This window comes from Bombyx mori, chromosome 1, assembly GCF_030269925.1.
Source record: "Bombyx mori chromosome 1, ASM3026992v2".
Lineage (NCBI taxonomy): Eukaryota > Metazoa > Arthropoda > Insecta > Lepidoptera > Bombycidae > Bombyx > Bombyx mori.
Window position 1 is genome coordinate 12,507,344 of NC_085107.1, and position 60,948 is coordinate 12,568,291.

The 60,948-nt window shown below is 37.0% G+C and overlaps 1 protein-coding gene across 9 annotated transcripts; it reads right to left on the reverse strand.

Annotated features, from left to right (window-relative positions):
* Positions 1–1,676: 1,676 nt before the first annotated feature.
* Per (period) lies at positions 1,677–60,727 on the reverse strand. 9 transcript variants are annotated; one of them, XM_012693441.4, is made up of 27 exons: positions 60,538–60,715; positions 54,822–55,661; positions 51,561–51,672; positions 50,151–50,234; positions 49,833–49,987; positions 43,317–43,411; positions 42,262–42,339; positions 41,102–41,233; positions 40,881–40,956; positions 39,028–39,231; positions 37,461–37,689; positions 36,732–36,843; positions 35,102–35,221; positions 34,704–34,853; positions 32,776–32,894; positions 32,380–32,469; positions 31,137–31,289; positions 30,291–30,480; positions 27,322–27,469; positions 26,384–26,497; positions 25,474–25,590; positions 23,047–23,231; positions 19,747–19,875; positions 11,944–12,144; positions 11,122–11,256; positions 10,532–10,633; positions 1,677–7,453 (listed from the first exon to the last, which is right to left on the reverse strand). In XM_012693441.4, the coding sequence occupies exons 3-27, from the start codon at positions 51,647–51,649 to the stop codon at positions 7,205–7,207; spliced, it is 3,456 nt and encodes a 1,151-aa protein (XP_012548895.2). In that variant the 5' UTR covers positions 51,650–51,672; positions 54,822–55,661; positions 60,538–60,715; the 3' UTR covers positions 1,677–7,204.
* Positions 60,728–60,948: the final 221 nt, after the last annotated feature.

The window sequence follows — 60,948 nt, forward strand, 5'->3', positions numbered from 1 at the left end:
TTCCTGACGAACCACGGGGTTCCGACGGCTATCCTGCAAAAACGGGATTGAATAATTTGGAAGGATTTTAAGTGAGTGCGGGCCGCGTGAGCGAACACTACACTTGCATAGATCATGACGGGGCGTATGCAAGTTTTGTACAGTGTCACCTTATTTCTAAGGGACATTTTACTTCGCCTACATATCATCGGGTAGAGACGTCCTAGAATGAAGGCGGCACGGTCGCGTACCGTCTTGATGTGAGGGCGGAATGTCATCCTACTGTCGAGGGTGACGCCTAAATATTTGACCTTCGGGGCCCACGGTATGGGCTGGTCGAACATCTTAGTATTGTACTTAGACAAAAATGTAAATAGCTAGTTTTCAACAAGAAAATATCGAAAACATTTAGGTACAGCAATGCAGCAACAGCAGATGTTTCATTAGAAAGTACCATAAATTCTAAACGAAACAAAACACTTTCTGGTCTAATATGTCAGAATTTTCCAACCTCTTTCCGAAGATGGATTTCTAGCGTAGCCTAAATAATTTTATTTAGGACCATTATTCTCACATTGTTGTAGCTTTATTATTGACTAAAACCTCTAAAGATTATTGAACTCACCTTCTTGAAACCAAAGTAACGGCCGTCTGGTGTAGTGGTAAGTGACATGGTCACTACACAAGGGGGTCGCGGGTTCGAATCCCGCCAACGGAAGATATTTGTATGATAAATATAAATGTCTTTCCAGGGTTATGGGTGTATATTAAATATATGTATAAATATATGTATGTGTATAATAAAAATATTATATTTATTTCCGTTATCTGGTACTTGTAACACAAGTTCTTTACGAACTTAGCACGGGACCAGTTAACGTGGCGTGATTGTTAAAAAAAAAAAAAAGGTCTTCGATTAATGTTCCTTCCTTAATTGGATCTTCAAATCAGTCTCTACTAGTAGTGTATTTCTTATTGAAAAAGATCCGGCGAGAAACTCAGCGCGCTGATGTATGGGTTATCTCTTTGCAGTTCGACGAGTTCGGTTACCTGGGTCCCTAAGCCTTCTCCTAGTACTAGAGGGGAAGGCGTCTAATGCTAGAGTCAGTGAATCTGATGAATTTGTAAGGACCGGTATAGGGTGTCGACGGCGACTGGCTCCTGCGTGAGCAGAAGTTAGTTAAGTTACATCGCCCTGAGCACCAACCCCAAGAGTAAATCCAATACTGATTCCATGTGCCACTACCGTGAGTCCATTGCGTACATCCGCAAAATTTAAAGTATGATTTGAAATAGTATTGCCGCATTATTAAATATCAAAGGTTTTAAGAAATAAAGTATTTGGCATGTTCACAATTACTGGTGGCGGGACATCTTGAGTCCGCACGAGTAGGTACCACCACCCCACCTATTTCTGCCGTGAAGCAGTAATGCGTTTCGGTTTGAAGGGAGGGCAGCCGTTGTAACTATACTAAGACCTTAGAACTTATATCTCAAGTTGGGTGGCGGTATTTACGCTGTAGATGTCTATGGGTTCCAGTAACCACTTAAGACCAGATGGGCTGTGAGCTCGTCCACGGCTCCAAGCAATAAAAAAAAACTTCAGAAATATTAAAACCTATTTGTTGATTACTTCTCAGTGCTTATTAAAATCAAATTTGTGTCTAGATTTTATTTTGATTAAATAAATAAAAAAGTTTAGTTACGATTATATTTATTTGTTATAATACCACTACCATAAAATTTTAGCATTGCAACACTGTAAAAACTGAACTAACACATTAAACAGCGACATAAGCATTTATAATAACTCGTAAACTTGTATTTTATACTAAAAACGACTAATATTAAAACACAATTAAATTAAATCAATTTACACAAAACATATAGCTTTCAGAAAGCATTAATTTATTTATACACAGATTACGAAAGGTAAAACTTGAACAGATAATCAATTTTCATGAAAATAAAAATAGGTATTTATTTTGTTGGAAACGACTTTTCAAAGTCAAAATATCAAAATATCTCTATTTGTTACAAATACGTGTTATCAGGAGAACCAAAAAATATTAATTTATATAATATATATACATATTTATTTTCTTCTATGAACTAATAGGAACGGTTTCTGCAATTTGTTGAAAATTTAATGAATACATTTAAAAAAATAGTTTCTATCTGTGTATCGTTTCACTTACACTACTAGAAGCACTAAGTATATTAATTAGAAATATCTAAAGTAAGTTACTCATGAAAGAAAATAAATGCGATAACAAGGTAACAAAGATATCTTTATGTAAAAATAAAAATGCAAATTGAAATATTTAATTTAATACCGAAATATTACATTTCTTTTATTTATAGGGAGACCTTAACTGTTACCACAAAAACTACGTATTCGAAGCAATTTCAGAAATTACATTAAGATCCGCAATTACGTCTGATAAATTTTTAAAATTAGATTTCTATAAATTATCTTTTAATATAATAATATTAGAGGCATCAAGAAAATTCCGTTTATTTTTTTAAATTACAATCTAAAGTATATTATCTTTTTTTGCGATAAGTGGATCTACATTCCGTGTCTTTAACGTTTGAATTCTGAAGTGCAGCAAAGATCGAATCGTAAAATCGATAAAGGTTACAAATTATAAAGCATACGTTCTAGACCAGATGTGGTAAATGGGTATGTGACTTCAATTATCACAAGACATAGCATTTCAAGCGCACTTTTGTTTTATCACCGACAAACAAGTTGCACGTGTCTCGAATCAATAAGAGCCATAAACTGAAGTCATATTAGCAGCACATCTGCTTGTCTTTTAAATATCAAGAGTCAATTTCCTATAATTTAAAATAAGATTCAAAATAATTAGATAATTAAACTACTGATAAAAAGCGGTTTAGTTATCATCTTTATTTTATTCTTTTTATAAATACTAACGACACCATAAATATATATTTTGCTCCTAAATTTCGAACGTGATTTTCGTAGTTACGGATTCATTACTAGTAATTTTGCTTAATAACGAAATTTTAATTACCTTACTTGTAAAAATTGTGATGTTCTCATAATAAATTGTGTAAAATAAGCAACGTGTTTTCTTTTTTTTCAACAGGTGATTTTTAATTTGATTTCGATTATAAAAAGAAAACAGAGCAGTAGCGCTTTCAAAAAATTGTGTAAAATTTCAGAGAATACTTTATATGTATTTTTTTTTAAATATTTTCTTTGCAACTTGTCTTAATGAATTTTAGTATCCCTCGCTCTCTTCTCTTGCAGAATGTCGAACGAATCATATTACTTACATAAAGTGATAGCTGCAGATTTTTGTTTTACTAAATCTATTAAAAGTGGGTTGTAAATTGAGAAATTAAAAATGTATCTAAAAAGCTCAAAAAGCACGTATGCTACCGTCAGTGTTAATTAATAATATACGTTATTGATCAGATCAGGGTATAAAAATCTGCATGTGCCTTAAGAATATCATTCTGTATGTTTTACAATTTAATATTTTACTATAAAATATGTGTCATATGAGATAAAGATCTACATTCAAATATTATGTAGATTAGGTCAAGCCAACGTATAGGGACTAAATAAGAGCCGTGTTCGAACAGAAAAGTGAATAACAGTGCGCAATGCAACACAATTTTAAAACCACCTGACGGCTATCGTGCGAGGTTATTGACCCCCAAATTATTACATTCATTGCGGGTCAATGAAGCATTGCTTATGATATTTTGTTTTTCGATTTACTAGGTACTAGTCTATTGCAGTCTCGGTTTCTCGAGCAGCCCCATTAAGTACTATTCCAACAATAAAATAAAAGAATCTGTATAGATTGCATTGTTAAAAAAAAATACATATCTTTATTACGATATACTATCATGTCATTATATAAAGCTATTCTGTTGTGAATAAAAAGAAAAAAAACATTTGTAACCATTAAAGCATTCAAACTTATATGGGTTTAATATTACGTCCACCTAATAGGGAGTAGGTATTTTAATAGATAAGCATATATTTAAGTACCATTTTTGTCTTAATGACATCAAAAAAACAAAACAAAAAAACCTAACATCCACTTATACTTTTCATAAATCTGCATTTACATAACTCTCCCGACTGCAGATTTAATTGTAAACTCTTTACAAAACTAATTATTAATGACAGTGATACAATGCAAGATATTGTTTAATGAAAACATTTGGCAGCTACCTCTGTAATTAATGTTCCTATTATTTTTTTACTATCTGCACATTAATCTCGGTTGGTTATACCAACCTTACGCGGACTACACTAGTCTAGTTCTAGTCCTAGTCCTACCAAGAGCAGTGTCGCGCTGAATCTACCACATAATTTTACATAGACATTGTTCAATCTAAATAAAATAGCACATTGAGTTTTCATTAATTTTATGTACGATTTTTTTTTATATTTTTGCATTAATTATATTTAAGTTTGTTTTTATTTAATTAGATTATGTAACATTTATTTTAATGTCTAAATCTATACATAATGCTTTAAATACTATACATACAATGATGCTATATTGTGTCTGTACATTAAACTAATATACAATGTGTTTATAGGTATGTATGCGGTAAAATATTATTATTCATTACGTATTTCATGCGTTCTATTACTTTGACCTTGATTTGTATAATTCATATTAATTTTACTGAATATATATTAATAACAGAACGTTTTTAAATTTTAATCAATTTAGGGTTCCTTGAATTTCCATTAATTTATTTCACATTCTACAATTTATCTTTTTGTTCCTTCTTCACGGATCTACGACTTTTTAGGGGTTTAATTAAAATTAAAGTATACTTAAATACATTCATATAGTAAGGTAGCGTTGATTTTTTTGTTAATAAAAAAAAAAAACATAGGTTTGTATTTAGAAGCTTGGTTTTCATACGAGCTATATTTCATTTGCTTTATAATACATTTTTGTATATTTATTAAAAAGAAAGTTTAAAAAATTATAAAATAAATGCATCAACATTGACTTCCTTGTAGTCATGTAGCTAATGTTTAAAATGGCAGTATTATAGTGGCGACTCGATTCAGTTATCATTAGCACGACACTCTTTCCTTCTCATTGTCCGTCAATATAATTAATTATCAACAATAGCATAAAACACATGTAGGCCGAGTTTGTTTATTCTTAATGCTCCAGTTAGGATCGGTGGTAAAATTAAGAATTACTAATAAAAAATGCATAATAAAAACAACAACAATTAAAAAAAAATTTTTGAGTTATTTTACGCAGGACGTTAACCCGTAAACAGGATATAAAAAATAAAATAGGACGCATCAAAACAAAAACAATAAAAGGATTAATCGTTAAGCACTTTGACATCTCGACTAAATAGGGCATTTACTGTATTTATTACCTTTAGAAATAAACATTAAAAATAAAAAACAAAAAAAGCACACTAAGTAAATAAAATTTGAACACAATATGTATGTAAAATGAATATATAAAGTTGGAAACGCATCCGCAATTTATTATTTATGTGTCAACGAATGAAAGCGCCATCTATCGTTATTTGATGGTTTTCTAACAGAAAGGTACCTTTGTGTGCCAGAAATAACTGCAACGTGTTTTATCCCAATAGAATAAACGATTTAGGAGCGCACAAAGCACAAACAAAGAGAAATACAAACAGTAATTATCTTTTGTTTCGTCTACCTATATTATACAGCTGTCTCAAGAATACAAGTGCGAATGAAGTTTAAAATGCTCCTAAACAGAGAAACAAATCTCGACTGAAAACAAACATGGCAATTACATTATTTCACCTGTCAATTTTAATAGAATTCATTATTGATTGAATTAAGATTTTATAAACACCCATTATAACTATTCTTAAGATATATATACAGAGATATATATATTTAAGGTCTGCTTGCCTATTGTCTCTAACAGGTATATTTATAAAATGTATATACATAGACATAACATATATATATTATTAATATATTATTTATCACAGTTAAAACCGGTGTTGTGTATTTAAAGCAAAATTTTCATAAAATATTTTTCAAACTGAATGAGCAAATTTAGTGAGAAACCTATAATATACATAATTAATTACAGCTATTTATATTAATGTAGACATTAAAATGCAGCGAATTATATCGCAGAAATGTTCTAATTTACATCAACACATAGAATATTTAAAGACAAGAAAATCGAGTCTGCATTCATGTTGCAACTCCAAAGCGTCTACAAACATTTTTTACAAATCAAACTGTGTCCCTACAAACATTTAATGTAATTAAATTACACAAAGGCGCATACGCGTTTCATAATACGTGTTTTCCTTTGAATCGATCATAAAATCGATTTAGATATGATCCAGAGGAGTATATTAAAAAGATAGACATCAAAGAGGTTGATATCAAAAACCCTTTAAAAAAGTCATGTTCGTGGCCAGTTTGCACGCTATACCACAGACAAAGGATAAACAAGACAAGCCATGCACTAACGTTGACAATCGTAAAGATGCATTGCAAGTGCTAGTCGCATATTATTCGTGGTTCAAAACCGACGCTAGATCAAATCGGGATCAGAGGCCTGCAAGCCTCCGAGGGTCGAGAAGAAAAATAATACAGCACTTAATAGCTTGAGTACAAAAAGATATATCAAGTTTTAGGAGACCGCTGTAAATAAGCATTTGTGCGCCGCCCTGCGCCCGGGCGTTCTCGTTGATGATGATATTAATTTATCCCTAATGGGAAAGGCAAAGGACTTTAGTCCATACAGCCAGGTCTTCTTCTTGGTAATAATTGGAGAATTTTGGCAGTTTTAAAGGCGGAAGCCACGTCTTCATTGTTGGGCGTTCGTTGATCAGAGCATCAGCTGTTTTTGATTTTATGTTTCATTGCTGGGTTTTTTTTTTGTAAAGTACTTAATGTATTTTTAATGAAACTAACGTTTCATTTAGCTGCACTAATATGATGGAGCGTAAATATATAAATATAATATTAACAAAACGCTTTAAAAATATGATATTTTTTTTAAATCATGATCTATTTTTTTCCGTCCTATCATCTAAGGTGTCATTTGTACTATCGTCTGTCTTCGTTTTCGGAAGCGATTTCCTAACACCCAGTATAATCATTGCAATATATAATAATTGCAAAAAAGTAATGTCGTAATTCTTTTGTACCTCGACAACACGAAGTGGTAGAAATACTGTTCGACTAGGACTCGGACTGATTGGCTGTCGGTATCTCTTGTATCTCTTCAGAAGAAGGAGGTGGGAAGGGAGCGTTCTCTTCATATATCATAACCAATTTGCTGTATTCCCGTTTCCTCTTGGACGAGGTTGTTGTCTCTTCACCGGAACTGCTGGAACTGGTGATACCCTCCTCGAGGGTGAGTCGCGCGGCGACACCTTCCAACTGAAGGTCCAGGTACAGCTGACCAAGTTGCTCGTTCACTAGTGACGGCTGGAATACAGGTTGGTTTACAATTACCCACTAATAGAGTAAGATCCCAGGGCCCCCAGACGTCACCTATTTTCTAACGAACAAAATGTGGCCGATTGCGTAGTGTTAGTATGTACTAAGAATGCATGCCTACCTGCTAGCGTGCTTAGACGGCTAATATAGGTTTTAAAATAGTTGTCTGGTGGACATATTATTATATAAAAATCAGCTTTCAGAATTTACGTGAAGTTATTTTGGGAGCTTTAAAGCGTCTGCAAAGCAATGCGGCCGACGGAAAGTGTCCTCGGAGTATTGGCGACATACTTTTAAGGACATTGGCCAAAATATACGTAAAAATCAGCTTTCAGAAAATACGTGAAGTAGATCATGATTTTATGTATCCTAAGTAACTGATATTTTTTTTTTTTATTGCCCTTGTAGGCAGACGAGCATACGGCCCACCTGATGGTGAGTGGTTACCGTCGCCCATGGACTTCAGCAATGCCAGGGGCAGAGCCAAGCCGCTGCCTACCGCTTAATACTCTCCACAAGCCTCTTTTAAAGAAGGACATATCATAGCGCTCGGGAAACACCGTGGAGGGGAGCTCATTCCATAGCCGGATGGTACGTGGCAAAAAATACCTCTGGAAACGCCCTGTCGATGACCGCAGTGGCTCCAGGTAGTATGGATGAACTCAACTCCGGTGGCGGGCGGTGCGATGGTAAAAACGAGATGCCGGTATCATCTCGAACAATTCCTCAGAGCACTCCCCATGGAACATTCGGTACAAAATACAAAGGAAACCGAAGTCCCTCCGCAGACCCAAAGGTTCCAAACGATCCGCGAGAATGGGATTATCGACGATTCGAACGGCCCTCCTCTGTATGGAGTCAAATGGAAGAAGCTGGTATTTGGGAGCCCCGGCCCAGAGATGGGAGCAGTACTCCACGCGAGGCCGGAATTGTGCTTTATAAAGCAAAAGCCTTTGTCCAGGCGTGAAGTACCCCTTCGCTCTGTTGAGGACTCCCAGCATTTTGGACGCCAACTTGGCTTTGCCTTCCAAATGACTCCGAAATTGGACATCACTCGAAATGTCGACCCCAAGTATCCCGATACTCGCGGAAGGTTGCAGGGATACTCCTTGGAATTGCGGCGCCATGACAAAGGGGTCCTTCTTCGCAGTGAACGCGCAAACTTGTGTCTTCAACGGGTTGAATTTAACTAAGTTCGATTCACCCCACTCGGAGACTCGCCCCAGAGAGTTCTCCACTTCAGACACAAGTTTTGATCGTCTCTCTTGCACCACGCTCCGAGAAAGACTCTGATGGCCGATATATCGCGCATCCCCCGTGCCGTCATCCGCATAGCAATGCATGCCATCAATAGACAGCATGTCATTGATATACAGGATGAAAAGCGTGGTGGAGAGCACCGAACCTTGTGGAACGCCAGCTTAATGGTCATGGTATCAGAACAATCACTGTCTAGAACGACCGTGATGCTCCGCCCATCCAGAAAGCTAGCGATCCTCTTGCAGAGACCCTCGTGGATTCCGTAAGATGGTAGCTTCGACAAAAGCGCCCTATGCCAGACCCTGTCGAAGGCCTTCGTGATATCAAGGCTCACAGCAAGAGCCTCGCCCTTGCTCTCCAAGGCTTCAGCTCACCTGTGAGTAAGGTATACAAGAAGATCGCTAGCTGAACGACCGTGACGGAAACCGTACTGTCGGTCACTGATCAGCTGGCGATCTTCAAGATACTTCAGTAGTTGTGTGTTTATTATTCGCTCCATCACCTTGGAAAGCAAGGAAGTTATCGCGATAGGCCTATAGCTCGATGGGTCCGACCGGTCACCCTTCTTGGGGATAGGGTGGACGTGGGCGGTCTTCCATGAAGACGGAACCCTGTTTGTGCAATAAGAGAGGCGATACAAACGCGTTAGCGCAGGCGTCAGCTCAGGGGCGCACTTTTTCAGAACCACTGCGGGGATGCCGTCTGGCCCACTCGACTTATGGACGTCCAGGAGTCGGAGCTCCCGCCTGACTGCACACTGTGTGAAGCAGATTTCCGGCAGGGAGCTATCACACCGGGGGATGTTCGATGGCGTGGCACCCCTGTCGTCCACAGTCGAGTTTGAGGCGAAGAGTTTGACCAGAAGGTCAGCCTTCTCTTTCGCACTGTGGGCCAGAGTGTCATCGGATTTGCGCAGTGGTGGGAGACTAGACCTGCAAAAGTTTCCTTCTGCAGCTTTGGCGAGCGACCAAAAAGTACGGCTCTCAGAGGGATAACTCTTTAGTCGCTCGCCAACTCTAGCAACGTGCTCCGACTTCGCTTTGGCAATTACCTTCTTGTAGGACCTGGAGGCGGCGTTATATTTCCGCCTTTCCTCTGAGATGTTAGGATCCCGACGCCTCCTGGCATCATCCCATGCCACGTATGCGGACCGCTTGAGGTGTGCAGCATCCCTGCTGGCATTGTTATACCAGGGTCTGCTGCGACCCCCAACGGGCACTTCAGAAGAGGGAATAAACAATTCCATCCCCTGGAGCACCACGTCTTTAAGACGGTCCGCACAGACCGTCAGGATCAACTGAGGAAAAGTAGAACCGCCCCCATGGGTAGGATGCGTAAAATTCACGCAATCCATCCCAATCTGCTGACATATACCGCCAAACTCTTCGATATCCGGTCGTCATTCGACGACCAGGACGAGAGAGTGGTACGGCAGCACGGATAAGGCAGTGATCAGACGATCCAAGCGAAGCGCCGACCACCACACTGTATCCGGCCGGATTCGTGGTCAGCAGAAGGTCCAACAGAGAAGGCTCGTGCCCCTCGATATATACGATATATACCTGAAAATTGGCCGTCTAAGCAAGGTAGCAGGTAGGCATGTATTCTTAGTACATACTAACACTACGCAATCGGCCATATTTCGTTCGTCAGAAAATACGTGACGTCTGGGGGCCCTGGGATCTTGGACTATAAGGTATCCATGGTTAGACCTGGACATCGAATGTACTTAATGTTCTTAATATTTTATTAAGTTTCAAACAATGGACCAGTTAGATTACGTAGCTTTCAAGTAATTAAACTAACCTGCTCAAGGTTACTAATCTTCTGCTTGTCAGATGAAAGTACTTCCTCCATTGTTTTTGTCCTTATCTGGTAATTGTAGACGAGCTCTGACGTCAGGCATACCTTGAAAATGCAACACACAATAAAACTAGATGAAAACCTAATAGCGTGAAATATGCAATGTGTTTTGATTCTTATTACTCTAGAGTTTACTGTTCATTTTACGTCACAGTAGCTATTGACCAAAACAAACACGAGCAGGAACAATACTGAACTGGTAAGACATTTTCCTATTTATAGATACTTAATAGCATTTTTCTATAGTATTTTTTATAGAATTGAAATTGTGCCACGCATGTGTATGTGTACATATTTCGAGTTTTTCCACACAAAATACTTTAAGATCAAACCATGTTGGACCCGAGATTCGATCTGCATTTAAACCTAAAATAACTAAATAAGTCTTGTGAATCAAATTAACATAGGTCACTTTTTTCACGGTGTGCAAAACAAAACGTTAATTCGTTGCACTTTGTGAACAAAATATGTTATGTTGTTACAATTTACTTATTACGTTTTGGACTGCAAACGAAACTAGTTTTCGTTATTACCTGCTCCATCCATGGTGGTTCAATGTTTCGTCTGGGTACCTTCGCTGGAATATGGTGATCGGAAAAAGTTTGGCGGACCTCCGTTGAACCAGGCATCGCCATCCCATCGTCGCCACGATAGTTTTTATCCCAAAACTACAAAAGTAAACAATGTTTTTGAATTAATATTTGACTTTTTGGCGGGAACGCGAGAATTGAAATTGTGTGATTTATTTATTTTGGCTATTTAGTGTTTCTTCGGGTTTAAGTGTGTAATAACGGTGGTTTATTAACTGTTTAGGATTTGTGAAAGTGCACAAATGTGGGAAAATGAAACAAAGCCGCTGAACGTAACTTCTCGGGATCCTCCAAAAAGTCCACTGAAAAAGTCTCAGTAAATGACCACCATTTTACTGAAATATCATCACATCTCATTTCATTTAATTTCATGACAATTAATTAAGTGTCCTTCGTTTTTTATTATTCATAAACTGTAAATAATTAAAACGGCGAATGATAAAAATCTTATTACTTGACACTGGCTAATACACAAACCGAGCCGAAGCCAAAAACTAAAGAAGCAGAAGAATTAATATTGGACCTATTTGAAATTCTAGAAAATGATTTATCTTCTGATATGCACAGCACTATTATGTCATAGGCAGCCTGGCTCTCCCCACAGCTGGACTTAGGGCCTCTTCTACAGTCGGCCACTGCCACGCGCTGATTGAATCAGTCCGTCTGACCTGCCATAATCAACGGTTAAATAATCATTTTTTTTTAACTCGCCACTAAACTCTGTGGAACAAAATTTAAACCAGTTAGAATTTGAATAATGTTTACTTTGACGTGATTTCTTGTGTCCCTTTTCTTGCTTTCGCCACTCTCTTCCGCGCTGCCAGATTCCGTCTTGAAAAACGACGAGTAAAACGAGGAATAGCTAGATTCTCCGTCAGTTTTGTCTACAATCTCCTCGGTGTTACCCAACCTGCTCGTTTTCTTAATGTCTTTAGATGGCGTTGTGGCATGCCCTGCTTCTGTTCTCTATGGAGTAATAGACAATTTGATCATTCCAATAATGCAGGGGTAGCATGCAGAGCTAGAGATTTCGTGTAAAGTGAAAACTATCTGATATGTTACGCAATTAAAACTTTAGTTTTCACATTTGTTGTATTTAACATTGCGCAGAAAAATTTAAAAAGTTCCTAATATAATCAGTTTTGATTTGCCGTTGCCGCATTGACGACGCTTTGTCTGTTGATCTTACCCATTATAGAAGGTAATTTCAATTATTTTTTCGGAAAAACATACACATTTTTTTCAACCATTTATGTTAATGGTCAATAACACTATAAGTAATAATTATGTTAAAATCGCAACTGGTTCCATTTTGAATATACCATAATTATTATTATTAAGTAGGTATCAGCGGAATGGAATATTTGAAATGTATTCCACTGATAGCTACTTTTAATAAATGTATATTTTTTATTTGATTGGTTTTGTTAATGTTAATTATATTTCAATGATACTATGTACACATATGGACTTATTGTTGTCTGAAATAAAATAAATCATTCATTCATTCATTATTAGGATTGAAAATTTTAGGTTACAACAATGAATTCACTGTTGGCGACTTTTTGAAGTTATACTTCTTTAGGCGCGTTATGAAAAATTGATGAGAGTGAAATTTTACGATGCGCGCGCACCGAGACACAAAATTAACAGAATGAAGTTGCCCACTAAATCGTTCATTACAATACGACCGACGTAGCTTGGCGAGTCTGAATATAGCCGCAGGTGAACTTTCGCGTATTTACACTCGTAAAAAAAGTGTTATTAGCATTCATTTTTAGTAATATAAATGACAAAATTATTATTTAATGTAATTCATACTAAATATTATTAAATTTATGTGCCTTTGGAAAACATACAGCATTGTATTATGAAGAAGCCGTGTGTACTTAGCTTAAATTCCTTGTCTATGTCCAACCATAGACAGTCAATTTAGTTCCATCTTTAACCGCCAGATGCTACCAGCAAGTATAAAGGAAACGCAGCCATATTTAATATTCATAGCGTTGTGTACTTTCGTAGTGTGAAGTCGCAAATCCACAAATATGGGGGTTGATTGCTTCCCGCTTCCGTAGGTTTAACCCGCGATTCCCTACAAGTGACGCCTGGGTGGTGCAAAACGGGAGCCGAATACATAATCGGTGGTAGGACTTGTCCGACAGGCTGGCGACCACCCTCCAACTAGAGTCCACCGCCAAATAGCCTAGCTGTGTTCCGGCGTGTGGGTTGGAGAGCCAGTTTTATTCCTTCTCATTCCTCTTCTTTGTTGGGGGTGAATCTTGGCGATACCTGGAACATGCGGAGCAGACGTGCGTGTGAGCTCGCGGGACGTGATTGTTTGACGGGGGTATAGGGAGACCCAGTGAAACGGTGTTCGCCGCCGCCCGCCGGTCAGTTGAGGACCTGAACCCGGGTGTCACTACTAAACTCCGCCCCGGGAAGCTGTCCCGCCAACCGGTGTAAAATCCTGTCGTGCGGTCGTTGTGCCGGAGTCGGAGACCGGAGTGGATCCCGGCGATCGGACGCAGGGTGGACTGGGGGCCCTTCCATGCCCTGTGTCAGTCTCTCACGCAATCCGTGGTCGAGCACGTACTGTTTTCCGCGCTTTATTCAGGTATTGTCATGATTTCGTCTCGAACTTCCTACAACATCCAATCCCACTCTCCAAAAAAAAAAAAATTATGACAGCAAAAAAAAGGAAAAGGGGTTTGTCGGCGATGCCCCATTACACATTTAATGTGGATTTCAGCAATGTAAGGGGCCTACATAGCAACCTCGACGCTGTACACCACTATCTTGAGACGGCGCAGCCTGCCCTCCTTTTTCTAACGGAGACGCAGATATCTGCTCCGGATGATACTTCGTACCTTGAATACCCCGGCTACGTATTGGAGCACAACTTCCTGCGTAAAGCCGGGGTGTGTGTATTCGTCCGGGCTGATGTCTGTTGTCGCCGTCTACGAGGCCTCGAACAACGGGACCTGTCCCTCTTGTGGCTGCGCGTAGATCACGGGAGTTGTACCCGAGTCTACGCGTGCCTGTACAGGTCCCACAGCAGTGATGCAGGTTCAGCTCTGATAGAGCATGTGCAAGAGGGGACTAACCGCGTGATTGAGCAGTACCCATCTGCGGAGGTGGTGGTTCTTGGAGATTTTAACGCTCACCACCAAGAGTGGTTGGGGTGCAGAACCACTAACCTCCCGGGTCGGGCTGTCTACGATTTCGCCCTGGCCTACGGCCTCTCCCAGCTGGTGACACAGCCCACCCGTGTCCCAGATATTGAGGGGCACAAGCCTTCTCTGTTGGACCTTCTGCTGACCACCGATCCAGCCGGATACAGTGTGGTGGTCGACGCTCCGCTTGGATCGTCTGATCACTGCCTTATCCGTGCTGCCACACCACTCTCTCGTCCTAGTCGTCGAACGACGACCAGGTATCGAAGAGTTTGGCAGTATTTGTCAGCAGATTGGGATGGATTGCGTGAATTTTACGCATCCTACCCATGGGGGCGGTTCTGCTTTTCCTCTGCTGATCCTGACGTCTGTGCGGACCGTTTTAAAGACGTGGTGCTCCAGGGGATGGAATTGTTTATCCCCTCCTCTGAAGTGCCCGTTGGGGGTCGCAGCAGACCCTGGTATAACAATGCCAGCAGGGATGCTGCACACCTCAAGCGGTCCGCATACGTGGCATGGGATAATGTCAGGAAACGTCAAGATCCTAACATCTCAGAGGAAAGGCGGAAATATAACGCCGCTTCCAGGTCCTACAAGAAGGTTATTGCCACGGCGATATCGGAGCACGTTGCTAGAATTGGCGAGCGACTGAAGAGCTATCCCTCTGGGAGCCATGCTTTTTGGTCGCTCGCCAAAGCTGCAGAAGGAAACTTTTGCAGGTCTAGTCTCCCACCACTACGCAAGTCCGATGACAGTTTGGCCCATAGTGCGAAAGAGAAGGCTGACCTTCTGATCAAACTCTTCGCCTTGAACTCGACTGTGGACGACGGGGGTGTCACACCACCGAACATCCCCCGATGTGATAGCTCCCTGCCGGATATCTGCTTCACACAGTGTGCAGTCAGGCGGGAGCTCCGACTCCTGGACGTCCATAAGTCGAGTGGGTCGGACGGCATCCCTGCCGTTAAAGACACAAGTTTGCGCGTTGACTGCGAAGAAGGACCCCTTTGTCATGGCGCCGCAATTCCAAGGAGTATCCCTGCAACCTTCCGAGATTATTGGGATACTTGGGGTCGACATTTCGAGCGATGTCCAGTTTCGGAGTCATCTGGAAGACAAAGCCAAGTTGGCGTCCAAAATGCTGGGAATCCTCAACAGAGCGAAGGGGTACTTCACGCCTGGACAAAGGCTTTTGCTTTATAAAGCACAATTCCGGCCTCGCGTGGAGTACTGCTCCCATCTCTGGGCCGGGGCTCCCAAATACCAGCTTCTTCCATTTGACTCCATACAGAGGAGGGCCGTTCCAATCGTCGATAATCCCATTCTCACGGATCGTTTGGAACCTCTGGGTCTGCGGAGGGACTTCGGTTCCCTCTGTATTTTGTACCGTATGTTCCATGGGGAGTGCTCTGAGGAATTGTTCGAGATGATACCGGCATCTCGTTTTTACCATCGCACCGCCCGCCACCGAAGTAGAGTTCATCCATATTACCTGGAGCCACTGCGGTCATCCACAGTGCGTTTCCAGAGGTCTTTTTTGCCACGTACCATCCGGCTATGGAATGAGCTCCCCTCCACGGTGTTTCCCGAGCGCTATGACATGTCCTTCTTCAAACGAGGCTTGTGGAGAGTATTAAACGGTAGGCAGCGGCTTGGCTCTGCCCCTGGCATTGCTGAAGTCCATGGGCGACGGTAACCACTCACCATCAGGTGGGCCGTATGCTCGTCTGCCTACAAGGGCAATAAAAAAAAAAATTATTCGACTTGTTATTAATTGCAAAAAATATTTATTTTGTTTTTGTATGAGTATTATTTTGCAATCACTACGAGCGTTATTTACCAATCCTATCATCGGACGCCATGAATCACGCGTCATCTGTTGGAGGTGATGTTGAGTCAATCTCCATAATTTCCGAGAGGGAAGGTGTCCAGGCAAGACGCGATGGAGACGCCTCGCGTTCGAACAGCTCGTCAAGCGAAAAAGAACAAGAGGAGCCTCTCCGTAAGAAACGACTGGATTCAAAGGTAACGGTCGATCCTCAAATCGGCTCGTTATCCCACCAGGTCAATGACGTTGCAAATATAATAATGCATCAACTGTGTGTAACAGTTAATGTAACGGAAAGTGTTATAAACAAATTGATCCCGTCAATACGGAAATTTTGACAAAAACACAAGAGATTTAAACTAATAATATTTTTAACATAATTACTGAAAACCTTGGCAAATCGTCTCCGCCGTACAAGTTATCCGAAAAAGCGTTTCAAATTGTATATGAAAAAAAGGGCCGTATGCATAGAAATAAAAAGTCAAAGACTTGGTCTTGGTTCACCTAAACAAATCCACGTTTTTCTTCCATAGCGTGCTCGGTCGCGGAGACCTTGCGTGCAAAGGAAAGTCGAGTGCCAACCTACCCAAACGACTTGCACTTGATTCACCTAGTCAAATACACGTTTTTTGCTTCCATAGCATGCTCGGTCGCGGAGACTGCGTGCAAAGGAAAGTCCAGTGCTGGCTTACCTACACGACTTGCTCTTGTTTCACCAAGACAAAACCTACCCAAACGACTTGCACTTGATTCACCTAGTCAAATACACGTTTTTTGCTTCCATAGCATGCTCGGTCGCGGAGACTGCGTGCAAAGGAAAGTCCAGTGCTGGCTTACCTACACGACTTGCTCTTGTTTCACCAAGACAAACTTTTTTGCTCCCATAGCATGCTCGGTCGCGAAGACTTTGCGTGCAAAGAGAAGTTGAGTGTTAGCCCACCTACGCGACTTCCTCTTGGTCCACCAAAAGAAGTCCAAGTTGAATTTTCAGGCTGCAAAAGCTGTGAAGCTCTTCGATTATTTAGGCTGCCAAGTCAGTCTTACAAAAAATCAATTAGTGCACTGGTTCAACATATGGCACGTCTAGGGATTTGATGACAAATTGCGAGAAATAAAGTGGCCACTCAACAACATCCTAGCTCAAATTCCTTGACGGAGTTAAATAAATCTACGTCAACATGCAAATTTTCTTGCGAAGTTTCAAGAAAAAACACCCCCATAAAAGACAGGCCATCCTGCATGTGTTCACAAAAAAAATGCAATGCTGGCGCGGAGCCACATGTCAAACATTGCTGATACACAATCCTGGCAACGGAAGCGTCGGACATGGGTTGGGGTTCCAATTAGACAAAACATTAACGTCCTATGTATGGTCAGCTCAACAACTAAAACGAGACAGTCACAAAAAAGAGCTATTTGCAATGGTAGTGACAATCAAAATGAATCTGAAAGTACTTCACTAGCGTTGACCTTTCGACTTTTAAATCTAAGCGACAAGCTCAAGATAACTCTGTCAGCTTATAATCTCTCGGGGAGATACAACATCGTAGCCGACAGGCTATCGCGAGGAAATCAACCTGCGAAATGGCACTTTTTACCACAAGTGACCGCAAGTGTTGCGAAAGTGGGGTCATCCGGATATAAACCCATTCGCTAACCACGATACTGCTGTAATACATTGCATATCAATAAACTGCAGAGATCGATCTACAAACTATATGGATACCTTCAGCAGACCGTAGAGGGTGCAACTAGCATGGGGAATTCCTCCTCCCAACCGCCTCCCCCAGAGTACTGACTCACGTCAACAGTGTCTAGGGAACCTACCTGGTAGTGGACCCAGACTGAGCGAAAGAATTTGGGTTTCCAAGCCCTCAGATGCCGAACGCTAGAAATCCAGAACCTGCTAAAGAACCCGGTGGGCACGACGACACGTGACCTCCTCCACAGGGTAAACATTAACCCTGAAAGCTCAGAAAGTGGGGGGGGGAGTCAACTATAGCCCCATTCACATGAGATCCGAGAATAGTTCTAAATGGGTTTTCTTCAACCCCATCCACCAGCTCACTTCTCAATGTAGCTCAAAGGACACCAACAACCATGTTGCTGGCTACTGGACGCAGAGTTAATAACCTTACTTTGCTCAACATTTCTGAAGACAGTTTCTTTGATAACGGAGAAAAACATTTTTCTGATACCAGTATTTGGGTCTAAAATTAATATCCATTTTCGTCAACAATCTGCATAAGTGCTTCTAAAGACATGTGCCCAGTAAGATTCGTAAGGACTTTTTTCTGTGTGTGTTGTCACAAAAGCGGCATCCCGTACTGTAATTTGAAACTGGTCTTCACTCAACCTTACGAGGTAGTGGCATCAACGCATATCTAGGAAGTTTTAGATCAACAGTAGCCTCTTTGAGCTGGATTGATAATGAACCAATGGACGAAATACTTTCTAGAGGCAATTGCAAATCATCCAAACGTTTACAATAATGATTGCCGAATAATAGAGCTTCCTAAAGATCCTCCCGATTCTTTTTTCAAAACATTTACTCCTACATGATGTAAATACAAACAACTTATAAATATTTTTTAATCATGGAATTAACATGAAACTTAACAGATGTGTTCTTACGATTTAATAATTATATAAATTATGAACATTATCATTGCGCTTCATAATTTTATTATTACTTTACCTATTTCACCATAGCGTTGTGCTTAATAATTTCACCAACAGATAACAAACACGTCTTCATAATACAATGCTGTATGTTTTCCAAAGGCTGATCAATATTACGGTTTTACAAAACAATAAAACCGATATTATGTGCCGAGAAGGAAAACATACAGCATTGCAGGAAGTTCTTCCTGGTGAAGACTATGAAGATCAAAGATGGCTGCGCTACCTTTATACTTGCTGGTAGCATCTGGCGGCTAAAGATGGAACTAAATTGACTGTTTATGGTTGGACATAGACAAGGAATTTAGGCTAAGTACACACGGCTTCTGCATAATACAATGCTGTATGTTTTCCTTCTCGGCGCATAATATCGGTTTTATTGTTATGTAAAACCGTAATATTATTAACGTTAAATATTTATTATTAATTATGTAATATTAAAAAAAAAAAGAAATAAATTTAATAAAAATAAAGTATAACTTCTTATGCGCGTACATAAGTACACGCACCCTTTTTTTTAAAGTTATCAATCGAGTAACAATGTACCTGCGCTATGGTGGATCTTTGAATCGTTACACCAGAATTCACAGAATCATCCGTTTTTTTTTTTTTTAATTACGAAATATAATGTTCGATTCCTAATGACTCACAGTGTAATGAATTTCGGAAGGTAAACGAACATGACATAAAAGCAGCAACATAATAGTCTCCACCTTCAGCAAAAAATATGTACAAATTATTTATATTATTTTTTACACTCTACAATTGATTTAAGATAATATTCAACTATTGTTATAACTCAAAACAAACAATCAGGATGACATCAAGACGAACGATGTTTATTTGTATAACGTATACATACATACGGTCACAAAACAAACATACCCGATTAATTGCGTCAGTGGAACTATTTTTATTAGAGCTTCCGCGGTCGATGTTTGAAGTTTTTGAATGTACGTATTTCTTATCACGCCTCGAAGTCGACGTTCTTGGTAGGACGGTAGCTTGACATGCCTGCACATACGGCCGATTTCCATGTCAATGTCATGTTACAGTACGTTAAGTGACTTTGTGTAATTGTTTGTATTTAACCCTTTGACGGCAGGCGATTTCTGTTACTAAACGTCTGGTTTGCCTAGCTTTGCCTTCTTTTTTTTGTTAGTTTTGTGTGTTTTAGTTTTTTAGTTCTCTTAGAAATAGATTAGTTCTCAGTATCTTCGGATTCGTCTTTCCCGGAGTCAACTAGATATTACGGCGTCTTAATAACAGAAATTGGCATAATTACTGCAGTGCGCTACGTAGGGCACCGGCGACCTACATAGCTGTCAAAGGGTTAAGAATCCTTACCGATGAAATTGCCGATTCTCAATACTTTCAACTTCGGAATCGAGTACGTACGTTTGTTTGAGAATACCAAAAATTCGGATTTATTTAAAATTGAGCCTACCAAAGCTTTATTACGAGTGTTCGTTTGTTTTTTTATAGTTTCATTATGCACTCAAATCGATGATTTCTAAATTTTTTTTCTACCTAAGCTGATAGTCTTGAGTGGCCATTTCAGCGTAACCTTAGCTAGTAAGTGAGCTCACGGGGCTCAAACCGGAGTGATGCTAACACTGACCCTAGAAAGAGCTTTGCTTCGTAGAATCTACCACCGGATCGGAAACGCGACCCACTGAGAAGATCCGACAAGAAAATCAATGAGCTGTGTCTGTGGGTTAATTCGCTCGTCGAGCCCTTCGTCGCAAGCGACTGGTTCGACGAGGACGGTGACCGGTACTTGTGGTACCTAAAAGCACCGTTAATGAATCGGGAGGATCCGTAATGACGTGGATCCAAATCGATGATTGTTCCCGACTATGGAAATGTGGATCGAGCTGCAGTTAGAGCTCGATCAAACAACAATGTTTCCGAACCAACCACCTCTCGCTACGAACGTAAGGTGCATTTTTTTGTTTCAAAATCATCCTCATAAACGCAAGCCGATAATGAAATGTTAAAAACCACGTGTTACGGAAGCGACACTCCCTAGAGTCACGTCAGAGGTGACTGACTATACAAAACATTTTGGTTCAATTACCCAACGAATTGGGTAAATCTCAGCAGCAAATACGCGCTTAGTGCCGCACTGGCCTGATTCTAGGATCGTAATTTGTGACGATTAATTAAGCCTTAACGATAATCGGAATCGTCTGTCAAAAAAGTCCTACATAACCGATCCAAACATCTCCCAGTTGGCTCTAACGAAGTTATTAGTGAATGATTAATTCATTAGCGCTGGTGTTCAGATCAGATCAAGCCGGAGAATTTACTGCCTACGTGTATGATCAGCAATTGCAAAATAATATGGTAAATCTCGTCGATTAGTAATCGATTGACTGATCGATTACTATACTTACTGCTACTACACAAGAATGATCGACAGACAGCACACGACAAAACGTCGCCAAATTATTTAAGCTGCGACTGAACTCTCCGTCATATATCGTACGCTCTAAGCGAGCTAGGATTTCCAACGGACTTCTATTCTTTTTCTGAAATTTAGAGGCTTCTTAGAAAAAACAATTTGTCAATCTTTAAGGTCTAGAACATCGATATCGATAGATCTAGATTTAAAAAAAAAATCATTACTTTTTCGATATAAAACGGCAATTTCATAGGCAAGTGCATCAAACAATTCACGATTGTAGATCGCTGTAAATAGCAACGGTATGTCGTCATTATAGTCCAGCCATTATAGGGGGTTGACCTCGGAAAATCGACATACCCAGTATATTGATTACCACATAGAAACTTGTATTTTGGCATTCTAAAACTATTCTCAAAATTCACATATAATTGGATGGTCGCAAGTTTTAAAGGTCAAGGTAAAGTTTAGTGTAAACTTTAAGGTCAAAGGTCACAAATCGATATTTGTCGATTTTCGATTCGATGCAATTTAAGTATTTTCCCCAACAATTTCTTAATTACATGGCCAGTGAAGTGTATTAAATAAATTGACACTTAATTAAAAACAGATAAGTAACAAATAAAAATTAATTTAATCTAAAAGTTAGTAAAAAACGTTAATAAAAATATGATTTATCTATATATTAATACGTGAAGGAAAAGCTTTGTATCCCATTTTACGAAAATTGCGCGGACGGAGGAGTATGAAATTTCCCACTTATAGAGAATATATAGAAGGAGTGCCGGATGTTAATATTTTTTAAAGTTATGCCTAAAAAATACATTAAATCATTAAAAAAAACATTACACACACTACCACGTATTTGACGCACACCCGCATGCATACTACTTATTTATTGTCAAACTTTTGTTCTTAACGTTTGTGGTCAAATTGTGAATAGATTAAACATTGTTTGTCTTTATTAATATTTTTCTATAGTGTATTCTTGGCGAAATTTGTGATTATAGAAGTATAATAGTCTTTGAAAATAGAATCATAATAGTGTACAAACTTACAATTTCAATTAATTAAAGTCGAATTTCAACTACTGCGGGACCACTAGTAATTATATATTTAGCAATAAATTATAACCTTAATATTACGAGTTTATGATCTACCAGTGACTTTTTGATTACCAGTGGACCTCAGATAATTCTCTGACCGCGCGCTCTACGCCCTCTATTTCGATAACAGTTCAAGGTATAGAAAAATGTTAAAGAGAAAAGTTGTAAAGAAATTTATTCTCTACAATATTATCAATAAATAAAGCATAAAACCCATAGAAAACGAGACTTGCAAAAAATGTTAAATAAATATCGATTTTATGACCTTTGACCCCTGATTTTAAAACTTGCGACCATCCAATTACATATATGTGAATTTTGAGAATAGTTTTGGAATGCCAAAATACAAGTTTTTACGTGGTAATATACTGGGTATGTCGATTTTTCGAGATATTCAGCTAATTTGCCCTAAAATGACTGGACTATTACGTAATGTAACTTACACAGTGAACATATGCAAAAAGTTCGTCGTGTTTTGTAAGCATTCGAATGAATTATGAAGAATTTAATCTTAATGGATATAAAATACAACATTAGAATTATTAAAATTTATTTCTCAATTTTACATCAATCTCTAGCCAAGCTAAATGAGTTCAGTCGAGAGGAGCGTTGTGCCATCAAATTTGAAGGTAATTTTTTATTTATTTTTAATTATTTGTTTCATCAACTTACCTCTTCATAGTTGCTATTGGCCAAACACAAGGGATTCATTGTGTTTGTGGGTGTGAACTGAGCATTCGGTTGCGGCGTGGTCTGTTGCATAGGATAGTTAGTGTGCGGGTTCATTGGTGAGTACACGAACGGCGAACTGTACATCGGCTGACCGTATATAGGCTGACCGTACAATACACATTGCACTGGAAAAAACAAAATTAATAACGTAGTTTGTTTTTCGTCACCATCAAAAACAGAGGTCGTTGACTTGGTTGTGAAGTTTTTTATTTATTTTTTATTGCTTAGATGGGTGGACGAGCTCACAGCCCACCTTGTGTTAAGTGGTTACTGGAGCCCATAGACATCTACAACGTAAATGCGCCACCCACCTCGAGATATAAGTTCTAAGGTTTCAAGTATAGTTACAACGGCTGCCCCACCCTTAAAACCGAACCGTTTTACTGCTTCACGGCTAGGCAGGGCGGTGGTACCTACCCGTGCGGACTCACAAGAGGTTCTGCCACCAGTAATTACGCAAATTATAATTTTATGGGTTTGATTTTTATTACACGATGTTATTCATTCACCGAGGAAGTCAATGGTGAACATCTGTTGAGCACGTATTTCATTAGAAAAATTGGTACCCGCCTGGAATTCGAAAACGGGTGCATCGATCAACACGCTTGCACCGGACGTCTTATCCTTTAGGCCACGACGACTTCATAACTCGTTGGTAGCCTAAGGGACTATTCCAGTTAAGCTCTGGCTAGTAGGTGAGATCACGGGACTCAACCTGGTTACGTTGCTAACATTAACCCTAGCAAGAGCAGTGCTTCGCAGAATCTAGCACAAGATCGAAAACGCGACCCACTGAGAAGATCCGTCGAGAAACTCAGTGGACCGTGTCTATGGGTTAATAGTTATTAGAATAGGTAGAATAAGGTTGGCGACAATTATTATGTACATCAAATAACATACTAGCTTAATAGTAGGAGTGGGTAATATCGGTTTTGCCGCGTATCGAATCGTATCTATATATCGAGTATCAATATCGGATATTGAATCTATATATTTTCCGAATCTATATATTGATGGATGCTAGTAGATTTTCTCGATTCATGATATTTGAGATTTTAAACGATACGCTGATATAATATCGTAGTAGATATAGATTTAAGTCAACGTTATACGGTTGGTTTTCTGATATCAATTTATAATATGATTTTAAAGTAATAAAAAGAACATGAAAATAAAAATATCAACAAAACTTTCCTTCATGCTTTTACCAGGCTTAGGACTGGCTACATTATTTTCAGTTTTTAGTATTTTGTGTCTTAATTTAAAATTACAAAATATACCAAAAGAGTGTAAATTTCAAAAGTTTAATACAAACACAAGAAATAAACTCAATTATTTGGATTCAACTAAAAATAAAAAAATGTGTACTTTAAAAATCAAACACAAAAAACTTTTAAGTATTTATAAACACTTGTCCAAAAATTCTAGTTCAAGGTCAAAGCGCGTGAAATTAAATTCAACGATGCAAATAGGCTATACTGCATTCAAGTTAGGGTCGAAAGTTGAAACTTCTTTCCTAAATTGTATCCTGCTGATACGCTAAGAATAATCTACAAACATATGGACTTAAATATAAGGTTTACAATTGTATGGATAATGCCTGTTTCTGTTTCATTCATCACATGATATCCCTATCGTGCGCTCACTCACTCTGGCCGATTCGATACGAACCAAACGAATATTGCTGATATTCACGAATCGATACGTTATGCCGATGCGCATCACATCGAGCAATATCGTGTATCGGCTGATATCGATATATAGATTTCGGTTCACGAATCGGTACGATATGGCGATGCGCATCACATCGAGCAATATCGTGTACCGGCTGATATAGATATATAGATTTCGTGCGGGGCGATATCGGATTCAACGATATTGCTGCGATATATAGATATTGAATCTATATACGATTTATATCACCCACTCCTACTTAATAGTACTTTCGAGAAACAAAATACAAATTTAAATGTCCGTTTTATTTTTCGAGTAGTACTGCAGTGTATTACATATAAGCCATATAATCTACATATATATATATATATATAAATAAAATGCTGTTCGTTAGTCTCGCTAAAACTCGAGAACGGCTGGACAGATTTGGCTAATTTTGGTCTTGAATTATTTGTAGAAGTCCAGAGAAGGTTTAAAAGGTAGATAGATATATATGAAAATTCCTTTTGTTTGTTTTAAGTTTATTTTATACAAAAGTTTAGGTCTTTTATTTATCGATTGAGGTACTACGAAGTTGCCGGGTCAGCTAGTTAGTAATAATAAAGGAGTATTAAACCAACACTCGGACAAGACAGTTGTTTTCATTCGAACAAGAAACTCCCTTCATTGGCCTCAGCCTTCAGTACAACTTACTTGGAGGTGGAGCATACTGCTGTGGATTATTATGAAGATTTTGATGGTTCGCGGCCTCCGATGTGGAAGGCACGGGAGCCATTGTGGCCATCGGAGTGTAATACAACGGAAGCATTCCTGTAATACGCAATTATTAAATGAGCATCGAACAAAAAAAAAAAAAAAATATTTAAGGTGCATTTAGTGACAGCAGTGAAAACATCAAAATTATAATTAAGACAAATGAGGAGCAGTGCAAAAAGCACTATAATTGAATAGTGTTTCGAAAACGTTATAAATATCGCGGTGCATTTTATTCAAGGCTCTAAGTGCAATTTCACTAATGCAAATACAATCCAAACTATTTCTACTGCGCGGAAATAGTTTCAATCACATCTACAGTAGTAGGGGAGCCCAAGCGAGAATTTCGGGGTTCCTGCTTTATCAGAAGCCAATGCAGCGCATGTATTATTAATGTCTGACGCGCCCAGGTATATTTCTATGGGAATAGTTTTTTTTTGTAATTTCGAAAAATATCACCCCAGCTAGTGACAGGGTATTAATCATACAATCTTTTTTCTAGTATCTGGTCTTCACAATTCAGAACCTTCTCACGGGCTTCCCTACTTTAGCGGTTATGCTGCAAAAGCGCTTTCATGTGTATGCTTGTTTATTTATCAACAATATGACAAATGGAAAGAATTTTTTAATATTGTTGAGCGAAGCTACATTGAGCTATTAATTTGTTTGATTGTGCTTTATCTATTTTCTAAGGTATAGCATGAGTTTTAAAACACAACATATAGTATTTTTATATATACCTAATTTTCCTTTATCTGGCATGAATTGTAAAGGATATTTGTTAGTTCACATTATTTATTAATTAAACAATTTCATTATACATTATTTACATATTTGCATACGCATTTACCTGCCATTGGCGGAACCGGACTTATAAGGGACATCTGTGGAGCCATTCCGACTCCTAGTATGAATGTGTTCATATTTCCAGCAGCATTGGTGCTGGGTGGCCAGGTAGTCGAGGCTGATTAAATTAAAATCTAGTATATAATAGACACGTGACTTTTGTCAGAGGAAGTTGTATAGTATGTTAGACGAAGTCTGAAAGTGGCACCTGTGACAGAGAAATGCGCGTTTGTGATAGTATGGCCATGTGATGAGATGAAATGAAAACGAGGTTGATAAGAGATTGTTAACTATGAATGTGGAAGGATATAGAGGAAGAGGTAGACCTAAGAAGAAATGGATTGCGTGAAAGACGATATGTGTAAGAGAGGAGTGTGCAAAGAAATGATAATGATAAAGGAGTATGGAAGGCGAAAACGTGTTGCGCCCAGCCCAGGTGACTGGAAGAAGGGCATGAGAATGATGACGATGAGACACGTGACTTTTGTCTTACTAGTCTACTATCATTTAAATTACGGTTATAGGTAGAAACTTTAGACATACGGAGACTATAGGTAGCGATCACGGCATAAATTTCAAGACAAGAGATCGGCTAACTCAGTTGTGCAGTAATTAGCGCCTCTGACTGTCGCTCTGAGGGTCCTGGGTTCGATTCCCACATCAGGCTGACATGATGTGATGAACAAGTTTGTTTGCTCTTTGTCTGGGTATTTATTTTCTATATATGTATACATTTAAACATATATCAGTTTGTTTATCAGTCTCTGGTACTCATAACACGGATAATCCTAATTTGGGACCACCGTGCGTGATTTCTTCCCAGTTTTTATTTATTTATATCGGCTGTCAGCATAATTAAGGATTATTCTACCAGACATAACGCTTATACATGTATGATTTTATAGGAATATTATCTTTATCTTATTATTAGGAATATCTTACCAACAGAAGTAGTCAAAGTGGACGAAGTTTGTACAGGCGCCGCACTGGTGGTTTGCCTAGGTCTAGACGCTCTGGGCGATGGACAATGGTATTTGTGCGATACAGTTTCCGTTTCGATATGTTTCGAAGCACGTTTGACACCGTGAGGCTGTCGGGGATAATTTTAATTAATGTTATATTTTAATTTAAACGGCCGTCTGGTGTAGTGGTAAGTGACATGGTCACTACAAAAGGGGGTCGCGGGTTCGAATCCCGCCAAGGGAAGATATTTGTACGATAAATATAAATGTCTTCCAGGGTTATGGATGTATATTAAATATATGTATGTGTATAATAAAAATCTTACATTTATTTCCGTTATCTGGTACCTGTAACACAAGTTCTTTACGAACTTATCACGGGACCAGTTAACGAGGCGTGATTGTTTAAAAAGAAAATATATATATATATATATCTAATATATAAAATTCTCGTATCACGGTGTGCGTGATTGAACTCCTCCGAAACGGCTCGACCGATTTTCGTGAATCTTAGCGTGCACATCGGCCAGGGTGGAGAATCGGACAACATCTATTTTTCATCACCCTAAATGTTAAGGATGGTCCACCTCTAAATTTAATTTTTTAGACCAAATTTTTTGTTTTATTTTTTTATGATACAGCATAGAAAAATACATACAACCCTAGTTTTTCACCCCTCTACGATCAACCCCTATTTTTTATTTGTTAATTATAAAGTTTATTTTTTTTGGCAAGAACTTTTTTTATTTTGTCATAGCTTAAAATTAAAAAAAACATATTTCTCTCAATTTTCACTCTTAATTAATTTCACTCTTTGTGCCACTTGGGTCAATGATGTGACCAAACATCTAGGAGTTTGGGGCGAAAGTTTGTTTGTAAGGCTCCGTTATTTGTACAAAAGTTTAGCTCTTTTATTTATCGATTGAGGCACTACGAAGTCTGCCGGGTCAGCTAGTTCTGCATATATATTTTTTTTTATTCTATGCTCAGATCCGAAATAAGGTTGCAAGATGGCAATCACATATTATAATTGTAGTACGATAAATTCTGATTCAGAGTTTATAATTTCAAGTTCCTTTAATTGATTTTTTTTTACATTCAATTTGATCTCCCGCCCTCGCCGGTCGACTACTGATCAACTATCAATCGATCAGTTATCCCCGCCAGGTGTCACCACTCATCCAGCAAACATCACGTAGTAGGGATGAGGACGAAGCCGGTCTCCTGTCTTACTCACTATACATTTTTCAGCCATGTTTTTTTGGTTTTATTTGTGTATCAATCGTAGCAGTGACTGTTATACCTATTATTTTATTTTTTCTGTGCAACTCTCATGTTAATTTTACTGCCATCGTAAAATTATCATTAATTTCCAGTGCAATAATTATTTCACTCATTTACCAGATCCTTACACACTACAATAAGTTAGTTTTTTTTTGTTTACACTAGATATTCCCTAGAAATCTTATATATGGTAAAACAACGTTTGCCGGGTCAGCTAGTATACATATACATTATGTAGGAACGGAACGGAGCGATATGGATGAATGACAGATATGGAGCATGACTGAGTGAGAGAGATAGAAGATGTCGTGTTAGGACGTAAGAAAGACGGCGAATGAATGCGGAACACCTAGTTTTATTTCATAAGCAACGGGGAGTGGTTTCCGGACGCGACGACGCTTACTGCTTCACGGCAGAAATAGGTACGGTGGTGGTACCTACAAGTATGGACTCACAAGACGTCCTACCACCAGTAATAATTAATTTTGTTTGAAAGTCTGAATATTGTTTGTATTCAACAGTTAGTTGCAGCCATTGACGAACGAGTCTTACTGTTTTGAATAAACTAATTTATTATTGTCATTTTACTTTTACTTTACACAAAATGTCAATAGCAAAACAAATGAAGAATAATATGTAAATCTTGACCTACTATGTAATGATTTTTTTAAAACTTTCATAATCAGTCGACCGAGAGCTCGTTTTTGTAAATAGTCTACTGGTAAAATGAAGCACGTTAACTTAATCTTGATCTAGATTTTTTTTCAAAACTAGTACATAGGCAATAACTTGTGTGACGTCACATGTGGGTACAATAATAAACGGCAAGTTAAATAACTGGCAACGACGTCCAACACGGTCATTCCTGTTTTTTAACAAATTATAAAATCCCAAACAAAGCTTATTGATTTGAAAATGGATGGACTAGCGGTAACGGACATCCGGTAACGGTAGCTATTAGTAATTAATCACAAGAATAAATAATTTAAACTATAAATACATTATAAATTGTATTTAACTGAGAATACCAGTAAAATTATAAAAACTTTTTTTTAAAATATTTTTATAGGCAATCTAAGCATTTTTTTAGATAATGTTCGATTATACTTGGTAATAACAACCCTTTTGTTTGACATGTGTTATGGTATTATTTATTGAAAAATACAGATTACTTTTCAATAAATAATACTATAACAGATTACATTAAAATTATAATTTGAGTATTACCCACACCGCCGCGTGCGCTTGACGTGGTCCGTATAATAAATAATAATAAAAATTTGCTAACAATCACGCCACATTAACTAGTCCCGTGCTAAGTTCGTAAAGAACTTGTGTTACAGGTACCAGATAACGGAAATAAATGTAAGATTGTTATGATACACATACATATATTTAATATACATCCATAACCCTGGAAAAGACATTTTATATTTATCATACAAATATCTTCCATTGGCGGGATTCGAACCCGCGACCCCCTTGTGTAGTGACCATGTCAATTACCACTACACCAGACGGCTGTTAAAGACGGCCGTATAAGGAACTACATTTTTTAAACGCGAGACAAAGGGCGCGAAGCCATACGGCCTTAATGTTGTTTGCATAAGCAGTGGGAATCAGTCATTTACCCAAAAAGGTGGGGTAAATATTCAAGGTTATTACTTTTTTATACACTTCTTTGTCCACAGGTGTGGTGCTGGTCGCGGTTGGATGAAACGAAGCTTTACACCTCGCTAGATGTTCCTTTTTCTTCTGTCTCGTTTCGTTAGATGTCTTATCTCTTTCTCCTTTACTATTGGACCGGCTCTCTCTATGCATATTTATCAGTTCCTTTTCCATTTCATCATTGTGTCTGAAAATCAACTTTTAATCAGTGGATAGATTATCTGAGAATTTAGTTTTTTTTTTTTGTTATTCCTCATACTTCTTCATAATGTACATATGAAAATAAATATAAAGGAATAACACACATATGATTAAAAAAACGTAGAATACAGCGATGGAAACTATGAAGAGACCCAGCAAAAATGCGTATTAAACATGATCATTCACTTTTTATAAAAAAATAACTTATAGCCTTAAACATCAAAAACATTTTTAAATTTTTACGGATTTAGGCATAGACATTTTTATTCAACTTCCTAGTCTCTATATGGAAGTCGTTTCACTCGAAATTTGAATTAATATATTGAACCTTATACGGTACTAGCTGTATCCGTCCGCTTCGCTGGGCAATTAAAATTAACATTATTATTTCTCACCCGCACAAAGATCATTAACGCCCCCGCAACTGGTGTAAGGAGTCCAACACTCATATAAATATTAGCCTATCCATTAAGTACATGTATTTTCTACATGGATACCAAGTTTCAAGTCAATCGGATGCACGGTTCAGTAGTTATAAGGGAACATCCGTAAAAACCACTGTAGTTTTATATATTGGTATAGATTAAACGTTGTTGTGTTAGAGTTTCGCTGTGTTTCAAAACTGAATGTTGGTAAACTCACTTGGTTAGTAGGAACTCGGTGAGCCGAACGTGGTGGTAGTCGCCTAATATACCCACAGGACTTACTCCTCCCAGGGCCATACTACTAGAATCGGACGAACTATTCAACTCGGTCGAATCGCCAGAGTTCTGAGCCATTGGTGATAAACAAGTACTGAAAAAAAACATTATTACTAATTAATAATTATTCACATTCACAAAACACATAATAGGATTTAATACAAAAAATAATGACAAATACACTAAATATTTCTTTCAAGACATCTCTTTCAGGAGACCTGCCCGAAAAATAATAATTATGCATATCGACGTTTGAAAGGCAAACGTGACTAAGCGACAATGCGTGAACTGTACAGTAGACTAATTTAAAGTTGAAATACCTGGAAAAAAAAACTATTTTAACGAATCTAGCTGTAGGATTGAAATGATTTTAATAGACCTAGAAATATATATTTTTTGCGCATCGAATATGGTTATTGCCTATCATTTATGTACAAAGCAATTATTGTCGCTTAGTCACGTTTGCCTTTCAAGCGTCGATATACATATTATAATAATTTCGATCGTTTACAACCGTTGTAGCATTTGTAAAAGTCAATAAAAAAATATTAGATAAAATTGCTTTTTGGTGTTAGCACGCGAGCCAATTGTCAAACGTCATAAAAAAGATTGTAAGCAATAAGCGATATTGAAAATTTAAACTCGAAAATAGCGAAGTCTAGCAAAAGAGACGCGAGCTTAGAAACCTACAACTCAAATGCAAAATTCATTGCACGACTATCCGTTGAGTCATATTCATTAATCGTAAGCATTAAATAATATAAACTTAAATAAAAGAAAATTAAGCTTTTTTTTTATAATATACTAGCTGACCCGGCAGACTTAGTAGTGCCTCAATCGATAAATAAAAGACACATCAAGGGGACACATCAAAGGAAAAACAAAATTGTTTGTTTTTATATAATTCCGAATTTTTTTATATTTTTACCTTCACCTTTTAAATCTTCCCTGGACTTCCACGAATAATTCAAGACCAAAATTAGCCAAATCGGTCCAGCCGTTCTCGAGTTTTAGCAAGACTAACGAACAGCAATTCATTTTTATATATAGAGATAAGGTAGTAGTAAAATTTCTACAATAATGTAAATCAAAATGGCGGCTTAAGAAAATAGTGCATTATCATATTTTCAAGTTACACGAGCTTTTATTTCGGACGATACCTAATTAAAACTAGAAAATTTTACCTTAGTATCGATTTTAAATTATTTGGCTCCTTTGCCACAATCAAGGGATTGAAGTTCTCGCTCGAAAAGGGTTCATGACTGTCGAAATATCTAGAAAAGTAAATCATATTAAATATCCTTCTTGCCTCTTCGATGTCACACAGTGATGCGCATCCCAGTTTAGAAATACATAGTTTTAGCTGCACATCGAACATAATTACTTAAAAATCAATTCATCGCATCGTATATAACTAAAATGACATGATTTTGTAAAAACAATTCCAATAGTTTCAATTCAATGGAGTATAGGAAAATTAACGTTGAGAACGAATTCATGATTGTGTTGCGTTAATTTAGTGTTCACCATACGAATAACATTGATACATACATATATACATCCATAGAAGACATTATTACCTTTGTAATGTCTCGTTATAGTTTAGTTGATTATAACTCAGCGGTGTTTCTGTGCTTGATTTGCTGTCATTGTAGTCGTGATGGGGAGATATCCCGCCGAGCATTACCGAATCACGCTCCTGACAAATCGTGTACATACACATACATAAAGTATTAGCAAATATACATATTTATAAAATTGAATTCCGTTAAATTAGGTTTGAACTAGAGCACTAGCTGTGTTTATAGTATTGCTCTTGTCCTTAGTAGTTCCAATAGTCAATAACGTATGGTTTGTTTAACGGTAATTACAGATTCTAGTTAATCTTGATTTTGTTTTACAACGAGAACGCGTTATGATACAACTAATAAAACAAAATAAATGCCTTAACGCGGTGTTTCTCAACGTGGGACCCACGCCCCAGAAGGGGACAATTTCATAATTAAGGAAGACAATCGCACTACATTAATATAGAAAATCTGTATTAAAATTATTTTGAATTTTAATTTAAGTTTTTTTATTATATGTTTCGAAATATTAGTTATTGTGTTTTGATAACGATTTCATATTGATTTATTCCTAAAATCTATAGTTTATATTTCTTAACCGAACAAATCACTTTTTTAATGTTAAAAATTATGTATGGGCGGCATAGAAGTTTTAGAAATGTTACAGTGATGCATGGCACAAAAAAGGTTGGGAAACACTGCTTTAATGGGTACGAGTTATTCCTAAGGGCCTAATATCCTATTTATAACGTACAAACAACAAATGTGTTGTCAAAGTTGAAAATGAGTAACATTCGCCCCCAATAAGTTTGAAATTTATAGAAGTTTTTTAGCCTTATGTACTTCGCCCTGTGGTTGCAGTTATTGTCGTCTTCATTGTTTGAAATGAGTTGAACAAAGTTATTGTCTATCTCGTTCTCACGCATTCAATTGAATAAAAGGCCTGACGGTACTTTTGCTGTATAAATTTAGTGCTGTCATCGAGTATTGAAACAATTAATAAATTACTTTTTATGATGAAACTACTATTTAGAACTTTGATTTTTTGTACATTTTAACGTGATCTACCTATACTGTTGTTTTTTTATGATGGATGGATTACTGGTGGCCTGGAGGCTTTTCCAGTTTCACCAAGACAGGTAGACAGGAGGGCGAGCCAAGGCTTAGCTAGGAGGAGTGCTAACGAGTGCCCGAGCGCATCTAAAGGAGACCTAGCAACTCAAGAGTAGCGTCTTACTGGTAGTAGGACCTCTTGTGAGTTCGCGCGGGTAGGTACCACCGCCCCGCCTATTTCTGCCGTGAAGCAGTAATGCGTTTCGGTTTGAAGGGCGGGGCAGCCGTTGTAACTATACTGAGATCTTAGAACTCATATCTCAAGGTGGGTGGCGCATTTACGTTGTAGATGTATAAGGGCTCCAGTAACCACTTAACACCAGGTGGGCTGTGAGCTCGTCGACCCATCTAAGCAATGAAAAAAGTATTTGGGAATGAATCTGCTACCGGATCGGAATCGCGACCCACTCAGAAGATCCTGCGAGAAACTCAGAGGGCTGATGCATGGGATATCGTTGATACTATATCCGCGTTTCGGTTTGATGTGCTCATTGTGGGACACCCTGTATATGACAACTACTACTAGTTCGCGCGATTCCCGTTTCGTCACAGTTATTGAATAAGTTAAAAAAAAACCAAATCCCTGGATTTTATAAGCATGAAAACTGTGCAAATACTATGTTCAAAATGCATGGTTTTCGAGTGTCTTTAACTTGTGTGGGTAATTGTGCACAAAATATATTCAATTTAGAATACGCCAAATCTTTTACTGAAAAAAAGGGCCTTATTCACAGAGTCAAGCGAGCTTAAAGCTTTCAGCTCATTTTGAATTCTGTGCTATGTTGGCCCAGAATTTTGGACCTGTTGAGAACATTATATGTACTTACATAATAACTGTGGTCCGGATCCTGTATTTCTAGGCGTAATTCCTCGTCATTTTTCGGTGGTTCCTCCATGAGGCTCTCCATGAACGACGCTAAGTCCTGGCAACGCTTGCTCATTTGCTGTTTGGCAACTTCCGCTGGTTTCGTTAGAGCCTGAAGTTGTATACATACGTTACATACCTTATTAAAAAGAGACACGTATCATTCACGCCACGATCGTTTGAACAAAACATAGACGTTTTTTAGAGTCCACATTTAACATTAGATTATCGATTAACTGAAAATCTTAAGGGGTCGTTGCACGGTCGTATCAATAAGTACTAACTAATACTGTATAACACAAGAAAAGTTTAAATCCATTAAAAAACGAGTGGTAAATATTATATGCATGCAGCACAAACCTCATTCATAAGTTTAACGATATTCTCGCGAAATACCATGGACTTTTTTATTTGTTCGTCGCATAATTTTGTATGTTTCTCCGGATCTTGGGACTGGAATACATCTGGATTCTCGGGGCCCTAGAATTGTATTTTTAATCACATTTTTTTTTTTTTATTTATTAACATTTTACTTGACTGACCCGAAAGATATAGATACAAACAGAAACAAAAGTAAATTTTTAAGACGTCAATAGAAATAAATGTTTGGTTTTTATATCCTTTCTTTTGTATTAATGTCTTGTACCTACAAACTATTAGTAATGTAGTAAAATCTGATATAATGTTGGTATCGACCGACCAAGGCGTAGAAAAATAGAATAATTGTCTACTTTTTAAAAAACAAAAAGCACTCCTGAATAACTATAAACCGATCTCCATTTTGAGCCACATATATAAGTTGTTCCAACAAGTCATCACATCACAATTGTGTAACAAAAAGGTTAGACGAATTTGCAACCCTCTTTAACCGACCGGGTTTCGGAGTGGTTATGATATCCTAGACCACATACACACAATACCACAGATTATACTAAAGTCCACAGAGTATTATCGGCCCCTGTGCTGTGCCATTCGTGGACTAATAGAAGACTTTCGACTATACCGAACCCTGGACCGTACTGCCAAATAAACCTTCGCTAGGTCCAAGTCTTGAGATGCCTCTATAGCTCCGCCAAAATGAATGTTCGAGTACAAAATTAAATGTCTAATCCTATCTAATGGTGTAGGAGAATGAGGGAGGGACATTAAATTTACCCGAACTTATTCACTAGCATATTGGGCGGAGGATATATGTTCTAGACGCTGAACTCAATAAAGAATGGGATTGGCCCTTAATATTTATGCCCATTCTTTATTGAGTCTCACATTTGCCGTTTGCAGATGACATTGTCCTTATGGTGGAATCGTGGCAATCGATCTGCAGCAGATGATAAACGGCTTAGCAGACTGTTCACACCGAATTGGACTCCCGATGAACATAAATAAAACTCAAATTATGTTCAATGCTCATTAGTTCGGGTCCAGTCGTCGTAAAGGGCTATCCTCTTGAAGAATGTATATCCTACAAGCAGACGTTACAGTTGGGTAAAAACAACTTGGAGAGGGGACCTAAGAAGAAGTTCCAGCTGAGCTGGGGAGCGTTTGGCAATGTAAGTTGTATTTTTGTCGCCCATTCCACACTGTCTGAAAACGAAAGTTTGCAACCAATATTTCCTACCGGTTATGACTTACGAAGCAGAGACGTGAACACTCACAGTACGGCTTGTCCGTGAGCTCAAAGTCGCTTGGGAAACTATCGAATGACCCGTGCTCGGGGCTTTTCTGAAGAATAGAATCTGGACTAAGATTATTTGATTGAGAAGTATTCATCAACGTAGCTCAATAGAAATGTATCGGCAAACGTAATGTGGTACGACCTTCGCCAGGTGGAGCAATGACTTGGTCCTTGGAAGAGTGGCCGGCAAGAAATGGATGAGGAGAGCCGAAGAGTGAGCTCAAGGGAGAGACCAATATCCGGCAATGGACTCTTGTGGCCTGATCATTATGATGATGATAATGAGGTAGCTAGTGATCGATGGTGGACACTCACTTCAATGATGTAATGTTTCCCGATGACGAATTCCAGCTTCTTCGACCAAGGATTAATAAACGAAGACCATTCGGTTTCGATTTTTATGTAATCACCGTTTTGTGTCATCATTCTGAAATTATATTTCCGAAGTGAATTTGTTTACGTATTCGACACAATGTTTTATTTATTTATTGTTAAAATAAATTTAAATGGATATTTATAAATGTTATTAGTTTATTAAAAACGTAATACCTAATACCAATAATCATACTGCGCAAATGGTCGCTATTCCGACGCTCCGTACTTTGAACGGATTAACAGAGAATCTAAATAACGACGAGTCGCACTCAAAGGGTTAACAGTGTTTGAATCATCACTACCTTCATGTTGTAGGTTGAAATTAGTAAAATTATTAGGAGGTTTTCAATAGTTTTATAATATGACTGTCATTTGAATCGTCAACAGAGTAAATAATATATAGGGTTTCTTAAAACCAATCACGACGACATTTCAAATAAAGGTCATATTTAACTAAAATAAATGACAAAATTTAATATAAAAAAAGCCTATTCGTTCTTCGAAACGGTTTTATTAAAATGAAAGAAATAAAAAAAGAAAGCCAATGCCCATTGATCAAATAATACTACCTAATTAACCGACCACTGACTAATTACATTAACCATTGATCACATTTAGAACTTATACTTTAATTATTAATAACACCGGTGTTGTGTTTCTTTTATTTACCTGTAAGTTTTGGAACGCGGCATGCCACCATCCTTAACGATTACCTCGTATACTTGCTGGAGGTATTCCAAATCTTCCGGATGATAGAGTTGCAATGCGTCCTTGTCTTGGACATCTTGAGGTAAATATCCGAGATAAGGTACAGATTCTGGGTCTAAGTACTCGAGATTACCATTCGCGGAGTGACGCATCACGAAAGGATTAACTTTCGGTAATATTTCAAACGACGCTAGAAGAATAAAATAATACTAACATGATTATGAACACTAATACGAAACTATTTTAAATGGAACACTGAATGCGTCCTTAGACTATTGTCGTCCACTGAACGACGTAATAAGTATTGCGCGATGCGATAGTGATGTTACGCAACACAGCACGGTATCGATAAAACAAGTCCAATTAAGAGGCAAGAACTCTAATGGACACGGTATCAACAGAGCGAGATCGTTTTCTGTTCGATTGGCAACCCTAAGAATTAACGGATAATAATTTAAAAAAACGACACAGGCTGATTGATACTTATAAGGTCAAAAATCTGATAATGACATCTGTCCAAATAAATCGGCTTGATTCGAGCATTACCTGAATAGATACTAATTGTCTCTTGAGTTTTTTTTTTATTGCCCTTAAGGGTGAAGGAGCTCACGGCCAGCCTGCTGTTAGGCGATTACCGGAGCTCGCCGACGTCAGAGCGTTAATGACGTCACATGCCTTTAGGCATGAGATCGTAGTTCTAACCATGTATAATGGCCGTCCCACTATTTATTACAGATCGGAATAAATGACCGCTTCGCGACTAGACCGTACGGGTTCTACATGCCAAGCGAAAACGAACTTTAAATTCGTTAACGCGAAAATATAAAATTGAATTTGATCGTTTCTTTTATTTTTATGCCTTGACATTAGAAAGAATATGGTTCAATTTGAATGATTTGATGATTTGATTTGAATGATTTGATTTGAAATGATTTCAGATATTTTTTTAGTATTGGATAATCAACTTTAACTTAAGCGGAACAAAGTCGTGAATTGACTATTGTAAAAATGAATATTAAAAAAATAATATTCGTTTAATAATAACGAAAATATTTGTATGGGAATTAATTAAATGCGCGCAGTACTTATTTATTATATGCCCACCGATCGAATTTCAACCCTAACTATTGACGCTAGAAGATCTAAATTCATTTGTTATATCACTGAACCTGCGACCAGTAAACGCCGGTTGACGATCACAGTGCGCTGGTAAAATACTCAGAAAACACAGCTGCCGATGCTCCCGTGAATCCTTAAATCGTTTTTACTTTTATTGCCCTTGTAGGCAGACGAGCATGCGGCCCACCTGACTGTGAGTAGTTACCTTCGCCCATGGACTTCAGCAATGCCAGGGGCAGAGCCAAGCCGCTGCCATCCGTGTTACACTATCAAGGTTACAGTCAGACATTACTTAAAGTTTTTTTTTTATTTTTATTAGTACAAATCGCTATTTGCTCGCTTTTTGAACGCACTCAATTTTCTTATAATACAAACAAAAAGAAAAAAGAAAAAAAAGGTTATCACTAACTTTTGAACGCTGAAAAAAATGGTGTGGCCTGTATGACGAGGTAGATGACATTTCCCTCTTCATCGCTTATGTTCTTGAACGTGAATTTCAAAAGGAACGGCATGAACGTGACCACTCTTTCCTTAACTCCGAACCCCGTGCTCAGACCTCTGTAACGTCTTATCCGACACACCATAGTCGATCCAGAATTACCCGGCGATTGAGCTGCGCGGAAAGAAATAATTCATATTAAAGAAAACTTTTTAAAACATTTATCGAAACGCATTACAGCTTCACGGCAGAAATAGGCAGGGTGTTGGTACCTACCTACCCGGGCGGACTCACAACAGGTCCTACCACCAGTAATTACGCAAATTATAATTTTGCGGGTTTGATTTTTATACACGATGTTATTCCTTCACCGTGGAAGTCAATCGTGAACATTTGTCCTTCACCCTTTTTGTGTTTGTGATTATAATTAATATTTAGCCCCAGCCCGTGTAATAATTCGCTTAAACTAATCCTTATAGTCCTATACAAATAAAACTATCATACTTTCTATCTAATAACAATGATTGAAAAGTAACATGTATTTAAATCTAACATAAAAAGCTAATAATGAAATGATTAATTCTTATTAAGCTAAAATTTAAAAACAACATAAAATAATTCACAGTTAAATTAAACTTCAGAAGAAAAATACTTTCAGGCGCGAGTCTCGATCCAACTCATAATAGTCAAGCTCGTATCAATTTTGTTTGTTAATTTCGCAGGCAAATACAAAGATAATTAAAAAATATACTTGGTCCATTGAAATGTTAAATTGTTTGGGCTTTAGCGTGCGTTTTTAGAGGACGCAATTTAATTTTTTTATGTGTAGGGAGGTTTAGTGTAAGCTTAAGTTGAAGTTTGTGGCAACCCTAGATCAACAAGCAACCCTACAGAAACTAATTGTTTTAAATTTTCTATGGGTTTGTTAGTTTACGAAATACAGCGCAAAAACCCTTTGCACTCGTTTTTCCAAGTCTTGGCGGGATGGCAAGAGTGGCGACCCCAGAAACTGGAACTTAAGCTTATACTAAACCCTCTACACATCAAAAAAACTAAAATTCCGTCCTCTAAAAACGCAATCCTATTTTTTTTTCAATTGATTGACAATGGCAACAAACTCAACAAGTAATGTAGTAAGATAATTATCAAAAAAACTTTATATTTATATACTATAACGATGCTGTCGGTCACCGCAGTTTTTAGTATATCTATGATTTAATAAAATAAAAATTACTAAAAGTACTTTTTTTTTTTTTAGTACTAGCTCGTTTCTTCACCTTCACCACTTTAATCCAGGTGCCAATTAATTAATCGATCATAGTTTTCTTACTTTTAACTAAAAACGGTCTTACCGCAAAATACAACACCCCATACTAAAAGTACATAATACAGGTCGATCAATCGAAACCGTAGAAATGAAATCAAGAGTGAGAAATGTAAGAATGTATTTTTCCAACTATATTAAAATATATTAATAAATAAGAAACTTTGAGGGCAACAAATAGATATCGTTAGAACATGTTTAATTTTTAAATAAACCGCAAAAATACTTACGATTACATACACTAAGCACGGTAACACACAGATACAGTTAAAAAAAAAAACAGTGTGTCATAATAATTCGAAATTTAAATAATTCATAGTGTTGATCCATAAAGAATCGAATCGTGTTCGAATGTAAAGACACATCCATTCGTTATTGAACATGGAGAAGCTCTATGTTACGTTGGCACAGCGATCCGAACTCGGCGATCGGGAGGGAGCATGCAATCGCATAACTCAAACATCGGCACCACCGATATAAACGTTAATAAGGATTTTACCTTTTTCTTGCGTACCGTTTGCAGTTTTCGGGACGGCCAAACCACTGGTTATCTGTGACGCGAACGTGCTACGGTCCTGTAAATATCGTTTCGTTATTATATTCCTTTTGTCGCCAGTGTAAAAGCGAATTAAATTAAAATTAAAAAAAATATGTCTAAAACTCTTCGACAAAGGATACGTAGCATTTATTCGAAAAAATTTAATAAAATTTTAAACTCACCCTTGGATGAACGAAATCGATAAATGACCTCCCGATCCACATGTCCTTCGGGAAACCGAGTATAGCCGTCAGCGATGATGTCGTGTACATTACGATTCCATCGTGCATCGATATAACGCATGAAAATCCATCCTGTATTTCATTAATGTATATTAGTATCGAAACAAGAATCTTTTTAATACAATAATTTAAATACGAGAATTTAAAAAAGTTGCCGTCATGCAGTCATTATTAATGATAAACTATTAAAATTAAACAGAATCCGAGTGACTTCCAGACACTGTGACTGTCTGTGTGACTGAACGATATCGGCCCATCTGGTGTAAGGGCTTGTACACAAAACTTTGATGCGACGTCGCATCGTAAAAATCTACAAGCTCCCACGACGCACCGCAAGAACTTGCGAACTGATTCGCATCGCGCATCCCTGCGTTGTTAAAGGATTGTGGAATTGAAAGTCAATTGTGAAAAGGAAAATCCTTGCCGCGCGAAATCGTGTTGCGGTTATGTGTGTTGCGAATTCGCAGTTATGTGTACAAGCCCTATAGTTTACTGGAGCCCAAAGGCATTACAAGGTGAATGCCGACATCGACTTTAGAAATATAAGGTCTCAATTATACACCTTCTGAACTACTACGTTAGAATAAAATATAAGAAATTAACAAAAACTTTGTTTAGTTTTGAACGCTTCTTCGTTGTTTTTACGATTCTTTGAAAATATCGTAACACAAAATGACTATAGGTCGCTTTTTTTGTACCGATGTTGATAGCCTTGAGAAGCTACATCGGCGTTAGCCTAGAGTGTAGGTGAGCTCTCGGGGCTCAAGCAAGGAGGTGTTGCTGACACTGGCCCTATCAAGAGCAGTGCTTCGCAGAATCTACTACGGGATCAAAAACGCGACCCACTGAGAAGATCCGACGAGAAACTGTACAGGTCGCCTTAAGCCCGTGCTACACGAGCCGATACTAGCCATTTACTTTTGTCCACTATACATTGCAAGCACATATTTATTGAGAGTTTGTTCAGAGCTAAAGCAATTACTTTGTGACCATTATAAAGGTACGCTTTCCTTAAATAATATTATAGATCTTAAAAATACACAGTCTTGACGAAAAATTGAAGAAGAAAAAACAAAAACAAAAACAAATTGTTTGCTTACAGTGTAACAGATTAGATTCGAACGACTCGTAACTACATCGACAGTAGAGTTCTGCGGTTGCAGGTCACACGATAAAACCTGCGTAAGAAAATAAGTCACTAGCTTTAGTAGTTCAAAGTATTTTACATTATTTTTAGCACATCACGATGCTGAGCAATGAGCGATCGACTGAAGGAGGAGGAGGACTAGTAAAGAAGAGAATTGGCACTATCCCTGTGTACAATTACCCTATGTAAATAAATGTAAACTATAAGTAGAAATATAAAAATGTAATTACTACCTATATATTATGTATTATTATTATTCTCATACATACATACTATATTTATTTTAAATATTATTGGTTTTACAACATTGAAAAAAAGATTTAAAAAAAAAACATTTAAAAAAATAAGTCTATTATATTATTATTCTTATTATTATTACAGTAGATTAGCAGACCCACGGCTAACCTAGCGTTGAGTGGTAACCGAGGCCACCGCCCCACCTTCGAACTACGACTAAGATTTCGTTAAGTGTTCTGTGTAGATTTGCTTAGGAAATCGAAACCTGCTTTAATAATAAAAGTTGTAATCATAATCATAAAAACGACTGTTAGAAAAAGACTTACGTGCAATTTAAATTTAAAAAAAGGAGAATTAATTATTTCAAATTCACGATCGATTTACCTGACATCGAGCTTTTAAACTAATATTCTAGAACAGGGGTGGCCAACTTAATTAGAACGAAGATCCACTGTTTACTGAAACACTCTATCAATGACATTTCTTGAAATTTAACGAAACAATGTAGAAATAGTATAGAATAGTATCAGTATAGAAATAAGTAGTATATTTTCTTTTATTAAAAAGATTAACATAAAACTGAAATTATATAATAAAAGAGAATTATTGTGCGGAAGAGAGGATAAATAATGTGACGTAAAGGTCATTTACAAAATTAAATGACACAAGATGAAGATGATGTGTGCAATTGTTGATTTTGTAGTCGGAATATTTTCTAATTCAGAACATTCGCATCGATGGATGTATTATATTATTATATCGTCAACTTACCTCTACCTTGTCGCCTTCAGTGTCTGTTGAAGCTATATCCATATTCTCAGGTCCCTTCTCGACCTGTACATGCGCTGGAGAGGGTGCGCTCGTAACTGCACAGCGGAAACATAAAAAAGGGAGATAAACATGAACCAATGCGGTAACCATCAATCGTTTATTCTAACATCAACATTGTCTACACAACACCCCTAAGGCATACCGTCTAACAATAAAAATATTATAGATATGTACTAAACTTCTTAATTTTTTTTATCGATATAATTTTATTAGTTTTGTTAATTTTTATACAACACACATTTTACTGAATGAAACTCAAATACCTATTTATTACATTAATTTACAATTAAAACGAAAATTACAATTAAGATGTTTTGAAATATGAAAACAGAACAAGATCAAAAGCTTAACATGACAATGACTACCTAGTGATCATTTGACATTGTCAATGTTAAATGACTACCTAGTGGTCATTTAAATTATTATATTCTTATCTGTATTCGTTTATGATATGAGATCCGACAATGATCGATTTAAATAAGATGAAATTTATTTTTAAATAGAATTAGTAGCCAGAGACAGAGAATCTCTATCGTGGAGTTGGTTTTCAAGGTAAGTATTTTCAATACTAATTCACACTACACTACACACACTACTTGTTGAAGTGAGATAGATTATTTATATATGCTGAACAGTAAGAGTGATATGGGCTGCTTTTTAATCCGGACAATATTTACAATAATACCTTCAGAATTAAAATTAATAATATGGGTAAATCTCTGGGGCTCTCTATTTGTAGAAATATTCTTTTTCTTCTTCTAAAATACATCGAGTCGGATCATAAAGTGCAATAACTTTCAAATCATTCAGACGTCAGAAAATTCGTAAAAACTAAACATAATCCCATACTTTCATACACAGGGTGATTCAAAATTAATAATAATCGACTTGAAACATATTTTTTAGATATTATAATTTACTTTATATTTCGATAATTTCACTTAGACCATCAGTTCACTTGCGTACGAATTGATTTTTGAAAAAGCTTCTAGAGAAAGCTCGCCATTGTTTTCAAATTTATTTCCTCTGGGTTGCTTCTTAAGCCGACGGTAGGGTAAGAACAGGCCGAGTTATATGTTCTTCACGTATGGCACCATAGCTTCGGTTAGATGTGCAGTCACCTTATCCTGACGCAAGGTTATTCCAGGAAACAGTACTCCTCCTTATTTGATACCTTCCCTTACTCTCCTTATTTTGTCTGCGTAGGAAGTGCAGGCAATAGTGATCTCATTTCCAAACACAATCCTTGGGAAACGTGTCGTAACTTCGTAGCCGTCCATTGTCATATACTCGATTGGTTTTTATATCACTTTTAAAAGCCGACATTGAAATGAATGCAGTTCTAAAATATTACAGGGTTTTTATTTCAATATTAAGAAAACTATAAATTATTGTGTCCTATCGAAATATTCGATTATAATTAATTTTGAAACAACCTTCTTACGGATAAAACTATCATATGCTTATCAAAAACAACAGTTTATTCATTAATATCACATCAACAGTCGGTCGAGGTAAGTACAACGTTACTTAGTTGTTTAAACCAAATAGGCTTTAAAATTTCGAAATTCCAATTCATTTCAAATTGATTTATTTTAAATCATATTATGAGAAGTTATATGTGTTATGAATGAACCATATGTTTTTATTCAATCATTATTGAAGAATATTATACATATTTAATATTATGAACTAACCGTTCAAATCTCATTATACATACCATTCAGTCCTGACACAATCACGATCACATTACCTTTTCATAAGCGATGTACCTAAATAACATGTCTAATATTATATTGAATAAAACACTGAGTCGCAAATACTCGACCTTCCCGTACCCTCTGTAACGATAATAATTGTTTAATTACAAATGTGCCGACGTTTCGGAACCTAAGAGAAAAATCAACTACTTACAATCTGTTACGGAACTATAACGTCACGAAAATTAGATAGAAGCTGCGACAAAGCAGATGAGTTCTTAACTAACTGTTAGTATATGTTACAGTTTATGAGTTAAACAATTAACGATTTATTGACACCCCCCTTTAATTTCGGACCACACAAATCTCTAACCAAACAATTAACCAATGTTCAATGCTATCAACGATTCAAAAGCAATCAGTCGTCAATGTAGTTTAGAAATTAATAATAGAGGTTAAAGTATGAAATTGCCGTTTAATTGTAATAGGTACTTCGAATTAACATAGAACCTTCATGGTTTGAGATTTTTGAGTGAAACTTTTTTCAAATGGTACCTGGTATGAGGTACTTCTTTTAAAAAATGTGCAACATTGGATTAACGACTTTCAGTTGTATTTTTTTTATTCAGGTTAGACAAGAAATATGGATACTTCGAAAATTCGAGTGATTTTTAATACGTGTTCCGACGCGGAACTAACGCTGCAGAAACAGCTCGCAATATCAGTGTTACGTTTGGAGAGGACTGCTAATGAACGCACCGTGCGGTTTTGGTTTATACGCTTTCATGATGGAAATTTTGATTTGAAGAACAAGCCACGTGGAAGACCGCCCACACATGTGAATAACAACGTATTGAAAGAGATGGCGGAAAATGGTGGCATAGTTTAACGTTACCTTGCCAACAATATTGACTCATTTGCGTCAAATCAATAAAATATAACAAAAAATATGAAAAATGGGTGCCTCATGATTTGACTGATCTGCAGAAAGAAACGCGTGTTGAAACTTGTGTTGCCTTGTTGAATCGATACAGAAATGAAGGAATATTGTATCGAATTGTGACATGTGATGAAAAGTGGATTCTTTACGATAAACGTAAGCGAAAAATGCAATAACTGACCCCAGGTCAAACGCCGCAAAAATAAAAAGGTAATGGTAACTGTTTGGTGGTTTCAGCATGGTGTTATTCACTATAGCTTTCTCCGATCTGGTCGAACAATAACGGCAGATGTCTACTGTGCCGAACTCTGAACAATGAAAGCAAAACTTGCAGTGAAACAGCCTCGACACATTAATCGGTCCTCACCATTATTGCTCCATGATAACGCGAGACCTCATATAGCACGAGAACCGTTTTAACTCTACAGGAACTTCAATTAGAAACCATTGGTCACCCTGCGTATTCGCCAGACCTTGCTCCAACGGACTACCATTTATTTCGTGATTTGGACAATTTGCTACGTAATAAAAAGTACAGGAGGCAGTACATAATGCTTTCACACAGTTTGTAGAATCTAGATCACCAGTTTTTTTTTTTTTTTTTTATTGCTTAGATGGGTGGACGAGCTCACAGCCCACCTGGTGTTAAGTGGTTACTGGAGCCCAAGGACATCTACAACGTAAATGCGCCACCCACTTTGAGATATAAGTTCTAAGATCTCAATGTAGTTACAACGGCTGCCCCACCCTTCAAACCGAAACGCATTACTGCTTCACTGCAGAAATAGGCAGGGCGGTGGTACCTACACGCGCGGACTCACGGCATAAATGACCTTCCTATTAGATGGCAGCAATGTATAGATAATAATGGTAGATATTTTGATTAAATAAATATAATTATTTAAAAAAAAAAAACCCTTTGAATTTCTCATTACAAATCGACAATTTCATACTTTAACCCCTAATAAATGTAGGATGGCGTCATTGTCAGCTTCAAGTGACTTTCGAACCAATTTATTTTCCTTATTCAGTAACGTTCTGTCTACAAGTTGAAATTCCAGTGAAACGGTAATGACGCGACGTCTTTACGCAATTCAGCAAGCTCGTGTTTAGTTCAAGACACGCGTATAGACCGCGGCTTTCTAATTAGTCTGAATTTTGATTGAGCAGCTTCGGACCGTATTTTGTTAAGAACGTTTTTGTTTTGTTTTGTTTTGACTTTGTGATTTTGTAACAAAGAATATAAATAAACGGAAACAATTTTGTATTCCCGAAAACTTTTCACGTTTTATTGCTTAACGTTTTTATCGTTGACGCAAAATACACTTTCCATTGTTACATACCGACCGATGGTTTATATTAGAATAATGTAATCGAAACTGTTTTGTTTTTTGATTCGAATCAGTTTTTTTTTTAACAAAATGAAAGCGGTTTGAATCCGTCTTTAAACTTTGAACTGTATTATGAACAATAATAGATTTTAGGGAACAAAAGATGACAAACCTATTCAAGCATCGAATTAGTTAATTCAAAAAAAAAAAATACTTTTGTCCAATACGTTACTAAAGTCTAGTTAAGTTAGTCTTTGAATGAAAACGAATTTCTATTTTATAGAATCTCCATTATAATATAATTTATTATACTAGTGGTCCCGCACTAGTCGAAATTCGACTATAATTAACTGGAATTGTAAGTTTGTACACTATTAAGATTGTATTTTATACTTCTATAATCACAAATTTCGGCAAGACTACACTATAAAAAATATTAACAAAGACAAACAATATTTAATCTATTCTCAATTTGACAACAGACGTCAAGAACAAAAGTTTGACAATAAATAGTATGCATGCGTGTGTGGGTCAAATACATGGTATGTAGTGTGTGTAATGTTTTCTTTATTGATTTAATGTATCTTTTATGCATTATTTAAAAAAATAATTAGCATTGTGCACTTCTTCTCTATATTCTCTATAAGTGTAGAAAATTTCATACTCCTCCGTCCGCACAATTTTCATAAAAAGGGGTACAAAGTTTTTGCTTCACGTATTAATATATAGATTATAAAAAGTTCCGACTGAAAAAGCTTGCTACATTAATCGAGTATGTAATTTTTTTTTTGTGTACTATTAATAATAATTATATTATAAATGGGGGGGATATGTTTTTCCAAAGTGCCAATTAGAAAGTGGCCGCTAGTTATTCTTTTTTTAAAACTAAAATAAGATATATTTTTTTAAATAAATCACCTCACAGTAATCAATATATTTAAAGATCTTGAATAGTTATGGTCGCAGTTGTGAACTCGGCAGCAACCTATTCGCACACCCAATTTATACGATAACTAGCGGCCCGCTCCGGCTCCGCTCGGGTCTTTAACAAAAATTTCAACGATATTTGCGGCATAACTATAATAGTTAGACATATGCCGTCGCGATGCTTTTTGTTAATAATAATGTGTTCTACAAAGTCGTAGTACATTATTTTATTCTATCATCAATAGTTTTCGCAGGGCACGCGATGTAAAGAATATTTTACGTATATTTTTTACACCTTTGGTTACATTACTGGAGTTTTAGTAAGGATCCCTAATTTTTTTCAAAAAAGATTATAGCCTATGTCACTCGGGAATAGTGTAGCTTCCAAACAGTGAAGGCATTTTTTCAAATCGGTTCAGTAGTTTCGGAGCCTATTCAATACAAACAAACAAACAAATCTTTCCTCTTTATAATATTATATACGATAATGATTTACATTCATAATTTATATCATAAATAAATAAATAGATCTGTACATCACAAAATACCACTGCTTATGTAAAATTGGCCGCGAATAGGGGTGTCTAGTAGTTTAAAATAGATTATAGCGAATGAGGGTTAGCGCGTTCCATCGGTCACCATAACAATATGAGGATGACGAATGCCAGTTGTACATGTTTTTAACGCCATTACGCATGCATCAGCAGCTATTTCTAAACATTTTAATAAAAAAGCAGTAACAATTTAATTCTGAGTATGTTTTGGAGCTCGTAATACACAAGGTTATTTTATTACTTGTTATATAATTTGTATTACGCTAAAGGTTGAATTAATAAAAATTAAGTGTTCAATATGTTTTAAAATTAATAAGTGTGATTCCTTTTAAGAAAGCATATTCTTGTTAAGAGCCCCGTGTTAATAATACAATTATGTAGATGATAATGATTGAACATTATTTAATTACGATTTATGTTATAATAATTATAAATTAGATCACTATAATAAAATTAGAATGTTGAGTTTATTTATGTTTAAAAATTAATCAAACATGCACTAAAAAAATATCGACTGAAAAAATAAGACTTTCAGATATTTAAGTAAATGTATAAATAAAGGTTAAAGCGAAAGATCAAACTACGAGATAGCCCACCTCATTAAATCAACCTCGCCCCTCCAGACTGCAGGTTCACCCAATGTACTGGTACTTAATTTTTAATGCTTTAGTTGTACAATGACTAATATTTTTATTACAATATATTTATAAGTGAATATAAGTAATAAGAAAAAAACACCTTATGATTTACCAAACTAACGTTTAGTTGTAGCAAAATCATTTCTAAAATTTCGTTCTGAAAACTTCAATTTAATTCACATTAAACTATGACTTAAGTCCTTTTAGAAGAAAATGCTAGAATAATCCACAGAAACTAAAAAAAAACGTTGAAAGTGACAAAATAAATGTGAAGTTCAACTTATCTCCCACATTCAACTCGAAACTTAAATTCTTCATTCAAAATCATAATTTATAATAATAATACTGATTTAAAATGTCACCCACCATCATGCTTCTCCTCCTCTAGAGTTTCCAGGTTCACAGATTCTTGAGGTCCGCTTTCTCCTTCATTTTGTTCTTTGGTAGTCGTTAGCTCTGTTTGTGATTGTTTCTTTTTCTTTAACTCTTTATCTTTATTTGGTGACTGAGCCAACTTATTACTAAAATATGAAAATTTTCAGTTATTCAATATTTTAAGTAGTGATGCACTTGATGATTTGCGTGTGAAAGGTAGCAGAAGGATTCAACGCACAAAAAAAAACAAAATTCTAATTATAATATTTTATAACTAGATTTTGACAAAAGACAACGTTTTTTACTAACCTGTTAGTGCCAGTAACATGTCGACCTCCGTATCCGCTACTGCCGCTAGAATAACTCCCGGAATGAGTAGATTTTGAGCTGTGACTGCGGAATAACAGATTCACAATTTTAATTAAGCGTTATACCACCCATATTCATAACCTTTGATAAAATCTATAACATTCTTCAGGTAGGTGTAGTGGTTAAATTAACAACTAACTTAACAATTAACAACAACAAACTAATTTATAATGTTGAATCGAATTTAAATTATGGATTCAAAAAACACGTTAATCATATGCAAGCTGTTGTGTTTGCATAAGCTCCGACGTATTTAGTTCAGTCCATACGATTCTTACATTTTTCTATCCGATGATTTGCAAGCGAAGTAAATTGTCCCTTAGAAATAAGGTGACACTCTACAAAACTCGCACACGCTCCGACATGACCTATGTAAATGTAGTGTCCGCTCACGCGGCCCGCACTAACTTGAAGCCCCTTCAATCCCGTTTTTTGCAGGATAGCCGTCGGAACCCCGTGGTTCGTCAGGAACGTCAACCTTCACGACGATCTGGACCTAGAGTCCATCAGTAAATATCTACAGTCGGCATCAATGCGCCATTTCAATAAAGCGGCACGACACGAGAACCCTCTCTTCGTGGCCGCCGGCCGCATAGGCGATCCTGCGGACCAAATGGTAAACAGCCGACGTCACCCAAAACACGTCATCTCGGATCCTCCCGATCCACTAACAGTGCTTTTAGGTACCCCGAGCACCGGTCATCGTTCTCGTCGAACCCGTCGCTTGCGACGAAGGGCTCGGCGAGTAAATTAAACCACTGACACAGCCCACTGAGTTTCTCGCCAGGTTTTCTCAGTGGGTCGGGTTTCCGATCCGGTGATGGATTCTGCGAAGCACGGCTCTTAGGGTTCGTGTTAGCAACATCGTCAGTTCTAAGCCCCGTAAGCTCACCTAGTAGGCCGGCGACGCTGACATGGTCTCTCAAGACCATCAGCTTAGGTAGAAAAAAAAGTTACATTTAATAGTGTGACTGGCAGGGTTAATCAAAATAGTTATACGTGTGTACTACATGCGTGCTCGAAGTGCCCATTCTATTGGTACGATTGGCGATAGGGAAAATTTAACTAATGACGCCTGATAATATCGGACGGGCAATATGCGCTAGGGCTTAGTTAATTTAATTAAAACCGCTGGTCCCGATATATGTACATAAACTTTAGACGAGATAATAACATTTATTATTTTAGAACAACTGCGATTAATATATCTTAGTGAAATAATATGACATTTAATGTTTTTTTTGTGCGACTTCATATCGCCCCCCCCCCCCCTTATGGTGGGTTGTCATTGTCAGGGGCATAGACAAGCCGTTGCCTACGTTATGATGACGAAATTACGATTGTATTTACCTTCTTCTTGATTGACTGTAACTGCAGCTGTTTGAGTATGCCGAATCTGATATTTTGTCAGTGTTCTCAGAGTTTTCAAGGTTATCCATTATGAAGACTTTTAAAATGAACGCTGCAACAAAACAATTTTAAACACAGTTAGGTTTTATATGTTGGAAGACCATTACATAAATTATTATTTAGTAGCTATAAATTTTGGAAGTGGGTTTTTTTTATAAAAATGTACCTTTATAAATTGAATATAAATGTAAAATGCTTACAAATGAATCATTCAAAGTAATTCTATTAGCCACAAACTTTTCCAAGTTTTTGTCAGATTACGAATACCCCAAATTTTTTATATTTTGAAACTATCTTCAAATGAAGGCTTTGATATCTAGTATCAGAATTTGGAATTAATGATCAGAACTGCTAATAGTCAGCACTTCAATAAGTAGTGTGTTTAGTGCGAGTTATTTAACTTCTCGATCCCGTAAAAGTTGACTCAAATTTGTACGGAATTGGGCAGCGTCCCTACGTTTGCCGTTGGGGGCGCTGTTTCAACACGCACTAAGCAGTACTAAGCACACAGAACAAATAATAATCTGACGACCCAATACCTAGGCAATATGTCGGTTGGGATAGAACGTCGTACGTAGAAGTAAATTTTAATAGGTTGTCCAAAATAAGGCCGAGTTTTGTCATGCAGAAGAAACGCTTTATCGTAACTCTGGTCGTATTGGCGCCGCAGTACTCGGCTTTTTCCCATTAATTTGCCGTTCCCCAAAAGGTGTCGTTCGAATCCAATAACTCATAATAAATAACGCCAACCAAGCCCTACCAAATCCACAGAAAACACAGCATAAGCTGAGTAGTGTGAATATTCAGTCGAACTGACGACATAGGGCATGACTGGGCGGTCCTCATGATCTTCCTCTTTAGGTTGCTGTATCAAATTCATCTTCACCCATTTTATGACAATTCCAGAAGTGCAGTTAGCCAAAGGTACTTATGGTTTCACAACGTGATAGTCATTGATTTGAGAATTAATTACGAAAAAAAAAACGAAACTCGCACTAAGCACACACAGCAACATCGCCGTAAGCTTTTTGGAGCTCTCGATGCGCCTTAGCCGACATTTACTGTCCTCCCACAAATGAGGATTACTTCGTATGAAATCACTTTTTCACATAACGAAAAGTAAAAACCAAACCACCGATGTGTCGAAACGGTTTGTTTACCATATATCGAAGCTAGGTTCACAATGTTTTAGATTTCTCAAAATCGACCAGCAGTTATTGCTGTGGCCATCCATTGACAAACAGGGAGAACTTAGTTGCGCACCTAATATTTTAAATTGCTTTTTTTATTAATTAAATACTTTCATTTACACACTGCACACACTCTAAAACAAGTCATGTTCTTATATTACTTTGTACTATGCAAACAAGTTAGATCAATAATTTTTGCTTGCTTTTTTATAGAAATTAGCTTTAATGACTACAGAACATATTTTTGTGTTCATATTGTATATATCGACGCTTGAAAGGCAAACGTGACTAAGCAACAATGAACTTTACAGTAGACTAATTTAAAGTTCAAATACCTGAAAAAAAATCTATTTTAACTAATCTAGCTGTATGATTGAAATAATTTTAATAGACCTAGAAATTTTTTTTTTTTTGCGCATCGCATATGGTTATTGCCTATCATTTATGTACAAAACAGTTATTGTCGCTTAGTCACGTTTGCCTTTCAAGCGTCGATATAATGAAATTGATAAATAAATACTTTACACAGTTGAGATGCATTTTCTGGTGAATTGAAATGGAATATCTGGAGGGTAACTGCGAGAAAGAAATCGGACGCCGTATCGGGATGGCTAAAAGTGCCATGACTAGCCTCGATAAAATCTGGAAAGACCGTAATATTCGCCGAGTAACTAAGATGCGTTTGGTTCGTACGTTGGTCTTCTCTATCTTCCTGTACGGGGTAGAGACTTGGTGTCTCAGGAAAAAGGAACGCAAAAAGATCGAGGCCTTTGAAATGTATTGCTGGAGAAAGCTGCTACGCATTCCTTGGACAGCTATGAGAACCAATGTCTCCATCCCCGAAGAGCTGAGGGTCACCAAGCGCCTGCTGACTATGTGCCAGGAAGGGATCCGGAGTTTCTTTGGGCACATAATGCGATCCTCATTGCACAGCCTGGAGAAACTCATCATTATCGGACAAATGGAGGGGAAGCGCGCTAGAGGAAGAGCGCCAGCTAGATGGGTGGACCAACTCAAGGAGGTGACTGGAGGCCAGATACAGGGAGCGGTACATATGGCGCAGAACCGGACCGAGTGGAGAAGATTGACATACAGTCACGATCCTCAGCATTGAGGGAACGACCAGAAAGAAAGATCTGGAGGGTAAATCATTACAATAGTAAAAAGGACAAAAATTTGATGCTGTGGACAGCTGTGCCCATTTAAAGAATATTTTATAGCATTAATTAACCACAGAGTGGTAGCTACCCTTGCAAAAGGCCTATTATAAGGTCATCATAGGCAAAAGAAGAACTATTAATTTAAAATTTACCACAAACCTTGAATCAAATATTATTACTAGTGATATTAGTAGAGGTCACAATAAACAAAAAACTTAGTATGAAACATATTCTATATATAAAATGTCTTGTGCTTGGTGTTTAGAGTTGCAAGTAAAATGAATAATGTTAAAATGCACTTTTCAACTAAAATGAATCATTATATTGTGACACAGATAATGATTGAATTATTTCAATTTCTTATTTTATTTCTCTAGTTAAGTGGACAAGCTCATGATAACCAAAAAATGTTGAACATTAATTTTCATTGATATCCTTTACTTTACCTTTTTTGTTATTGTTATCCTGTTGGACTATAATTTGAATTAACTTTTTTTCAAAATAGCTAATAAGGCCAACAGATTTTAATTCTAATACAACTTTTCAAACATTTCTTGACAAAAGCTTACAATAATCGGTTAGAAATCAAAATTTAAAAAAAATCTAAATTTTACATTCATTTAAAAACCTACTCAGCGATTCCCATACTGCTGTCATCTTCTAATACAAATATTCAATATAGGTTCAGAAAAATAGCTTTAAACAAAAACAAAATTAAAGAATAATAAAAATTATGACGATGCTTAAAAAAGTTCGTATTGTGTAGTTTAATTTTTTATTTTTATTCCTCTTTAATCGGATATTTTCATTCGCTAACGCTATTTTTCTATTTAATACTGTATTCCACTTACTTAATCCAAACTTAATAGTGTGAAAAGTCCATACAGTTGTAGAGAAGTATGTTTCAAAAGTGTAAATTTATTTGTTCGTTTCTAAACTATGTTTATTTATTGATGGCACTGTTATTGTAGTTAATTATTTGCAAAAGTTACTTAGAGACACCCACATTGTTGAACGGTAAAATCCTAAATTACTTTCTATATGAACATTAATAGCATAAAAATATTTTATCAGCATCGCCTCTACACAAAAGTCACAAAACTTATGTCTTGAGGTTTTTTTTTTTTTTTCTCCCATTTCTTGGCCTGCACGGTTTGTGCGTCAGCCACGCAAAAAGGTTAGGAAGTGTGTTAATGGATTTATTTTTTGGATTTGAATTTGGAACGGAATTTGGAAAAAGGATCAGGTATATATATTATATAAACTAAGTACATAAATGGTTACAATTTTATATTATTATGAAAAATGAAACTAGCTAATATTCTATATACATCAATATTGATATTAGATAAAAGGATAGAAATTGAAGTAGGAAAAGGAATTTTAATGGACAAAAGTGAGGAAATAAAAGCGGAACGGTCATTTCGAGGACAGGCAAAGAATATATGATTAAAATCCCCAACGTCATTGCCACACTCACATATATCGCTAGGCAAAAGGTTAAGCCTTGCCAAATGCAAGGGAATGCATGCATGGCCCAGCCTCATGCGAATAAGGGTCGATGTGATAGCTTTACCAAACGTCAGATTTGAAAACCACGGTTTAGGAGGTATATCCACTTGGATCGTGCTGTAATATCGACCTTTAGTCTGTCTTGAAGAACGCCAAATGTGAGTCCAAGAATTCAATAACTGGAATTTAGGAAGCAGAGCTAAATCACAACAAAAGTTTTTGTACGGAACCAAATCTCCATCATTGACCGCAGCTTTGGCAAGGCTATCGGCCTTGGCATTGCCAAAGATACCCGAGTGCCCCGGAATCCAAGCAAAGGAAACTGTGTAATTTTTGATGCAACATTGATACAATAAATCACGACATGCAATAATCACAGGATGATTATTTCGGTTACTGTTAAAAGGAAAACGTTCCAAGGCTTGGAGGGCACTTTTAGCGTCAGTTAAAATTATTGACTTTTTAAGCTTCATCATTAAAATGTACTCCAGAGACTTCAGAAGACCAAAACATTCTCCAGTAAATACTGAAGTCTCTGGAGGCAATTTTATTTTCTGAACAATGCCAAACTGTTGATGGAAAATGCCGACCCCCACACACTCCTCGGGACCGGGTTTGGAGGAATCGCTAAAAATTAAATGACAATTTTTCCATCGGCTGTCACTGTCAATAATATCAACAAATTTGGCATTGATAGAAAGATCTTGTTTACTTAGGCCGAAATCAAACATAATAGATGGATTTAAAGTTAGGGCATCATAGTTAACACAAAATATTGGAAGGAATTGTGATCTATGTGTAGGAGCTTGAAGAGCTAAGTACTTTTGGAGACTAACAATAAGGCATGGCGGCGATTTATGAGCCCAGTACGGATAATCCATACATTCCAGCAGAGACCGTAACTTAGTGTAAAGAGGATGATTATAAACTTGGAATGCTCTAAATAGAAACCGGTCACAAAGAAATTGTCGTCTGAGGTGCAGGGGGGCTTCAGAACATTCGACCTGCAAAGCGTTAATAGGGCTCGAACGCATAGCCCCAGCAATTATTCTCAGAGCCTTAGACTGGATAATGTCTAACTTATGGAGAGCTACTGCATTACAGGGTTCAAGTATAAATGTTCCATAGTCCAAAATACTCCTTATTAGGGCATTATACAAAAGCTTTAGAGAGAAAGGGTGGGCTCCCCACCAAACTCCAGAGAGGCAACGCAATATATTTAGAATCTTCTCACATTTATCACTTATATAGTAGCAATGAGGGCTTCCTGTAAGTCTTGAGTCTAAAATTACCCCAAGAAATGTTGCTTCACTTTTAACAGGAACTCTAATGTTATTATAAAATACAGACACTGATGGAGGAAGCCTCATACGTGAAAATAAGACTATAATACTTTTAGGAACTGAAAGGCTTAGAGAGTTATTGTCAAGCCAAACTTTTAGCAACTTAAGAGAATATGTGACAGTATCAGACATGTTGTCAATAGAATCACCAGAGACATAGAGGAGTAAATCATCTGCATATTGGAGTGTGTTAACTTTACCCCTAAGGGAGGCTTCCAGATCATGAGAATATATATTGTAAAGTAAGGGACTTAAAACGGAGCCCTGGGGTAAACCTTTCCAGACAATACGGGATTGATAAGAGTCTTCTGATATTACTTTAAGCATTCTACCAGAGAGAAGATTGATTATGAAACTTATGAAAATTTGTGGGATATTCAAATTAATCATTTTTTGTTTCAGAACCGAAAGGTTGACATTATCATAGGCTGCAGACACATCTAAGAATGCTGCTAACACAGACTTATTGTATGAAAATGCCAATCTTATGTCTCTCATAAAAATGCTGAGACTATCCATCGTACTCCTACCTTTCCTAAATCCAAACTGGTTAGGAGATAGTAACCCTTTACTCTCAATAAACCATTCTAGTCTATTTTTAACTAGATGTTCGCAAATTTTGGAAATCACTGAAGCTAATGCAATTGGTCTGTATGATGATGGATCATTAATGGGTTTGTTGGGCTTATGTATTGGGATAACTTCATGGATTTTCCATGATGGAGGAATATTACCTGATGTTAAGATTGAATTAATTAAACTGAGAAAATAAGAAAGGCAGGAGTCGTTCAGGTTTTGAAGAAAAGAATATGGAATTCCATCACAACCCGGGGCTGAGTCCCTAAGCCTTGAAAGAACCCCTTTGAGTTCTGAAAGGCTAAAGGAAATGAATGAATCGCTACTATCATGCTGGGAGAGGAGAGAAGGCTGTGAGTCAGAAGAAATATTATCTATAGACGGGACAAATGGTGGAGCTAATTTGTCAAGAAACAAATCAACTGTACTACTATCCATGAAAGGAGACCTTGGAGGTTTGAAAGCGGATCTGAATCTACGAATATTTTGCCAAACTTGAGATGGAGAAATTTCTGGTGAAATTGAGGCACAAAAAGATTTCCAGCTATTGAATCTTTTTTGTTTTAATAATTTACGAGTTTTAGTTATAAGATTACTAAGAATATTAAAATTTTGTGTTGTAGAATTTTCTCTGTAATTTTCTTCAGCTATCTTTCTCTCAGCTATCGCAGCAGAACACTCACTGTCCCACCAAGGAGGTGATGGAATATACCCATTTCCACTATTGTTTTTTATAGGAAAAACTTCCTCAGCAGCTTGTAGTAGGGCCCGTGTAAAAGCTTCAGCACAAAGATGATTACTGCTGTCATTTAGTGGAGGTATGGTTGATAAATTTTGTTGAACTTTATCTCCAAATAATGACCAGTTGGCATCCTTAAGTCTATATTTTAGCCGGGGAGGGGCCTTTGATGTCTTTTCACAAATTTTTTGAGGAAATGATACCATTAGTGGAAAGTGATCGCTTCCATATGAAGACGATAGAGGCCACCAGTTTAATGTAGGAGCAAGTGAGGGACTACAAAGGGTAAGATCTGGTGCACTAATACCCTCATGGGGCTGTGTTCTTCTAGTAGGACAACCAGAGTTTAAAAGACATAAATTATTATCATCTAAGATGTCTAAGATTCTAGCCCCATAATGATCAGACTTAGAACTTCCCCACATAGAATGTTGTGCATTGAAATCTCCCATAACCAAAATAGGGCGCGGGAGGGAAGATAGGATGCTACGAATATCGTCAAAGACTTCATTGGAAGGGTGAGGTATATACATATTTACAAAACAGATATTATTTACACTAGCAGCAATAATAGAAAATTTATCACTGTGATTAGGGATGGGTAAGTGGACAAAGGGCACACCTCCCCTAAGAATTAGTGCCACTCCACCATACCCATCTGTTCTGTCTTCTCTAAGACAGACATGTCCTGGAATTCTAAAATTGAATCCAGGACGAAGCCAAGTCTCTTGAAGAGAGACTGCAAATGGTTTGTAACTATTCAATAAAAAAATTAAGTCACTTTTTTTACTATTAATACTCCGGCAATTCCATTGAATCACCAGAGACTGGTTTCGTGGATGGTCCTGACTGTCCATTAGTTAAAAAAGTTTTTGAAGAAACGGCATCGTTGGACGGTATTTTAATTATGTTCGATTGTGAAAGGTACTGAATTATAGAAATGATGAGATCCTTTGTTATTATTTCTGACAAATCATTGTAATTTTTGAGACAACCTGTAGAAAAGGAAGGAATGTTGCTGTAATCTTGGATAAGCTCTGCATGCGCTTTTTGATCATATCCCTTACTAGAATTTCTGGGACGAGCTTTGGGTTTCAAGAATACTGTTTTCTTATATGATTGAGTCGGACTCTTAAAAGGGCTTGTTAAATTATAGGGGCTTGAATAAGTCATAGTTGGACCCGAAGGGGCTGATGAAGCAGAAGCAACAATGTCAGCATAAGATTTTGAAACTGGTGGATAGACTTTACTTGCTTCTGAATAGGATATAGAGTTTCTAGCCATTGTTTCTTTTATAGCTTTCTGCCTAGCATACTCCGGGCATTTTTTGTCTGTTGCGAAATGGGAACCAGAACATAAAATACACACAGCATCATCTCTTTCCGTCTCGCAACTTATACCTGAATGATTGTCACCACATTTGTAACACCTTGGAGTGCCTCTGCATTGCATTTTGGTGTGACCAAAACGGCAGCAATTAAAGCATTGCAGCGTGGGGTAAATATAAAGCTCTACAGGTAGGGAGTTAAAACACATAAAGACCCTGGGAGGTAACACCTTCCCATCAAAGGTCAAAACTACGGTCTCAGTTGGAACAAACTTGGGTGTCTCGCCGTCATAAACCTTTCTGTTTAGTCTCCTAACTTTCAGAATGCTTCCACAGTTCTGCGGAAGCTCTATATTTTCTATAACATCTTTCTCGTCCCAGTCACATGGAACACCTCTCACTATTCCCATGCGGGTGATAGTGAAGGCCGGAATAAAAGCTTTATATTTATTATCATCAAGAGATTTGTGATTTAGAAATGAGTTAGCCTCCTGAAATGTTTTAAATTGAAATGACAACCTATTCCTTCCAATTTTTTTTATGCTTCCCTCTACAATGCTTTTTATTGAATTTTTTTTTAGAAAGAATCCAAATTGTACTGGATGTATAGATCCAGTTTGATTAGGTTGTAAAATTTTTTGAATATGTACATCATAAGGCGCAGGGTCTGACGCCTGGTAAAGCAGCCTAGCAGTGCGAGGGTTACTCGTAATGTTTTTAGAGTTAGCAACCTCATTATGATGGATTTCAGTGATTTTATCATCTGACTCAAGTACTTTAGGTATAACATTATCCTTTATATCATTAGGGGAAAGTTGGCAATCTGGTAGATCTGTATGTTTGTGATTCCTTCTCTTTTTTTGGTTTCTAGTTGATATTCTCTTTCTTTTAACGGATTTAATGTTTTCCGAACAGTCTGTATCTATAATGGAACCTTCCGTTTCCATTCCCGAAGCATCTATTGTAACTACATGAGACACCTGGAGGGATGTCCCTCCAGGGTCTTCGGGCTCCAACATGGAGGCCAAGAAAAAAATACTATTTACATATAATACAATAAGATGACTTACCAGGCGAAGAAAACAAACTAAAACTATAAATAATCAATACTACTAATATATATACACTTTACAACTTAACTGATCCTGTAATATTAAATTAATTTAATTTTCAAAAGTTTAGCCAAAAAAAAGACGCCCGCTTAATTCAACACTTCCCGCGCTTTTTCCGTCTTGAGGTTTAAACGCTCTAAACACGAATGTCACAATACAATTAGCGTACTAGAGTCGACTGTTGCAAGGTAAGTATCGATATACAAAGATTGTTGGAACTCGAGAATCGAAATAAATCGATTAATTCTGCAACAGCAATAAGTTTCCAAAACAATTTTATTATACCTATGTACATGTAAGGAAAATGTATTTTACACGGCGGTCCAATGATATCTTCAAAAGGATACTACATTTACAGAATACAGATAC

Coding starts and splice junctions, on each gene's coding strand:
- Per (XM_062673138.1), bottom strand. CDS start 51,649: ATGGATAACCTTGAAAACTCTGAGAACACTGACAAAATATCAGATTCG. Junction 32,470..32,775: donor TATAACGAGACATTACAAAG/GTAATAATGTCT, acceptor TTACTTTTCTAG/ATATTTCGACAGTCATGAAC. Junction 26,498..27,321: donor CACTTTGACTACTTCTGTTG/GTAAGATATTCC, acceptor TAATTTAATCAG/CCTCGACTACCTGGCCACCC.